The sequence below is a fragment of the Hibiscus syriacus genome, unplaced genomic scaffold, assembly GCF_006381635.1.
Source record: "Hibiscus syriacus cultivar Baekdansim isolate YM2019G1 unplaced genomic scaffold, ASM638163v2 tig00110410_pilon, whole genome shotgun sequence".
NCBI classification, from domain to species: domain Eukaryota; kingdom Viridiplantae; phylum Streptophyta; class Magnoliopsida; order Malvales; family Malvaceae; genus Hibiscus; species Hibiscus syriacus.
In genome coordinates this window covers 530,858-602,946 of record NW_024062726.1, presented here as the reverse complement: position 1 = coordinate 602,946, position 72,089 = coordinate 530,858, and the positions used below count along the sequence as shown (strand labels likewise).

The 72,089-nt window shown below is 35.5% G+C and overlaps 7 protein-coding genes and 1 pseudogene across 7 annotated transcripts; 3 read left to right on the top strand and 5 right to left on the bottom strand.

Annotated features, from left to right (window-relative positions):
- Nucleotides 1-3,640: 3,640 nt before the first annotated feature.
- Nucleotides 3,641-6,116, bottom strand: LOC120124080 (heat shock cognate 70 kDa protein 2-like). Its single transcript, XM_039142834.1, has 2 exons — nt 5,853-6,116; nt 3,641-5,501 (listed from the first exon to the last, which is right to left on the bottom strand). Exons 1-2 carry the CDS (start codon nt 6,064-6,066, stop codon nt 3,784-3,786), a joined length of 1,932 nt encoding a protein of 643 aa, XP_038998765.1. The 5' UTR covers nt 6,067-6,116; the 3' UTR covers nt 3,641-3,783.
- Nucleotides 6,117-12,345: 6,229 nt separating this feature from the next.
- LOC120124031 lies at nt 12,346-13,676 on the bottom strand. The gene is made up of 3 exons (XM_039142796.1): nt 13,299-13,676; nt 12,950-13,221; nt 12,346-12,478 (listed from the first exon to the last, which is right to left on the bottom strand). The coding sequence occupies exons 1-3, from the start codon at nt 13,347-13,349 to the stop codon at nt 12,346-12,348; spliced, it is 456 nt and encodes a 151-aa protein (XP_038998727.1). The 5' UTR covers nt 13,350-13,676.
- An 8,940-nt stretch (nt 13,677-22,616) lies between these two features.
- On the top strand, nt 22,617-23,300 carry LOC120124029. Its single transcript, XM_039142795.1, has 2 exons — nt 22,617-22,909; nt 23,116-23,300. The coding sequence occupies exons 1-2, from the start codon at nt 22,617-22,619 to the stop codon at nt 23,252-23,254; spliced, it is 432 nt and encodes a 143-aa protein (XP_038998726.1). The 3' UTR covers nt 23,255-23,300.
- Nucleotides 23,301-24,592: 1,292 nt separating this feature from the next.
- Nucleotides 24,593-25,490, bottom strand: LOC120124052 (dolichyl-diphosphooligosaccharide--protein glycosyltransferase subunit 4A-like). Its single transcript, XM_039142810.1, has 2 exons — nt 25,433-25,490; nt 24,593-24,840 (listed from the first exon to the last, which is right to left on the bottom strand). Exon 2 carries the CDS (start codon nt 24,838-24,840, stop codon nt 24,727-24,729), a length of 114 nt encoding a protein of 37 aa, XP_038998741.1. The 5' UTR covers nt 25,433-25,490; the 3' UTR covers nt 24,593-24,726.
- A 3,121-nt stretch (nt 25,491-28,611) lies between these two features.
- On the top strand, nt 28,612-29,667 carry LOC120124044. The gene is made up of 5 exons (XM_039142804.1): nt 28,612-28,618; nt 28,690-28,845; nt 29,041-29,191; nt 29,281-29,468; nt 29,581-29,667. Exons 2-5 carry the CDS (start codon nt 28,705-28,707, stop codon nt 29,641-29,643), a joined length of 543 nt encoding a protein of 180 aa, XP_038998735.1. The 5' UTR covers nt 28,612-28,618; nt 28,690-28,704; the 3' UTR covers nt 29,644-29,667.
- Nucleotides 29,668-32,656: 2,989 nt separating this feature from the next.
- Nucleotides 32,657-35,218, top strand: LOC120124066 (kinetochore-associated protein KNL-2 homolog). The gene is made up of 8 exons (XM_039142824.1): nt 32,657-32,767; nt 32,863-32,948; nt 33,023-33,167; nt 33,351-33,483; nt 33,602-33,834; nt 34,415-34,496; nt 34,931-34,989; nt 35,095-35,218. The coding sequence occupies exons 1-8, from the start codon at nt 32,681-32,683 to the stop codon at nt 35,161-35,163; spliced, it is 894 nt and encodes a 297-aa protein (XP_038998755.1). The 5' UTR covers nt 32,657-32,680; the 3' UTR covers nt 35,164-35,218.
- A 17,815-nt stretch (nt 35,219-53,033) lies between these two features.
- Nucleotides 53,034-55,131, bottom strand: LOC120124011 (annotated as a pseudogene).
- Nucleotides 55,132-56,816: 1,685 nt separating this feature from the next.
- On the bottom strand, nt 56,817-58,660 carry LOC120124012 (actin-depolymerizing factor 2-like). Its single transcript, XM_039142782.1, has 3 exons — nt 58,555-58,660; nt 57,278-57,543; nt 56,817-57,184 (listed from the first exon to the last, which is right to left on the bottom strand). Exons 1-3 carry the CDS (start codon nt 58,555-58,557, stop codon nt 57,034-57,036), a joined length of 420 nt encoding a protein of 139 aa, XP_038998713.1. The 5' UTR covers nt 58,558-58,660; the 3' UTR covers nt 56,817-57,033.
- Between the last annotated feature and the right edge of the window lie 13,429 nt (nt 58,661-72,089).

Sequence of the window (72,089 nt, the reverse complement as noted above, 5' to 3'; positions counted from 1 at the left end):
CCACCTCCAAATCCTCATTCTATTCCAATTTCTAATCCCAATCCCACTGATCCTAACTTGACTATCCAAAATTCGTGTTTCAATCATCCTGGGTCTAGAAATCACCGATATTGGTATTATCAGTATTTCGATTCTTACAAAATCCGGGAAGAACGTATTCCTTCTCGTCAAGCTATGTTAGCTATCAATTTTAAATATCTTCCCATTTTACAAGAATGGAAATTTGATAAACTATTTGATCTTGAACCCATCGTTTACCATCAACTTGTTCGTATATTCTACTCTAATGCCGTATGTGTTAAAAACCAAGCTGAAACCGAAACCATAGGAATTCGTTCCTACCTTCTAGGACAATTCTTATATATTGACCCGGCATATATAGCCAATACTTTTGGATTAGATAATGATGGTATTTCGAATGAAAAACAAATCTTAGGTTCTCGTTATAAAAGAAGAGATAGTGCGAGTGTCTTAGACCTACATGAGCGTTTTCTTCATCTAATGATTTCTTGGTGGTTTCGACCATCCGGAGGTCGTTATTCTACTCTTAGAGCTTTGGATCTTTGGTGGTTACATTGTTTCGAAAACCGTATTAAAATTAACCTACCTCAGATTATTTTTGCTGAAATTGTTGAAACCGTAAATCTTGTTCCTAACAAGAAACACTGTTCATCTCTAGTTTACGGTTTCTTTTTGAGTAATCTGTTTTCCAAAGCTGGGCTTAGAGTCGGTCTAGATGCCGTTTTTCCTCTTAAGAAACAAATAAATCTTCTTTCCTTAACGAGAGCGGGATGGGTAAAGGACAAAGAAACCGGTGAATGGGTTCGTTCTTCTACTCCGGGAGCTAGTTCTTCACAAGCTCCACCCGAGGCTGACGAAGATCCCGAGTTTGAACAATTAATGAGGGATATTGATGAAGCTGAAGAAGAACCTGAACAACCCGAAGAGCAGCCCGAGGAGCAAGCTCAACAAACGCATCAAATGCCTCCATATTTTCAATCCTTTATGGAGACATTCGATTTCCGATACGCTACCATGGACTCGCGCTTTTCCTCTATAGAGTCTCATTTATCCACAATGGGAGCTCAACAATTAGAGATTCTTCGGGAGATGCGTGCAAACAATGAATCAACCAACGCTCGTATCAATGAACTCACACACGAGATGGCCGCTATGCGAGCCCGTTTTCCTCCTACCGATCCGGATGCTTGATTTTATGTTTAGCTTTAAAACTTTGAACAAAATGAATATTGTTTCAACATTTTGATTTTGTGGATTGTTGGATTTTGGATATATGAATGGTGTGAACTTATATGTTTGGTTTGTTTTATTCATTTTTGCATCATTTACATTATCATTAGCAATATGACCAATTTTGCCATATCACATTATTTATGAATATTGATTTATGAAACTAATGGCTAACCTCTCTTTTGATTATGATCTTAGCAGCTTAAGCTTATAATTAATAAATCAATTGGCTAAATGATTTACAAAACCTTGTTTTACAATGTCTTTTTGATTTAACAAAAAGGGGGAGAAGAATAAGTGTTAAAGTAAGGGGGAGTAATTTCTAATTTCAATTTTCTAATTTCAAAACTTGATTTCAAAAATCTTAAAATTACTAAAATGTTTTGTTATATCAAAAAGGGGGAGATTGTTGAAACATTTTAATATTTCGATATAACAAATTAAGTTAAATGGATTTTAAGATTTTCCAAATGATTTTCTAAGTATATTCGATATAACTATTCGAATATCAAAACATTACTCCAAATATTTCAAAAATCATTTTTGATCCTTATTTAAGTGTAAAATTAAGTTTTAATCATAAAACAATTTCAAAATATTTTATAAAGTATTTCGAACCAATTCAAAGCCAAAAATTCCAGATTACTCAGAGGGAACCGATTCCCCCCCATAGGAGGAACCGATTCCCCCCTGAATGGTTTGGCTCCGAGATTTCCAGAATGCTCGGAGGGAACCGATTCCCCCCCAAGGGGGTACCGATTCCCCCTTGTTCAACGGTCGAAATATTTGAATTTTACACTTAGGGAACCGATTCCCTATAAGAGGGAACCGATTCCCCCCACTGACCAAGCTGTTTTATTAAATGTTTTCACACTAAAACGGCTATAATATCTTCTCTAATTATCCCCAACGTTCAGAAGTGATCCAAGGTGTATTTAAGCAAGCTTAGAAGCCATTGATCAAGAATAAGAAACATCAAGCAACTAGAATCAAGAGAGAATCAAAGAGAAAGCATCAAACCTCAAGTTTGAGCATTTCAAGCCCATTTTCATTCAATATTCATTTTGCTTTCAAGAACACTTTTTGTGCTCAATTGTATTCATCTTTGAGTGTTCTTTTCTTTGTTCTAGAATTGTGCAAACATCTTACCTTGTGAGGTTTTCTTGTAAGTTTGCAAATTTGTAATCTTCTCTTTGAGAAAAGAGTGTTCTCAAGAGTTGGGGTATACTCTTGAGGGAATTGTAAGGTTATCTCTTTGGCCTCAAAAGAAAGAACAAATTAGTGAATTTGTTGGAAAATCCTTAGTGTGGATAGCTAAGGTAGTGGACGTAGACTTTGTTTGAGAAAGTCGAACCACTGTAAATCGCTGTGCAATTGCTTTCAATTTTCTGCAAAAGCTTCCACAAAATTTTTATTGCCAATTCACCCCCCTCTTGGCCAATTTCGTCATTCGATTAACTCAACAAATTTTTTTTCCAGAGGGTAGACAATGAACCGAAAAATTTGTATTGATACATAATTGTTGAATGAGTGTGGGTTCTTGAATTCAATTTTAGAAAAAGGGTGAGAAGGAATGGAAAGAGAGGGAAGGGGAAGAGAGGGGAAATTACTTAGGGTTAGGGTTAAAGGTAAAAATGTTTTTATCTTTTTTTTTTAATTTTTTTTTAATTTCAATTAATTAATTTTTTATTATTTTAATTAGAAAATTCATTTTTTTAATATTATACCCATGCCAGGTGGCATTTAATGGTCGAAACTAACGATCCATCACGGTCTGACCAAAACTGAGTTACAGAATGAAACGTTAGGCAACAAACTGAAAAGAAAAAACATTAGGCACCAAACTGGAAAAAAAATATAAGTTGAGCACCTTTTAAACGTTTAAGCCTTAAATTTATTTACATTAAATTTGATTAAGAAAAATCTAATTTTATCAAGTAACATCAAAATTGTCAGTTCAATTATTATTGTCATCCCTATTTTTTTAATTATAATTGAATTTTGTGTTTTTCTTTGAATTTTCAGATTCGAGCACACACAAAAATACTAAAAAGTACAATCTTTATTTTAATTAAGAATTACCTTTTGAAAAAATATTATTTTATAATTATCTCAGTTAATGAAAAAATTCAAATCTTTATTTTGGTGTTGAGTATATATCAACAAATGAACAAACTTAAATACTCGGTCTATTCCCCATAGTAGACATGCTTTTCTTCATTTTGCCTACTTATGGTTTTATGAGTAGCCAAGTAGCCTATTGCGGCTCGGGTTAGGGCAGTCGTCCAATTCCACAGCTGCCCGTTCTGTGGAAAATTAGAAAAGGAGAACGAGCGATTAAGTAAAAAATTGCATCTTTTTATATGAAAGTAACAAAGACGATATCCTGGGAAAAACACCGTAATTCATGTCTCCAATAACCCAAAAATTACAAGATGCTTAAAAATCATATTCAATAAATTGGCCACGGACAGAAGACATTCAAAGCCGAAAAACCAAAACCAAAACCGATTAAGAAAAATGACGAATTGCTTAGTCAACTTCCTCGATCTTGGGGCCAGCACCGGTTCCAACAGCTGGGACATCCTCATCCATGCCTGCACCAGCACCTTGATACATCTTTGCAATGATAGGGTTGCAGATGCTCTCTAGTTCCTTCATCTTGTCTTCAAATTCATCTGCCTCTGCAAGCTGGTTGTTGTCTAGCCATTGGATGGCCAGCTCAATTGCATCTTCAATCTTCTTCTTATCTTCAGCACCAAGCTTACCACCAATCTTCTCATCCTTCACCGTGTTCCTCATGTTGTACGCGTAGTTCTCCAATGTGTTCTTTGCCTCAACTTTCTTCTTATGATCTTCATCTTCAGATTTATACTTCTCCGCTTCCTGAACCATTTTCTCGATTTCCTCCTTGGAAAGCCTTCCCTTGTCGTTTGTAATGGTGATTTTGTTCTTTTGTCCAGTGGTTTTGTCCTCGGCAGACACGTTCAAGATACCATTGGCATCGATGTCGAAGCACACTGTGATCTGTGGGACACCTCTAGGAGCTGGAGGGATACCAGAGAGCTCAAATTTACCAAGCAAGTTGTTATCTTTGGTCCTTGTTCTCTCACCTTCGTACACCTGGATCAAAACAGCAGGCTGGTTGTCAGAGTATGTAGAGAAGACTTGCTCCTTCTTGGTGGGAATGGTGGTGTTCCTCGGAATCAAAACTGTCATCACACCGCCAGCAGTTTCCAAACCGAGCGACAATGGGGTGACATCCAAGAGCAAGAGATCCTGCACCTTCTCGTTACCCTCACCACTCAGGATCGCAGCTTGCACCGCAGCACCATAGGCAACAGCCTCGTCGGGATTGATGCTCTTGCACAACTCCTTTCCATTGAAGAAATCCTGCAGAAGTTGCTGAACCTTGGGAATTCTAGTAGAACCGCCGACAAGCACAACGTCGTGGACGCTGCTCTTGTCCATCTTGGCATCCCTCAAACACTTCTCAACCGGTTCCATACACTTCCTGAAGAGATCCATGTTAAGCTCCTCGAATCGAGCACGGGTTATGGTCGAGTAAAAGTCAATACCCTCAAACAAGGAGTCAATCTCAATGGTGGTTTGGGCAGTTGATGAGAGAGTTCTCTTTGCCCTCTCACAAGCAGTCCTCAACCTTCTAAGAGCTCTAGGGTTACCACTAATGTCCTTCTTGTTCTTTCTCTTGAACTCTTGTACAAAATGGTTCACCATTCTGTTATCAAAATCTTCACCTCCAAGATGAGTGTCTCCAGCAGTGGCCTTCACCTCAAAGATACCCTCTTCAATGGTAAGAAGAGAAACATCAAATGTACCACCGCCGAGATCGAAGATCAAGACGTTCTTTTCACCAACACTGGTAGCCTTCTTGTCCAGACCATAAGCAATGGCAGCAGCAGTCGGCTCGTTGATGATACGCATGACATTAAGACCGGCGATGACACCAGCATCCTTTGTTGCCTGACGTTGAGAGTCATTGAAGTATGCAGGGACAGTAACCACGGCATTCTTAATAGTAGAGCCAAGGTAGGCCTCAGCAATCTCACGCATTTTTATGAGGACCATAGATGAGATCTCCTCAGCAGCAAATTGCTTCTCCTCGCCTTTGTAGGATACAACAATCATGGGCTTATCACCAGGACCAGGGATGACCTTGAATGGCCACAATTTCATATCACTCTGAACAGCGGAGTCGCTGAATCTACGACCAATCAACCTCTTTGCATCTGCAAATATAAATTAACATTAGTTTACCGAAACCAGGTTTAATAGATGATGAACCCATATGAATAACCAATACAATAATAATTTCATATATTGGAATTACTTATACACACTTCAAACTTCAAATAGTTAGATTCAGATCTGAATGAGAATCCAACCTCCAGCAACAACCATTCCTCATCAAATCTTTCATAACCTTAGGAACGTTAAGATCTAACTTCTTAATAAAAATAAACATCATCTCAGATATAAATTAAGCTAAACAGATCCAAATCCAATAGAGATCAAAGAGAGGAAGCAAAGTTTTAACTAAAAGAAAAAGGAAAAGAAAGGGAAACAGAGTTAAAGCTTACCAAAGACGGTGTTCAAAGGGTTCATGGCGACCTGATTCTTTGCAGCATCACCGATCAAACGCTCGGTGTCAGTAAAGCCAACATAAGACGGCGTCGTCCTGTTACCTTGATCGTTGGCTATAATTTCAACACGATCGTGTTGCCAAACGCCAACACAAGAGTATGTGGTTCCGAGATCGATTCCGATAGCCGGACCTTCACCTTTACCGGCCATTACTGTTCTTTTCTATTTGTTGTGTAAATAGAGGCTAACAGAAGCTATGGGTAAAGAAGAGAGGGCAATAGAAAGAACGATTGTTTCGACTTTTAATTTAAAAGCGAGGGAAAATGAGTTGATTTATATAGAGATTTTCTAAGTTCGTTTCTAGAAGGTTCTAATTTCCGGACTCTAGGAACCGTCCGATCTTCGAAAATTCTTTATTGTTCCAGATTTTTAGGCCGTTCCATTAAGATACCGCCACGTCTGAACATTGAATTTTATATTGATAAGGACGCACACCATCCGTTCAAATCTGACGCCCAATGACCGAATAGCGGCATCTAATTACAGCTGTTCTCATTGGACCGTAACCAATCAAGAAGTTTCTACGTAGAAGAATAAAATTTCTTTTCTTTCTGTCTTCGTCGGGCAATACGCATTATGCATTAAGCAAGTTATAATAGGAAAAGACGTAAAAGGTCATTGTGAACGTGCCGTAATTTTTTACAAAGTTCGATGAAATTTATGGGTAAATTACACAATTTCTCACCTAGCTTTACTCTCTCTCCTATTTCATTCATTATACTTTTAATTGTTTTCAATTTACTCACAGAACTTTGTAATTGTTCATGTTTTGATTACTATGAATTATTTTATTATTACTTTGGTATGAAGTAATTTTTTTTATTTAAAATAAAAATAATTTAAAAAATAAATAAAAACAAAATATGGTTGTCCATTGTTCGTCACATTGGATGCCATCGTCAACAGTTGTAGAAGGTGGTCATTTGGTCTTATATTTCATCGGTCACTTCGTCTCGACCCCCTGAGTCTGAATCTGAACTTTATTTTGTCGGAATATGCTCTCAGTCCGATCAAAAGTGAGAACACTGAAATGTCAACTATCGTCGATTGTAGTAGATGATGGTCGTTTAGTCATAGATTTCATGGGTTGTTTTGCCTCGACCCCATGAGTCTGAATACGACCTTCATTTTGTCGGAACATGCTCTGAACTCCTCGAATAGGAGATCAAAAGTGAGAAAACTAAAATGTTTCAGTCTAGATTCACAGTTTTTGGAACATTTTCTGATGAAAAAATGACCAAATTCGAATTCAATGTGTCAAAGCGAGTCTCTAGCAACCATTTGGGATCAAATGGTTGTCGGATCCAAAGACCGACGGTAGTCAACAATGACGAGAAGAGGCGGTCGTGATGTTGCATATGGTGGAGAAGTGAAAATATTTTTTATATTTTAATAATAATAATAAATACTACATCATACTAAAATAATAATAAAATAATTTATAATGACCAAAACATGAACAATTCAAACGTTAGTGAGTAAATTGGAAAATTTGAAATTACAGTGAGTGAAATAAGAGATATAATAAATTTTAGTGAGGAATAATGTAATTTACCCTACACATATGATCTATTAAAGTTAGGGTGTGTAGGTGGATAAGTCTACAAGATACGTCGCACACTACAAGACACCACTAAAATGATAAATCGAAACACATCACTAACTAAATTGTTTTTACTAAGTAAATACTTAAAATGTAAATTGTAAGTTTAGTACTTACTCTAACATTTTTATTTCGTTTTATTATCTTTTTTTTTTCAAAATCATTAATGACAACGTCGATATAGCATGACATGCCATTTTTTTTATTTATTTTTTTAATTTCCACATCATCTTGTTATTTCTTCGTCGATACTTTTTAATTAATTTCATTCAACCAATTAAATGGTGACATGTGTCATCAATTATGGAGATAAAATAAAAGAAATTATTCTTGCTATTAGCATGAATTTAACCTAGACCTCTTACATGAAATGCACACTCAACTATTGAGTTAAACTAGTAATTTAAGTTAATTTAACAACATTTTGTATTTAACTTATATAATAGTATCATCACAAAATCAATATTTTTCGATGATTGTAAAATTCGAATATGAGTCACTTTAAATTAATTAACCAAAGTTTAGTCATTAAACTAGAATGTGAATCTATATTTATTATATCTAACTGAATACTTACTTATATCATTATGAAATCAAAGAATAATTTTTCACTTTATTGGAAATAATTAAATAATTAATTATATTATTTATAAAATTTATATTAAATTATTCTAAAAAGTGTATTTATAATATTATAAAAAAATATTTTAAAAATATTTATTTAATGTTTAAAATCATATTATTTATTTATTTGAAAAAAGAATTATTTATTTATTTGAAATAATATTGTTTTTAAATTATCTATTTAGTTTTATATAATATCATACGTAACCAAAGTGATACTTAGATACTAAACGTGTAATTTACCTAAATTTTAAATTATTTAAAATTAAATAGATAATTTAAAGTAATATTATTTCAAATAAATAATTAATATGATTTTAAAAATTAAACAAATATTTTTATAATATTATAAATATACTTTTTTATAATGATTTCATATAGTTTTTTAAATACTTTTTTATTTCCAAATAAAGTGAACAATTAGTATTTTAATTTAATAATGTTACAAGTAAGTATTGAGTTCAGTATAAAAAAAATGATTCACACTATAGTTGAGTGGCTAAGCTTTCGTTCATTACTTTAAATCATATTTGAATATTATAATCATCGAAAATATTTTTTTGTGATGATATCAAAAAATATGGTGAAATTTACTTAAATAACTAGCTTAGTTCATTGGTTGAGTGATTTGTTTCTCATGTATGAGACTCAAGTTCAATTCATACTAGGAGTAAGAATGATTTCTATCTTTTTATCCTCATAGGTGGTAACACATTTTTTATCCTGATAGGTGGTGACATGTGTCACCACCTAATTTGTTGAATAAAATTAATTAAAAATATTGACGAATAAAGAAAAAAGTGATGTTGTAACACCCTCGGACCGCTAGGTGACTCATCCGATCTGAGGTGTCACATTAGGGCCACATGAGCGATATATAGTCAAAATCTAAGAAAAATTAAAAATTTTGTTAAACATTTTAAACCCTAAAACAATCATAAATAAAAATATGCAAGTTCAGAAAATCATTCATATATTAAAAATAGAATTTTAATCATACACAATATAATACAAGTTTCAGACTAAACATAAAAACAAAACGTGACTTGCCCCTAATTATACGGGTATCGTACTCCGCAAGCAATGTTGAAGGAACTCCCATTATTGATGTTGATAACTGAACATGATCAAATCCTTTAACCTGAAATGGTAAGTAACAGAGTGAGATTTGTTAAAGCTTAGTAATAGAAAACTACTAGATGAATGCTAAAGTACAAGCAAATATATGATAAGGCATAAAATTTTCTTATGAATCCATACATATAAAGGTTCTAGTGATGAGTTGAGGTTATTAATTAGTTCTTCAAGTATCAGTCAGGAAGCCTACAGTTTAGAAGAAGCATTCATAGAGAGATTCGAGAGATTGAAATGAGGTGTCAGTGTGTTCCTACAAAACTAAAAATGGTGTACATGTAGTTAAAAAATAGTAGTAGTTTATTTACGAAAAATAGATTTTAAAATCACAGTAATACCCTCCAACCAAACACTGATATACAATTCCCTAAAACTACATCCATAACGACTTACCCTAAGCCCATTGGGTGTAGGTGTCAACCTGAGGGATACTTCAAGTTCATAAGGAATTACCAGCTTGATACAAATCCCGGACAATACCCCCAATATAAATCAGATTAAATAGTAAACTACAATATCAGAATCTTGAGCCAGTAAGATATCATAAAAGTAACATATATGTTTATTTAAATCACATAACTGCCCTCTACCCATACACCAAAATACAGTCTCCCAAAACTGCATCCATAAGGCCTTACCCTAAGTCCAAGGGGTGTTGGAACCAACATGAATGAATACCTCAGATACATAAGGAATTACCAACTTGATCGGAGCTAAACTTGTAGAACTCCATATCGCATCCTAGAAAGTACTTTAAACAAAACAATTCCAAATAGTACCAATAGAATCAAGAAATCTTAATCAGACCTATTTATTTTCAATAAAAATAGTAATCATAGAACATGTATCAGGCAAACTTGATTTAAAATTCAGTAAATAAAAAATCAGGCTTTAAATCAGATAATTTTTTTGGAAGTCAAAACATATAAGGCAGTCACATTATGAATCAAATAAAATAGTTATGTGTACAATAATTCAAAAAATGTATTTAAAACAATTACATAGCACACAAAAAAATACTAGAGAATTCAATTATTTTTCAGAGGCATTTGATAGTTATCAAAAAGGGAAAACATGGAACATCTGCAAGGATTTCATAAACGATGTCCCTAATAAAAGGGTTCGATTACTAACAAATCAAATCAAACATTTAGACATTGATGTTTCAGTACCATTTAGGATTTGGGTGCATCATGAAGATATTTAAGAACATTTACATCAAAATCATTTAAGATTCGGATATAACAAGAGTAATTTCATTACTCATGCTATCAAGGGCATTTTAGTTATTTTGCTATGAGAAGAAAATTGGTAATTACTCTAATAAGGATAAAATGATAATTTGTAGTATTCCAGTTTTCTAATTATTTATCAAGCTTTTAAATCCCATCGAATAAACCAAACTTCAATAACGTTGTATTTATCGATTATTCAAACAGAAACACTTCATGAATATTCAGTTTTTTTTACTGATTGCATTATATACTTGGATAAATCACCTTCACAAACCATCATTGAACGTGACTTGAGGACATAGACATTTATTTAGGTGGTATTCCTTTATAATATTGTAATAATAACAGTGATGTCTGATAAACTTAGATTATACTCCAAAACCCCTAGGGGTATTACAACATTTTAAGCATCATTGACACTTTCAAAACTCAGTCACAAACATTCCCTTAATCCAGGTCGTGAGGGTATTTAGGTCATTTCAGTACTCGATGTTATTTGGTCATTTCAAAGCTCGAGGGTATTTCAATCATTTTACTCGATTCAGATGTATACATTATTTCTAGTAATTTAGTCATCGGGTGTTTATTCAAGAATCAGAAATTCTAAGTCTTTTGCCATCTCAGAGATTAAAATCGATTATCGAGATTTTTTTCAAACAAAAAGAGTATTTAATAAGTGAATCAGTAGTTTTATCAAGTCCATTTTGAGTTCTCAAGTTAATTTTAATATCAGGGGTAATCATTGACAATTTTACACTATAAGGGTATTTTCGTAATTCCATATCCAAGTATTTCTAACATTAATTCTTTTCATCGAAATAATCAGGGTTAAGGATTTTGAGATTAACTGATTCATCAATTTATCATTGATTTTGGGGTTTCTTATTTGTCATCTAATTTTTTATCTTAGTCATTTGATTCATATCCAATACACTATCATTTTTCCATATTCAATACTAGTTTCAGAGTAATCAATGATAAGTACACGTCTAAACATTTTTATCCATGCATTCACCAATTACCAAATATTTTCATAAAACATACAAAATGTAGTAAAGTATTAATTGGAGTTCTGAGCTACATTGATTGACCATTTAAACACTATTTGATTGTTCTTGAATGTGAATTTGACATCCCATAATATCTCAGATATATGAAAAAACAAATTGCATCAGAAACAAAACTTAATCGTGAAAATTAGATCGAATCAAAAGATAAAATGTTGAAAAACAACATATCGGGTTTAAATTTAACATAATGGACCTACAATTAGACTTAAGACATTGAAAACATCAAGATAAATGGTCTCAAAAAAATTAACAGTTATTCAATGGTCAACGACTCAATCAATGGTTAATGGTTCGTTTAACGGTCAACGACTCAATCAATGTGGTTTGGCTCTATCAACGCAACTCGGCTCGATCAACGTGGCTCAACTCGGGCAATGTAGTTCAGCTTGATCAATGTGGCTCAAATCGGTTCAGCTCATGTCATAGCAGTTCAGACCGATTTGCCCAATTCAGTAGACTCTCCTTGCTTGCAGACGTCAGACGACATGCGGTATCTCTGGTCATCGAAACGGTACTAAATTTTCCGATTCAAAAATCATGCTATTCTAAACCTCGTGCCAAGCTTGGTTTACGACGGTGAGTGGCGAAAATGGTATTTCACGAACGGTCGAACTTTCCCTCGCTCACCCCTCTCGAGGTGTTAGCAACGGTGAAACCGTTGATACCCAAAGAAGCGAAATAATGAGCTAGACCACTTGGTGTGTACGGTGAGGCTCATCGGTGACTGGTCAACAGCGAATCATTGGAAAAACCATAGGGACAATCATGGTTTGTCCTCCACAGCCAACGGTGAAGCTTCACGACGAGGGGAAGGTTGGGCTTCGATCACAGGACAACGATGATCATAATGATGACGGTGATTTACACCATGAACGATCAAAGAACGGTTATTGGAGCTTCAACGGTAAGGTGAAAAGGTGATGAATTGTAGAAATCTCTAGACTTAAGCCGGTGAATGCCTTCTTTTAGGGGTTTAATACTTATAATAATAATAATAATAATAATAATAATATTTTATTAATTAAAATTAACAGAACCTAGGCCATTTGATAAAGGCTTAACTACTTCCCTAGGGTGTGTATTATCGGATATTAAGTATTATCCGATCCGAATTTTTAGATATCTTAAAATTTTGAATACCTAAAATAATGATTCGTATTCGATCCAAAAAAATCGAATATCTAAATATCCGGATTCGAATTCGATTTTTTTTTTCTTTGCAAAAAATTCAAAAAAAAATTCAACATAATAAAAGCATTAAACAAATAAGAAACACTTAATAGCTCTTATGATTTCTCAGTTTAGCAAAGATATGGTGAAACTAGAGGATGATATTAAAATACAAGCTAGAATCCAGAAATTCATACTTTATCGTGCACTTCCTGTACTTGAAATTTGTTTGTGCTAGTGCATCAAGTGCCTTGGTCTTTTCCGCTTGTTCCTTGAGCGCTTTCATCTCAGCTTTCACTCTTTTCTGTGATTCAAGTTCCGCAATTCTCCGAGCCGATTCGGTCGCTTCCATCGCTGCTTTCGACTTAGCTTTCTCATGTTCGGCTATCGTTAACGCAGCTTCCTCGGCAAGCCGTGCCTCTTCAAATCTCCATTCTTCTTCCATTTTCCACAGCTGGAGTTCTCTTTCCTGTTGTCATGTAATTGTTAGGCACAAAATTCTAACTCTAGTTAAATATTTAAGCATATTTTTGTTAACAATCTAACCCTTGTTTTTGCTGTGAGTGCTTCTTTACAGGCAGTACTATACATTTCCATTGTTTGCTAAAAAATTCTGGTGCATTTTTAATATGCACCATATCTTTGTATAGATTTCTCGTCTAGCTCCGCCTATTTTCCCATTGCGCAATCATATTCTTAACCAATCCAACATAAAACCAACTCCTCCCTCTCCTCCGGAGTCGCAAATCGTGCCGACAACCGAGAAGCCGCGACCCAAACAGCCGCCTAAATCCATTGTTTAGCTCTTGAACCATATTGCTAAAAAATTCTTAAACCGGAATTGCCCAGTAAGAAGAAAATTGTAATTCTTTGTGAAATATTTTTCTTAAAGCTAATATCTTTCCTGTCAATTCACTTAAATTATATATATAAGAAATCTACTGGAATTAAATTACAAGTAAAAATTCCAAATCCTGGTCTCTGAAAATTCTGAGATATATATATATATATATATGATATGTAGAACAGATGGGAAAATAGAGTGACACCGAAACACTACAAAAGAGTTGCCCTGGGAAAAGGAATTTGAAGCAATTTCATAAACCCTATTTAGAGAAGAGTCAAACAGATGAAGGAGAGAATCAAAATAAATAAATGATTTCTAATAAATAAAAAGTTAGTTCAACAACAACAACAAAAAAGTGAAAATTTTAACTTTAGAAGCGCAGGCCGAGAGAAGAGGCGAAGAATTTCTAGCCAAAATTTCCAACTTGAAAGAGTCGGAAGAAATCGCAGAAGAAACTTGATTAGAGAAAGAGAAAGGAAAAAGGAAAGAAAGAAAGAAACTTATTACTTTGACACTAATAATACCCGTATTTCTCTGGGTTTGGGTTTGAAAGAATGCATATAGTCCAAATTAACAGCTCTGGGTTTGAAACATATTAAAATAACCTAAATTATTTTCAAGTTTTCGGATAATCCGAATTTAATTTTTTATCAATCCGTATCCGATTTAAAAATTCGAAGAAAAAAAATTCGGATACCCATCCAAACTATCTGAAAATTGAAAAACGGATCGGATATACGAATTTTCGGATCAGATCGAATCAGTCGGATCGGATTCTTTTGCACACCCCTACTTTCCCAGCACGCTTCATTTTTTACACAACATGGGTAAACACATTTGAAGTCCCTTATCTTTTTGGAGTTCGCCCTTTTGATACCAATCTTTCATAATTTCTTTAAATTTGAATTCCAACTTTTTTCATAATTTAATTCTTTAATAAAATTTTTGGTCTTATAGATGTGATAATTAAAAATACAAAAATTGACATGTCATGCCACATAAGTATTGTTGTTAATGATTTTTAAAAAATTAAAGTAACGAAATAAAAGTGATAATTTAGGTACAAAACATGTAGTTTACCCTTTTAATATTTATTTGATAAGGACAATTTAATTAGTGATATATTTCGGTTTGTCGATTTAGTGGTGTGTTGTGTATGCGACGTGCACCGTAAAATTTTCCTATGCAGTTTAACTCGTTAATTGATGAAATGGTTATATTTTAAAAATTAATTAGTAAAATTATCAAGACTAAATGATTTCAAGGGTAAACTACTTGAACGACCACTTTACTATATGGTTGGTCTAGAAATGATCATTATTTTTCAAAATTTTGTTAATATGACCACTCAACAATTAATTGAGTTCAATATAGCCATCTTCCGGTAACATGTAACGGAAGTACTTACGTGGCAGTTAACAAAATTGATATAATTACATATTTGATCCTCAATACTTGTAAAATCTATCAATTTTATCGTAATTTTAATTTAATTCAATAAATTTAATCATCTAATCAGATGATAATACTTATCACCATTAGATTAAATGATATTTTCCATAATTTAATTTAATTTATTTAAATATTTATGGTGACACACTATCTAGTTAAAGAAAAATAAAATTACAAGGAAAGAAGGAAAGGGAGAAGGAGGATTCAAACTTTGGGATGTGAGGAACCCAAGCTTGCGTGCATAACAACTGAGTCAACCATCACGTTTGGGATGTGTCTTACAACATAATGCATATATTTTATAAACTAGTTAATGCTAGAAAATGAAAGAAATGAAAATGTCTATGGAGGGATATGAACCTAGGCCACATGAAAAACTTGAAAGCATCAAACCACTAAACCAAACCTTACATTTAACTAATATTTTGATAGATTTTATATATACATTTAACGTTTATTTATACACTATTAAAACAATTAAATTTAAATTTTATATATTTTAGAATAAGTATAATATTTTCTTTTCCATATTTATAATTCAATGATTATATATAATCTTAAATTGAGTCTTTTTAGTTTAATTAATGATTTTATTTTTATTAAAAAATAAAATATATGAATCATTTATATATTAGTGAATTTTTATTAGATTGTGTAGTTTAAAAAATGTAATTTAAAGTTATTAATTTTTTATAATTTAAATTACATATTTTATTTTTAGTAAAAACAAAATTATTAATTAAACCAAAAAACTCAATTTAAGATTATATATAATCTTTGAATTATAAATGTGAAAAGGAAATATTAAATTTATTTTAAAAATATAAAAAATTTAAATTAAATTCTTTTAATATTGTATAAATCAATAATAAATGTATATATAAACTCTATCAAAATATTTTTTAAATATTGTAAGGTTTGATTTAGTGGTTTGGTCCTCTTAAGTTTTTATGTGGCTTAAGTTCAAATCCTTCCAAAGTATTTTCATTTCTTTTATTTTCTAGCATTAACTAGTTTATGAAATATATATACATTATGCTGTGAAACACAAACAAAACGTGGAGGTTAGCTCAGGGATTATGTGTGCATGCATGGTCTTAGGTCTTGAGTCTGAATCCTCTCAAATCTCTTATTTTGTCTTTCCTTATAATTTAATTTTCTTTTAACCAGGTATATAATTAATTTAAATAAATTTAAATTACAAAAAATATCATTTAATTTAATGGTGACATGTGTCACCGTCTGATTAAATTTATTAAATTAAATTAAAATTATAACCAAAATGATAGAATTTACAAGTATCGATGATCAAATATGTAATTATATTAATTTTATGAACTACTACTCAAGCACTGCCGTTAAATGTTAACGGCGAGTGGCTATATCAAACCCAATTAATTAGTTAGGTGATCATATTTATGAAATTTTGAAAATGGTGGCCATATTGACAACTCGTGACTACCGATAGCAAAGTTTTGTAAGAAACCAAAACCGACTTAAGGAACAGTTTTCACTGTCGAGCTGCAAGAAAAAGGGACTCCTACTTTTACGGTCAATGTTATGATCAGATTCAGATGCTTACATACCCTAGATTGATGCAAAGTGGCTGACAAAGCTGGCTTGGAACTTATCTTCAGTTAGCAAAAACATTAACTCTGAATCGAGCGGTAACTCCAAGGTGGAGCTTCTGCTCTGCAATATATTCTCCTGTTTCCCTGATCTCTGGAAGAGAAACAATTCTCTTGTCTACATCCCTACAGATCAACACAAGAGTAGTTGGAAAATTAAGCAACCATGGCTAAGGACGAAGGCGGATTGGACATCTATAAATCTCTAAATATCAATCCAGTATCGTCAAGAAAGCTTTACTTGGTAGGCACTGCCTACTCACTCGTGCTTGGGAATCCAAAGAACGATTTAGATTTGAATTGGTCGTCTTCGTCAAGTACAAAAATCAAAATAAGATGGACAAGGCAGAGAGTTTATTGGTCAAAAGTTGAAGTCTAGATAAGAATATGAAGCTAGAGAGGTATAGAATTGAACTCCCGCCTCCATATGATCGAGAGCAGTAATAACAAAGTTTTTTTTTTTTTTTTAAATAATGTGAAGAATATTTTGACAGTATCAAACGGAAAAACATAGAACATGTGCGAAGACAAACGTCCCACGAGGATTGTTTTCATATTTTAGTATTATGCAATCTCAATTTAACGATAAAATAATACAACATTCTAAAGTTTTTATATATTGTTTAAATCAAACTCTAGAGCATACTCATATTCAAATTATTATATTTATTCTCGCTAATTATATTTAGGGTGTTTTCCTTACAAAACAATAAAAACAATGTGTGATATAATTTAATCATTTTTCTATAATTTCTTAATGTAATATTAAATTAATTATTCAAAATAATAGAATATACTTTCATTTTGTAGGGATCTATTTTTAAATTTTCGCTCAGAGTTCAAAAATATCTGAGACGGCTCTACTACATCGATTAAGTAAAGATTTGGTATAAAACTATAACAGGATTATTTTATTATTTTTTAAAAAAATTAGTGTAGAAAAGAGAAACTTATTCATAATTTAGTGATATCATTTATGTAGTCTACCCTTATTATTACAAGGAAAACCAATAGGCATAGCATTGGCATTTGTGAGTGCTTGGTCTGCCACACTGAAAGATGGAAGCTCTCAGCATGGTAGCAGACGATTCCTTTGAACAGGAAGCCAAGCTCAATGAGGACTCATCTTGGCACCATTGTCGAGTATCCCTCAGGTCATTCTCTCTTTCAAATCATTGAGTTTCCACTTTTTTTTCTTCCATTTTTGCCAGCATTGTCTTTTCAGTTTTCAATAATCCGTGTTCCACGTTATGGAACCCCTCGGCTTGTTCTATGGAATCGTGGGTTGATTTTATGTAATTTTCTGACTTCATACTATCACTGATCACTGGGTTTTATTTAATTCACACAAAGGTTAATAAGAAGAAAACAGAGAGCGAGAGAGGGTAGATTTTAGTATTTTACTCTTAGAGTAATTGTTCTATGAGAAAGGTGCCATTGACGACCGACCGAATAATATATGAAGAACAACCGGTGACCGGAACAGCCCGATGACTGGAGTGTGTGAATAAGTTATGAGCAGTTGAGTGTTTATTAGGGATTTGTTAAGATAAATATTGAGAGAAAATATTAAATGTGTATTTTGAATTGAAGGAATTTGTAATACATGGATTTAAGCCTACATACAACTATTGGGTTTATATAACCCAAATCCATAACCAACTATTAACAAATCTAACTAATTACAATTGAATCAATCTTATACTCTAACCTTCACCCTCCTTCTTCAAGTTCTTGATCTTCAAGAAATGAAAAGAGTTGGTTCTATATAAAGAAATAAACTTTCTCTTCATTAATCATTTTGTAATCGAGAATCGAAGTGCAATGCCTCCTTTCGTTCTACTTTAGACGAGAATCGAAAGTGCAATGCCTTCTTCCGTTCTACTTTAGACGAGAATCGAAAATGTGATGCCTCCTTCCGTTCTACTTTAGATGAGAATCGAAAGTGCGATGCTTCTTTTTGTTCTACTTTATTCACCTTTCTTTTCTTTCTCATTCTTTCATTTGAAATTTCTTCATGAATCAAAATTGTTCTTCTTCTCACTTATTCGAACTTTCTTTTTGGTGGAAGCAAGGTGATTAAGCTACAAGCTGCCGGGTTCAGTTTGAAGCCTCTCTTGGGGAAGAAAACACCGTATTTTGTCTGGTTAAGGAAGGCAAGGCTGTTAAACTGCTCCCCAGAGATTTTCTATCATGAACACGTGGTTGTGAAGCTTTCAAGTCTCATGTTACCTTGTGATAGAAGCAGCAAACCATGAAGAAACTAAAACAAAGAGTACTTGAGCAAACAAACCAGTAATGCAAACCAAGAAATGAAAAACCTAAATCAACAACCAGCAACTATCACTGAAACCAATGATTGAACAGTGACCAATGTGAAAGAACTTGGATCATCAACTCAAGACTTTCAAAAATGCCCCAATGGAGGATTAAAGCTCAAAATCAATATCAAAATCTTCCCCTACTAATTGAAAATAGTAATCATACTCACCAAGAATCAAGCATCTCAATAACCAGCCCACAAACACTAATTAATAAATATTTATCATGACAAAAATTCAACCATTTGAATGCAACCTTGCACCAAACACCACCAGATCATGAATCCTCTTCTCTAAGATAAATTCTCAACAAGATCATCATAGAAGCAAAAAACTAATTGGAAACCTTACAAATGACCAACAATAACTGAGTGCTTAATTCAACAATTGCTAGGCGCAAGGCCACAGGCTACCAACAGGCTACCAGCAATAAAAGAAACTCAGCATTGTACTCTAATATTCCAAGAACCAGATCCAAACAAAGAAGGACCAAAAGTTGTTCAAACATAACCTAATCTAATATAGATCAACCATGTCACCATTGTTAAATTTTCAACACTAGTATGAACTGTGCCACCAGTATCCATTGAATCACAACATGTAATCACAAGAGAAGAGAAAAAAAATCCCGGTGATGAAGCAAGAACAAGAGGCAGAAAAATGGAACAAGTCTTCGATCAGATCTGGAACAAAACTTCAACCAGATTGAGATCCATAGCGAACAATGAATCACAGATTCACCAAATGTGATTTCACAAATGAACAAAGTAAGATCTCACCACAGTAAACAAACACAGCGAACGACGATAGTGGAAGCCATAGCAGTGAACGAGACTCTGATCTCTCAACGGCGCGTATGAAGCTTGCGAGTGAAGAAAATAGTGGTAAATGTAGATGTAGAAAATGCAAGAAATGGAGAGTGATCAGTGCCCAGAGTGCGTAACCGGTAGTGCATGTGAGACTTGCGATGAAGGAAGCGTCGATCATCGACTGAGAAGGAGGCGACAGAGGAAACTTTGAAGTGAATGAGGAACCCGGTGACCATGTGAGAAAAGTGTCATTGGCAATCGAATATGAAGAACAGCTGGTGACCGGAACGGCCCGATGACCGGAGTGTGTGAATAAGTGATGAACAATTGAGTGTTTATTAGGATTTGTTAAGTTGAATATTGAGAGAAAATATTAAATGTGTATTTTGAATTGAAGGAATTTGCAATACATGGATTTAAGCCTACTTACAACTATTGGATTTATATAACCCAAATCCATAACCAACTATTAACAAATCTAACTAATTAACTGATTACAATTGACTCAATCTTATACTCTAACATCTTCCAAGTTCGTACTGTTGTAGGATAATGTTTCTAAACTTGTGTTTTCATCGACAGTTCTTTTTGTTTAAAGCGGGTTGCATTGATGATCGTACGATTAATTTATTTGGGTACCTTTTAGAATTATGTTTCCACATTGGGTTTTCAATGATTTGAAGTGTGAATTCTGATCAATTTTCCTCACAGCTGTTCTGGAGAAAGTCTGGTTGTACATTTTGGGACCCACGAGCTGGAAGATTGCTGTCGAAGAAGGAAGAAGTTATTATTCGTCTTCGTTTTAGATCTATGCCGCTTCGAGATGATGACTGCTGGCGCATTGAAGAAGGTGAACGAGTTCTTGTCAACCTCAATTGCAATCCAAGAACCTCTTCCACGATGCTGCGGTGGAAAAGGTGCACTTCTATCTTCATATAAACTATAGATTATGCTAGACAAGTATGACAAGTATCGGTTCATCAGTCTTCGAAGCAAAGTTGCATTCTCGTGAGTTATTAGATCTTATATACATGATTGAAGTAACATCACTATATTTGATTGGTAGAATTAAACATGCAGTTATGTTATTCAAGAGACTAGTGCTACTTGAATTATTGCCCTATTCAGCATGAACCATCAAACCATGGTCCAGGTGATAAAGAAATAGCTAAAGTATGAAAATCGGTTCTCAAAATAATTGTAATGTAGATGTTGATTGAAATCTCATTATACTAGTAGAGCCTCAGAAATCGATAATAGTATCAAGTATCTCTTTTCCATATCTTAAAAAGCGAGTTACTTGAGTTTATAACTATGTTTCTTAGATATTGTGCTCCAGTAAGTTCATAGTTAAGATATATTCATTGAGTTGCCTTTAGTAGTTCTAAACATTACTGCTTGTTCGTTTTTTCACAAACTTTTGTCATTAGCAGGTGGAAAGAATTTGACACTCGAGAAGGAGCTGTAGATGTACTTTCATGATCAAATGGCTCGATAATGAGCTTGAAGGAAAACCCTTACCGTCCCATCAAATTCGATCATGAAGCTTGCCACCAAGAGCATCGGTGACTATCCAATTGTTCATACACTCTTAAAACCAGAAAAAGATGGAGATTTATCGAATTCATCTCCTTTATTGACAATTCCCGATGAGATTGATGCTGACGTAGAACAAGTAGCTGCAAAAGCAAATAGAACAGATTACCAACTTAGCTGATGCACCTGAGAAAGATTTTCAGGATGATTTTCTATGGACAAACATAGGTAAGATCTTGGCCATTGCCATTACTAGAAAATACCGATGCAGACCTTTTTTGCACGTTGTTTTACCTCAAACTTAGACCATGTCTCCATGCAGATAATTACCATCATCCTTGTTCTTTTATGAAATGGGACATGGCTCTAACTGATACATATGCTGGTTGGTTTTTACTTGTCCAGCTTATGACTTTCTGTTTCCTTGATGAAATTCAGATTTCAGCGTTTTTATAAGGAAATAGACCGTCTCAATAAGATTTTTTTTCTTAGCATTTGATAAGTACTAATGATGTGTTTCTATGTATGGCAATTTCTGTGGGATTTTAAACTGTTGCAAGAGATGTTAATGTTATAACTTAGAAGTGCTTAGTGCCATATATATATCCTATATAACAAATTTCCATGTGGTACAAATCATAATAACTCAATGTATTCTTTTTTGCAAGCTGTTGATATAATCTTGCCTGTTAATACAGTTCTTAGCAAGGGACCGACACCCCGCAAGCCTACTGTTGAATCCAATGCATGTATTCCATCATTGAAGAGGATGACACGGAGTAAAACGAAACTGCAAGTGGAAATATAACCCAGGGATCAATTTGGCACTGCAGCTTCCATGCAAGAAGAATTCGTTCAGAGTAGGTCTCATCTACGCCCACTTGCTTCGCGTGCAGCTCTTGCATCATCCTTGTTAAGTGCCAAGAAGCGTCTTGAAATGGATTTTGATTCATGTATGACTGACAACATGTTATGAAGGGTAAACATTCGGCCATTTCCGCTCCACTTGTTTCAGATGCTTCCCATGTCATACCGCCACTATTTTCAACCAAAGGAGATGCATCATCCAAACCTTCCTCTTGTGTACCAACTAAGGTTTGGGGAAACGAAAATAAGTCCCTGGAAAAGATCAACTGTAATGCTGAAGATAGGATCTCTGCTCCTGTGAAGGTTAAAGCTGAAAAAATCATCTCTGAAGTTGCTATGACTGCTGAACTTGCAATTGTTAGAGATAGGAAGTCCTCGGTACTAATGCAAGTTCAACAGCTCCTATGAGATTAACTCACTCAGCAACGCGAGAAGGGGCTGTGTCTCCAAATAAATGCATTGACGTTAAGATCTGCACCGACGACCAAAAGAGAAGGATATCTGGGAACAAAAACAAGTTGTGTCATTCAACAGTTCGTCAAGAAAATGAAATTTTGGCCAATGAAGAAGAGAACATCTCAACTCCTTTTACAGATTCAGGTCCATCTGAAAGAAACATTGCTATTCCTGAGAACAATGTATCTGCAATGGAAAGAACAAAATCCAAAAAGAAAAAGATGCCTCTGCACCATGTAATGTGAAGCATCATACCCTTAGCACCTTACCAATGAAAAAAGAGCTGGATTACTGATCTGTTTCTGTTAATTGTTATACATCTCTATATAATGAAAGCTCATAACTGCTATATTATTCTTTGCTCTTGTTGTTGATTCATTTAGTTAATTGGTTCATAAATAACTTCTTAATTTAGGATCTTGCAATGATTTCGGTACTGCAGCACAGGATGGACTGGGTGTTAGGAGTGATCACAGCAAGAAGAGAGAGAAAAGTGGTTAATACCAATAAGCAAGGCCGACGTTTTTCACCTCAAAATCTTGAACCTCGGACTCGCTCCCAGACTAGGTCCCACCCCAGGAAGTAGGAGAAACTATTAATAGTTAGAACACTTAAATTGCTAGCTCAAGTGTACCGGACATGATCTATATAGTTAAAAACTAGTTGCTTTATATAATGAAAATGTTGAGCATGATAGGAAGATGTTGCAGGTAAATATGGTTATGAATAGTTTTTCAATATGCCGGATGTGCTGTCATCAATGTGCAGTGCTCTTTTGAATTCAGTTATCTGTTATTATTACTATTATCATTCTGCTGTGTGATGCTGAATTGCATATTGGTTGAGTTTACAGCAGACATACTTCCATCGATACGGATAATGGGCAACAAGAAGTTGTCTTTTGTTTCGTACTCTGTTATATGCACTGAAGAAAGATGGGCTATTGGAACAAAAAGATCTCTGCTAGAGGTCAGTTTAAGTAAATTAACGTCTGCTGCAATATTGAGACTGAACTTCCGAGTGATGAAAGTGCTGCCAATGATAATGCATAGGCCATTGGAATTGCTACCATCATTTTCCTGGATCAAATCCAATGCCGAAAGATAAATTTGCTCTGATCTTCAGCCAAATCTATTTCTTTTCAATTCCAAATTTCCCCATTGGCTTCCATCTCTAGCTGCAGATCTTCAAAAATATTTTTGTGAATTTCATATTGCATAAGCGGTATTTGGAGCATAATTTCTGGTTCCTGGCTTTTCATTGCCGTTGCTATGACAGGTTCACACGCAAAACTGGCTCTTTATTGAAATAGTTATCATGTATTTAGCAGAGCTCAAATTCTGTATTGCAAATGAGAACCACGTCGATTGATATTGGTATGTGAAAAATACCAAATGCAGATGTCCCTACACGATCAACGCCTCAACAAAACAGCATCGAGAATATTAGGAAATATGATCTTCAACATACGAGTGTCGATGCTAAGATTTAATGGGGTTGGAAAGAAGCTTAAGAGCCAAAGCAAGTCCAGTTTCTGCATCAATAACTTGATATAAGTCATAGAAATCGAAAAAAGAAATAGCTAACCCACTGAGAGGGGAGAGTTCAACATGGCATGAAAAATTTACACCAACTGTTAACCAAGCTTGATATCGCACAAAGAATATATAACTCATGCAACAATAGTCTACCACTATCTATTTATCCAAAGGCTCGTATACAAAAATAAATACCACAACTGTCCTCAATCGCTATCCAAAAGGATAGTTCCCTTAAGGCTGTGCTTAGCACACATTGACTGCACTTCATAACAATGCAGTGCATTCCAACATGGTCACCCCTCAAGGTGCACCATATGTTAAAAGCAGTTTAATAGGTAAAAGCATTCCTGCATTCAAAGCAAAAAAAAAGAGAGGATAAAATACGAGTAAAACATTAGCAATACCATTTATAGCAATATATCGTTCAAGGTGTTTAACAACATTGATTTGTCTTCATTTCTGAAACAACTCTATAATCTAAACATCCATTGCAGACGCTTAAAAAGTGCAAAAACCCTCAGTTGCCTTCAAATTTTGGGACAGCCATCACGAAATGATACGCTATAACAAGCACGAAAATGAAGATTCCAAGGAAATTCGCAAAGAAGCCGAGGTCTTGATCGTCAATCATCTGAAACAATACAAGAAATAACAAAAGCATAAATCAGTTTCAAAACATAAATTTATACTTATTCGACTCCCATATCAGGCTGACAAAAAGCAGTTTAAGACTTTTCTCTATCCTTATCCCTTAAACTAATGCTTATTTCATCTAAACAAAAACCATATAGGCAAATCGGAAAACAGCAGAAGGTCAAATCGGAACATCAAGGCGTGATCTCCCAATAGGTAAAGCTAATTACACAAGGAATTGTTCACATAAAAACGATCCTAAAACTAATTACAATTATTTATCCAAAACTCAAACAGGAAACTCACAGAATAAAATATGAAGCTAAAATCTCTTAAGAATAAGTTGAATCTTTCTTAAATTACGAGATCAAGAACTCGAAAACCCCAATCATAAAAGTTTCTGGAATCAAAATAAACGGAAATTTAACGATCTTAATCGTCTTAAAGCGTGCCCTAAAAACTGGAAACTAAAATTAAAGGTATAGAAAATTGGGAAACGGGGATTGTATTATAAAATTTGAGAAAAATAACGGAATATTAGTAGTTAATAATATATATAGTAATGATAGTGATATATTTAATTCTCTCACCTTGACAGCTTTTGAGCAATGAAGAAGACGATCCCAAGCAATCCGATTTGTAATTGTTGATCAGCACTCAAAAAAAGGGGGAAAAACTAGTAGCAGACATGTTCCAGAGTCAGTCTACGAACGACGTCGTTTTAAAACTTGCTTTCTAATTTCCAAAATAAGTTAAAATTATTTTTAAAAAAACACACAGACAATTTTTTGAAATAAAATGTTATTTATAATATTCATACAATTAATATCTAAAAGTAATATATTTACAAAAAAAAAAACTATTGCACCCACCCTAATTATTTATAAATAATATATAAATATATTTTATAAAAATCATATAACTATATTATAAATAATATTTTTTAAAATGAATTATAAATAATAGTCTTAGAGATACATTTTTCCGACTCAATTTAGTCCTCGAAGTTATTTAATTGCATCATACTAAATTCTAAAGCCTAAACCTACTTTAAAATTTTAAACCATAACCCTATAACCCTAAACCCTTGAACATCAAACTTGACTTAAAACTCTAAATAATAGTAAATAGTTTAAACATCGATGCAATTAAGTAACTTTAAGGGTTAAAAAATGCGAAGATATCATAGAACGAAATGATAAATTGAATTTACTACATAGGCAAAAGTGGCTCTTAAGTCTTAATAATATTTATAAAATTATATTAAAAAAATGATATCATTAAATAAATCAACTTGTGATGGGATTATATTGAACTAACCTAAGGGTGCATTTGGTTCACAGAATGTAAAATTGTCTTTGAGAATAAGATTATTGGAATGTAACATTACTCTGGAAATATTGTATTATCTTGTTTGGTTTGCTTAGCAAGAATGTAAGATTCATGTGTTTGGTTGGAGGAATATATATTATTTTAAAAAGTTAAGCTTTAATATTAAATTATAAACATCTGAATGAAAATTTATAAAAATATTTTAATTATTACAATATTTAAGTTTAAAGAAAATGCATTTAGCATATAGTTAATATAATTAGTATATTAATATAATTAGTATATCAAATTTATATTTTTAAACAATTTTCATAAATAACATATTTATTTATGTAAAATATAATATAATATAAAAATAATATTGTGATATCAAGTAGATAAATATATTATTTTTAATGTATGAGATTTATTTTTTATAATTAAAAATTAAAATTATTTTAAATAATTATATTTTTTATAATAATAACATTTCACCTCGTAAAATTATAAAATGATTAATATACAAATATGAAATAATTTTAACTATTCAAATTTATTATTATTTTACTAAATTAAATTATTTGTATATTATTATTATTAAATTTAGAATTTTGAGTAAAATATGAAGAATAAGAACCGAGAAGAATCCATCTGAATTTATTATTATTATTTTAGAGGTATTTATGTCCAAAGTTGTGAGAATTATTCATTACCTAAGAATTTAGAGGTAATGACATTCCTACCATTTTAATAAAAAAATACTATTATTTATAAATAAATTATTACATGAAAATGATTTTTTAGCGAACCAAAAGTCGGAATACAATTATGGAAAACGTGAACTAAAGGCCCCTAAAAGTGTTAGATATTTATTAATTTTTAAATTAAAATAATATTATTTGGATATTAAAATAATGCGACGAAGAAATATCATTTTGGTATGCCCATTTACGTCGACAAACAATTAACGATATAGTGATATAATAAAAAAAAAATTCAATGATTTAATTAAAATGATTGAAAGTTTAATACATAATTTAAAGTTAAGTGGTATATGATGTAGTTTACCTAAAATAATTAAAAAGAAGGCTAAATTACACGCTTACTCACTAAACTTCACCTTCTCTCTTATTTCACTCACCATACTTTCAATTTTTAATTTTTTTCACTAAACTTTAGAATTGAACTTTTTTGTCACGACTCTTTACTCAGGAACGGGTGCTCATGTGGCCTATTTTATTAATAATCATGTCATATCTGACTTATAATTAAAAAGATAAATTATAAGTTTACTCTCTCTCCTATTTTACTCACTATACTTTTAATTTCTTTTCAACAATGTCATAACGTCGTTATAAATTTAACGGTTGAGTGACCACAAAAGTTCAAGGTCTAAAAGTTAGTGAGAAAATTGAAAAAATTGAAAGTATAGTAAGTAAAATATGAGATAGAGTAAAGTTTGTTGAGTAAGAGTGTAATTTACCCTAAAAAGAAAAATGTAATTTGCCCAATCCCCAAAGCCAACTCAACTCCGTGTCACCTGGTACTTTTCTTGCATCTAGGGGGTGTTTGGTTCAAGGATTGTGGGATTCTCATGGGATGAGAATCCCACGTTCCCATGGGATGAGAATCCCACATTCTCATGTTTGGTTGGCCGGGAATCTCATTCCCGGTAATATTTTATTACCAATAGTAGATTTTTTGGGGTATATTACCGGGAATGTCATTACCTCCCTTCCCTTAGGTATTGTAACATTACCGTGTTTTGAACTAAAATGCCCTTAAATTTTTATTTTTTTTCAAAAATATCATTCTTCTGTCATTGAATAATAAAAATTCTACGAAGGTTAAATTTCAAATTTATCCTTAAATTATTTTAGATTTAAAAAAATCTATAATTAAATTTTTATATAAAGTTCAAGGATTAAATTTTTTACCCTTTCATTGAACCTTTTTTATATTTTTTATTTTATAAAAAAATTTATATAAATATTATGAATTTAATTTTTTAAAGAAAATATATAAATATTTTACAATTTGTAATATTATACAAATATATAATAAGGATAATTTGGTCAAATATACATTTAATAATATTTTATTCCTTTAACCAAACACGGTAATCTTACATTCCTGCTAAACCAACCAAACACAAAATACAACATTCCTAACTGATAATCTTTTATTTTCACTGATAATCTTACATACTGTAAACCAACGCACACTTAGAGTTTACAGAAAGAAAAACATAAATGGTTGAGATTTTGAGAGATTCCCGTTTAAACAACAAAAGCAGCCCAACACAGACCTAACCCTGTCCATTTCACTTTCTCAATAAAAATTCCTAGGGTTCCCTGTCTCCCCAACAACACCAAATGTATCAGACAAATTAGATTGTGTCCGAATATAAATTTAAATTGTTCGATTCACTTGGAACCCAGTATAGCCATACACTTCAGATCCAAGTCTTTTTCTTTTTTCCGTTTTATTAAAACAAATTGTTTCATTTGAAGATAACATTTTGAACCCCTTACAGGGTTTTAAAAGAAGCATGTCTGCAGGGGTTTGTGGGAAAAGGGTGGGATTTGAAGAACTATTCGGATCCTCACCCAAGAGATTCAGGTGTTCCAGTTCGGATCCTGGGTCCAGACCCGATGACCCGGTTTCAACTTTCTCTGCTTTGGATACTGAGGTTCATTTCATTTTCTTTTCATTATAATCTTTCCACATTTGTTTTGTTTTTAATATTGATACGTGTTTGAATTTAGGCCCTTTTTGTTTATGTATGCTTATGAAATTTTGATTACTGGGTAGAACTTGATATTGTTTATCCTATCTTCTTTGTTTGAAACCTTAATTATGTCTTAATCTTGTTTTATGCTTTTAGTTAATAACATCCGTTGTCCGAAACCACGACAGTAAGAATGAAGATGTTAAGGAGAGTTCGAATGCATTTTCTTCCGATACCCAAGAACGAAATAAACAACATAATTTTGATCATGTGAGAACTGGAAATTGTACCGATGATACTGCTACATGTAAGTTGTTTATCTGTGACTTTCGATCGAGTTGTATGTTCTGTTTGTTTGGAATTTACAATCGGTTTTCTGCTTTTGTTATAAGTTAGGTAGCCAAATCTCTGGCTACGATGTTGAGTATAACGGAAATGCAGTTGATTCTCCCAAGTGGGCGGATTTGTTTGTGCAAGAGATGTCGGGTACAGCGAATATAGACGATGCTAAAGCCCGTGCTGCTAGGATTTTAGAAGCCTTTGAAGGAAGTGTTGTTGCCAATGAAAGGGCTGCTGAAGAGATAGTAAAAAAAAACTTTAAATTTCTCATTAAGCTTTGCTTCCGTCCTCTATATGGCTGATCGATTTTCTGTGATACATGATAACTAATCAGATCGAGCATATGCTTCTTTGAAGGAACATTTGCGGAGCTTGTTGGATAACAATCAAATTCTGCGGAGAGTTGTTGCTTCGGAATGAATGCAACGTCGAGCAAGAAGGAAAGGAAACAGAAGTACAACACTTGAAGCTCACGCTCAACCAGTGCATTGAACAAGCTCGATCTTTGGAGGTATTCAACTTTTCAACCTCCGCGTCTATTAACTGTCTTTACCTGTGCATCGGGTGTTATATTACTAGAGTGACAATGTGGAATTCGTTCCGACGTTCGATTCATACCTCCTCTAGTAAGACCAATAACAAAGCTTTACTATAAACTTGTTTTCGGGATGCAGCTGAACAACTACTCATTAAGACTTCGTCTTCAGAGGACACAACAAAGTAGCTCAATTAATTGCCAATTTCCTCCCGACATATACTAAAAGCTTCCGTTCATGTAAACCGACGAATGACATGATGATTTATACAGTATTGTAGTAATGTGTGTAGTTCGTATAATTGAAGCCAAAATATCAGTTTCTACGCAACCTCTGGAGTGATTACGATGTGGTGTTTGTTCAAGATTTTTCCCCCTCAACTTGCTGACAATGCACTCAAACCTTACAAATAAAGAAGCTAGTCGAACTTGTACCTTTTAGAGAGATCAATATTACCTTTACCACTGAGGTCACTTCTTATCGTATAAGAAGAATGGCTCGGCATGGTTGAAAAAGAATTGAATGTTGCAAATAATATTCTTAAGAAGCTTGCAACTCACTATGAGAAACTCGGTTGTTATAAGAAAATGCAAAATCCTACATGTCACTGTTGTGGATAGATTGAGATGCTAGACCTCATTGAAGTAAGTTGAAGAATGAACCAAGGTGGAAACAAAACTATAGTGTTTGATCCTCTATTGCAGCAGTGAGTCACTGTGTCTTTAGACATAATAGTTTTTAAAGCAAGAAGGTGAGACCATGCCCTAAAGTTGAGAACAACAAAAGGCTTATTTCCATTATGGCAGAGCTGTTTTCGTATTAAGCAAAGGTGTTTTTTTTTTTTGGAATGTAAAAGAAAGGCCTAGGCCATTACAAACGATTAAGAAAAGCTAACGAAAGCTGGACCATAAAGGTCACGATTAATATGAGACGCAACTTATTGGGGTGCTTACCGTAGAATGCAACAGCAGTTTTCGTTATGAGCAGCAAGTTTGGCGAGGCTGTCAGCAACAGCATTGGCTTCACGGGGATGTGGACGAGATCAACCATCCATGGTCTGCTTATGAGATTTGCTATATTACGAACAAGAGAGAGAGAGGGAGAGAGCAATTCCAGGGATTCTTACTTGAGATTAGCTTAAAAGCTTCCGCACAATCAGGACATTGAATCTTTTCAAGATCATACGACCACGCAATTTGTAGACCATTCAAGATGCCCTAAAGTTCGGCTTCCAAGGGAGTTGAGATTCCTACCGATTTATAGTAACCAACAATCCAATCACCGTTGCTATTGCGAATGAGGCCGCCAATAGAACCATGGGAGGACGGAATATGGACAGCACCATCAGAATTGAGTTTACACCAATCCGCAGCAGGCGCAGCTGTCCATTGAACTGTGGTGAGACGGGGATTATCATCTATATTTTCAGGAGGCTGAAAATTTGTGATGAAATGCAGGGACCAATCGTTTGAAAGGTCGGAGCCAGCAAAAAGAAGAGCATTTCTTCGCTTCCAGACTTGCCAAGTTATCTAAGGGAAAAGGACACGACAAGGAATACCTGTACCATGAAATAAATGGTGTGAGTTGAGATTCAACGAGAGCCAGCTGTTCCGGTCCAAATTAAAGAAATTTTAGAGATGTTGGTGATTGATTGAGCGCCAAAGATCAGCCGTGTTCCTGCAGTCGCAGAGGACATGGAGGACTGATTCATCCGCTTAACCACAAATTTCACATAGAAAATCATTCGTTAGGTTCCTAGAACATCTGCTAACATATGTGACCAACCGATCTTTGTAAGCAAGCCAAAGAAAGTATTTAATTCGCTCTTGAACTGGTAAACACCAGAGTTTTGTCCAAATTGCGTCCTCCTCATCCAGAGGTCCTTAACGAGCAGGTTGTAAGAGGACTTAATAGAGAAAGCATTATGCTTCCCCTGAGGCCATATGCAACGATCAGTACCTGAGCTGGAATTTGGAGTGAGTACATTCATGAAATGAGGAAGGGCAGTGGGCTGGAGGAGTTCACGAAGCAAATTCCAATTCCAGCTTCCGCTTGGGAGAACCAGACCACTTACTAAGAGGCTTTCATCAAGGGGTGCACCTCTTTTTTCCAGTACAGTAAAGAACCGAGCCTTGGGATCCAAATGTCTTGCCAAAAGTGAACGTTTGACCCATCTCCAACCGACCATGAAATGAAACCGTGAAAAAAAATCCCCAAACGCGCGATAAGGCCCTCCAAAGATGCGAACAATTTGGTCTCTCTATAGTTGCAGGGCAGGCGGAGGTCATCTTATATTTTTGTCGGAGAAGCTGAATGTAATAGTTATCAGGATTTGAGACAATGGCAAAACAAATTTTCGTAAGATAGGCATAGTAGTGCTGATGTAGTTTCCGGATACCGAGACCTCCAGTATTCCTTGGTTGAGTTAAGGCGGCCCAATTGACAAGAGGATTCCATCAGATGCTGTAACATCTCACAGAACAAATGATTTAGCTGAAGCAAGGAAAGATCGATTATTTTCGTATAACAGATATGTTTCCACAATTATGGATTTTGATCTGATACTATAAATGTACCATTGAAGGATGGAAAAAGTTCTTTGAAACAAATGAAATTGCATTTATCCTTTGTATAATAGTTTGTTAAAGTTTAATTATTATTTTATAATTTTTTTTGAAACCCTTTGATGGCTAAAATGATTATTTTAGTATGATTAAATGACCATATATGTACTTTATCCAAATTGCAATGACTTCATGAAATAAGCTGCACTTCGGACACGACATCGCTAATACCCCGATCCTCATTTTTACTGCGCTGTGAAAAGGGTACATCCTTAACTTTGCGTTTCCCGCCGAATCCTTGTAAGTCGGGTTAAATGTATTTTTCATTTTTGAAAAATCTATCCGCTGCATCCGACAATGGCTCCCAAAACTCCTCACCAAAACGACGGCAACGCCACCCAAGAAGACGGCAATGACGGCAGTTCATCATACTTCCAAAAAACAGTAAAAAGATTCCTGCTTTATATGTTCCCTGCAATCGAAAGTCTCAGTCCATGTTAAACATTTTTCTTTTTTCCCGATTATTTATTTTATTTTAGGTTTGTTTGCAAGATTGGTGGTTGGTCAAAGCCGAAAAAGAGTTCGAAGGAAGGAGATTAGCTGTTGCAGGATCCACATCCATAGGGTAAGATTTTCTTTAAGCTTCAGGGTTTTTCTGGGATTTTTTTTTGTTTTAATTTAAGAATTTGTGTGAAACAGGTCAAAAGCGTTTCGGCTATTCACCTCTGCACCGATTGTAAAAGCTTACGATGTTTTTACTCTCCAGACAGCTGATGGAATTTGTGTTTGCATAAGAGGTTTCATCAACGAACAACGAACCATTGAAAATGGGTTTTCTTCTGAGGTATCCTAGAAATTCGATTTTTTTTGTCTTTTTATAGGAATCTTTAATGTTGTTATTCTTGGTCCTCAGAAAAGAAAGGAATAATGTTGTTTGAAAGTAATTGATTTTGTGTCAAGCTTAATTTCAGTGTTTCCCAGGTTTAGATTTCAAGTTCATAGTATTTTTTTCTTTTATTCTGAACAGGTCTTTACTTATTTCTACTTCGGCTTTCCTCCTTACTGGGAACAATATGCTAAAGAGTGTTTGGGGAAAACTATTTCCAGTGACGTCAAAGTAGAAGTTGTCCGAAATTCTAGTAATGAAGCAAAAGATTCAGGTTTCTATACATGCATTTTGTTTATTTGGATATATAATTAGACTTAGATTAGATGGCAGAATGTGACTTTACTTGTTCTTACACAACGTTTTCTCTTAAAATTATGTTGTCATGACAGATCCTAGCTTGATTTTGACTCCAAGTAATCTTGCCGATAACCTGAACACTATGGTTGAAGAGAGATCAAACTTTGACAGCAGCCAGAAAAAGGACAAGGATTCAATAATAAAGGTGCGAGATGAGCAAAATTCGAAGAGGAACACACCGATCAGCTTATCCTCTAAGCTAAACCGTGTCAAAGAGCACTCACCCAGGAAGGGAACTCGGAAAAAACTTGATTTAGTAGATGTTGTAAGCTTTCTTCTCTATTTCTATATTTTAAGTGTCCCCTTTGACTTGTAGACAGTAATATCATATTGTCATACTTGCCTGGTTTTACTCAAAATGTAACTACCTCACTCTTCTAATCAGATATGGCATACGATAATCTTTATTCACCTATAATAAACGGTCCCGACACTTGCTGCTTGCCTGATTTTATATTTGATGCAGATTGACCATGTTGTATTCACATGTTCTGAATTCTTCTCACTAGAGAAGTGGGTTTTTTTCTACAATTTACTTTGTCATTTTGTTGTTATTTACTTATTTGTTTCTACTGCGTGTATGTTTGTTTGTAACACTAAACTTAATGCCATGTTTGAAAACATGATTTGTGGAAATGAAACATGCATTATGTATAAAAATAATATGAATTTCAATCTCATTACTAAGTGGTCATCTAACAAGTTCATGAATTAGGAAAATAATCATAAATGCTACATTTGTATGTTTAATCACAGTACTTGCATTATTTTGAAATCCAATTTCCCAAGTGCAATCTTAGTCTTTTTCGTCCTTGAATCATTTGATTGTTTCTGTTTCTATTTAGGCAAGTCCTGTATCCGGCACAAGAAAAGGGACACTATCAATTCTCTCTCCCAAGTCTCTGAATCTCAAGAGGTCAAGATCAGGTGAGTGTACAATCTATAAGATTCAGAAACTTCTATAAGATTCAGAAACTATCTTATCCATCGTCCCAAAAAGTCTTGTACTCTTCTCCTTCCCTTTAATTTTGTTATAATTTTGCTATCTTTTGCATTGCCAAGTAATGGTGCCTTTCCTTTGTAATTGTTAATAAATATCCCTTGGAAGTTAATTTATATGGTGCCCCACTTCTTATCTAAACACTAATCAGCTAAAGAATCATTTTCAGTGAATTTTGCTCTCATTTTTAACTGCAATTTTCCAAATCTATCTGACCAAGCAAATGACATCATTAATAATTTTTCTTTTCTGCTTTCATGGTAGAATTATTATGGGGACCGAAATTCCTTGCACCATTTAATTTTCATTGTCATTAGATTCGTGTTCTTTCAACTGTTTGACTTATTTCTGTATGTTGCAGGCAGAGTCCTTTTACCTCCAATGGAATTCTGGCGCAACCAAATTCCTGTTTATGATCAGGTTTGTGATTCCATTTTGGCCTATGCTTTGCTTTCCTTGTCTTGCATCATTCCCCACCTCCAGTTTGAGAGTTTGCCCTCTCCTCTCAACCTCTCGAATCTTTAGGATCGTACAATCACTGGCATTATGGAAGGGATGGATGACACTCAACCATCAGGTTTGTCTAATATTTAATGCATGATTAGTTTTCCTTGGTTTCTCTAAGGAAATAGATTCATACAACTTGGCTTTTTATCTTGTGTTCCGTTGCTCATCTTTCTTTAACATTTGGCTCAGAAAAAAGTTATCCATCCTAGAGTATTTTACAAGTTACGTTAAGATAGTTATTTAAACACATCTATGGATGCTGCTAATTTTTTTGGTTTCTACATTTTATCGTTAGGGAGCAGGTCGAATCCGAAGCGTCACAAAAGGTGAAGAAACCTTCATCCGTGAAGTGTTAATATTGTGTTAACTGGTCCCTAAAAACGATGCCCTGGTAGGACCCTGTGACATTTTCTCTCTCTTTTAAAGTGTATTTTAGCCTTTTTATTTATAATATTAATTGCCATGCCAAGCCAATGACAAACTTCGAACTTGTTACTACCTAAGCTTTTCATTAACATATCTACAACTTCGTCTTGTATCTTGATATATTTATGTCAAGTCAATCGATCAATGACATAAAATAATTAAGAGAAAGTGAATTGACAATAAAAAAAAAGGCAATTAAGGTCCTTGAACTTTCCAAAAAAAAATTAATGTGGTTCTCATCTTGATTTTTGGATTAATGTGGTATTTTAACTCGAAAAAAGAACCTAATGTGGCCTTTTGATCAATCTTTTTCGTCATTGACCAATGATTTTGTTAATTCCTGTTGTTATAAATCAGGTAAATTATATTATTCATCACTTAACTATTTTCTTCTCTTTTATTTTGGTCACTAAACTTTAAAAGTTTTTAATTTTGGAAACTTTAGAGCCTTCAGGGACCAAGGCTATATTTAACCCATTTTATTTAAAGGGTAAATTGCATAAATGATCACTTTCGTTTCAAGGATAAACTACTAGTCATGAGTCCTTTTGTAAACCCAGAATAGTTCGTTATGAAATATCAATTTATCCCTTTTTTCCATATTTTTCTTCCTCAAACCTATCTTCTCATAACCTCTTCTTTTCAGATTCCTTTCTTCAAATGGAAATCCTTTTTTGGTACCCTTGTTCTCTGTACTTAGTATTTTTCATATTTTCGGGTGTTCTTCACTCCGAGACTTTTTATAGTTGTTTTAAGTAGTTATTCACACTGAATGAGAACGCTCAGTGCTTTAACCATCTTTAATTTTGCTATCTATGATGATTCAGGGAAAAGTATCATGTGAGGTGTGTGTGAATACAGGTAACCAGACAATTGTTCGTCAGGACTGCTATGCTAAGGTGAGGAATCAACTCGAAGGATACACTGGTAAGACCAGTTTTGCTTCCTTGCCATCTATAAGAAAAGTCCTTCTATACCCGATTGCCCATTTTTTTAATGGAAGATCCATTCACTGATAACCCTATAGACTGCACCAATATATATACCATTTGAGCCAGTGGATGTACTAGGAAGTGGGAAACAGATTCGGATGCTGCTGTGATTTGGTTCCTCATTGGTTATATTGTATGTGTGAATGTAAATTATCATAGTTCAGTTATCGAATAAGGTTCCGTATCCCCAAAGAACTTTTTTGCTTGCTCGGCAAGTAAGTGCATATAACTAGGAGCGTGAGCGATCAATGTCGAAAGGTTGAGAGTTATCTTTGAATAAATATTGTCATGTATTTACTCCAGATTATTAAAAAAAAGTAAACCTATGATTGTGGCTTACCTACTGGTACTATAATATTGAGATGCAATTGAATTTGAGTTTTCTGAGTGAATTGAGATATCAGCTTTGCACAGATAGACTATTCGACTGTTCTACAGTTAGTTTCCTTCAACCTGAGTAAGGATAATAATTGTTAGAAGAAAACCGAAAGATAATAAATTTTATAGTTTTCTGTCGTTCCTTTATTCACAATTACAGTACGGAGGAGAAGATATCGGAATTTGAACTCCGATCATTGAGGTGTTGGCGGGGAAGGGTTGGGATTTGGGCAGGAAACATGATTCGTAAGAACAGAAAACAAAGAAAAATCTACGGAGTGGAAGCCATAAGGAATAAAATAGCTCAAACCATTGGATTAGAGATGAAGCAGGAGAAGCGGCGCGGCAGAGAAGATAGGTTCGGGGAAGAAAACATATGGAAAAAAAGAGATAAATCGGTATTTTATACTGAATTATTTTGGATTTACAAAAAGACTTATGATTAATAATTTATCCTTAAAACAAAAGTGATCATTTGTGTAGTTTACCTTAAAATAAAATCTTAGTCCCTGAAGTCTCTAAAGTTTTGAAATTGAATTTTTTAGAGTTTAGTGATCAAAATAGAAGAGAATAAAATAGTTGAGTGATGAATGGTGTAATTTACCAATTTATAACCGCAGGAATTAACGAAATCGTTGGTCAATGACGAAAAACGTTGATCAAAGAGTCACATTAGGTTCTTTTTTCGAGTTAAATGATTACATTGATCCAAAAACTAGGATGAGGGTCACAATGATTTTTTTTGAAAAGTTCAAGGACCTTGCCTTTCTGCCTAAAAAAATTTGTGTAAGTTTTAGAAAAACTGGGAGAAAATGATACAAATGATTTTGATTTGAAGTAAGTTCAACTTTTTTTTTACAGTCGGTGAGTGTTGGCACAATTGGTTGAGATTCAAGAATTTGAGCTTGTAAGGAGGTTACATTCGAATCTATTATAATCTCTCTCGATGGACAATCTGTAAACTTCTATGTAAATCCCAATTGAGTCTAAGAGGTATACCATGACCATAGACTAGAGGAACCACCCTTGACCTATTTTTTTTGTAAAAAAAATAAAACCTAAAGTTTTTTACAAATTTATTCATATGATCTATATTTTGTGGCAATGTATAACCTTAGAAGTATTTAATATTTATACCTCAAAATCTTACATTTACATTATTCCTAAAGAGAATTTACAAATAAAAAAATTATAAAAAAATCTTACTAGATAGATTGTTTGTACAAATGAAAGTTGATTCACACTCGAAAATACTTAATATGAAATACAACAAGGATAATATGTGTTCAACGTAAGAAAGACTAAATGAGTTCAAATTTTAGCATTTTTTATTGTTTGGAATGACTTTCTTACTTATTATTGAGCGCTACAAGACATTCTTTTTTTATATGCTCTCAATACTTTCTAGCCTTTGAGATAGTTAGAGTAGCTTTGGAGAAGTTGAAAGTCTTAATTTTGGAACATTCTTCGGCCGCCGTGTCAATAAATGAAAACCCCACATTTACTTTTATCCGAACACCCATGTAGAAACTCGTGTTGGAATTGGTTCTTTCCTTGGCTTCTAAACTGTCGAGTCTCTTGAAAATATTTTGGGTGTTCCGGTCCTTCATGGAAGATATTTTATTCTTGAGAAAATGAGAAACAGACTTGGTAGTTGGACTGCTAAATCTCTTTGATTGGCCGGAATAATTACTGTATACTTCATGCAGACCTCCCTTTTCCCACACAGTTTTTGCAATAAAATCAAAAAGTTGATGCGACAATTTATATGGGGCTCTACGAATACCTCTTCTAAAGTCTCCCTTATTAATTGGGAATCTCTTTGTCGACCGATAGATCATGGGGACTCGGTACCCGGAAGACATGATTTCAATCTCGCTTTTATCTCTCGTCACCAAACTTGATTCTTTATGGGTCCGTATCCTCCGACAGAAGTACAAAATTGAGACTCTTTGTCCCGACACGGAACAACTGCTCTCCTTTGTGGAAAGCCATCACGATCTCCTGAGGTGATCTAAAAGCAAGTATTGCTTGGTCCATAGGCAATGGTTTTGTCGCAAATCCTTTTGATGGCATATGGATTCCCAATATCGGTCCGCTGAGGAACCACCTGATTGTCCCTAATAATGATATGCATATAGATCGTTTCTCTGATCTTGTTAATACCACTGGTAATTGAGATATTCGTTACGGAAGACAGTTATCGGATAGAACAAAATCGTAACTGATAATTTGAAAAAATAAAAAAGAATATAAAGAAGACACAAATTTTACGTGGAAAACCCCAAAATAATATAGGAAAAAAACCACGGGCAACAGTAGAAGAATTTCACTATGAAAAAATATGAATTACAACTTCTCTCGATCTACCAAAGAGAAAACAATGATAATTCTCTCTTGATAAAAAGGAGAAAACAACTCTCAAGAAACTCTCTAAATTCTTTAATATTGGTAGAAAACTAAAATAATTTGGGATGGTTTTGAAGCTAAATGAGTTAGAGTATTTATAGTTAAAACTTAAGGACTAATCTTGTAAATACCCTAAAGTATAATGACTAAATTGCAATTATACCATCTATTTTTTAATTCAACTTTCGGTGGAATTATATTTGTTTTCCACCTTTCGGTGCTTTTCCACCGAAAATACACAATTGTTGAATTGTTTGAAAGTGGCCAAGTTGGCCACTTGGTCAAACTTTGATTTTTCAACAATCTCTCACTTGAAGATTTGATTGGAACAATCATATCTTCACAACATTCTTTCTACCTTGTACCATCATGTTGCTTACGTCTCTGGCATGCCACAAGAGGATCGACACCAGGTAAATTTATCAGCATTGATTGCCTTCGTCATGAAATCTGCTATGTTGTCTTTGGTATAGATTTTCTACATATCTACCGTCCATTCTTCCACCTTTTCACGAATAAAATGGTATTGAACTCGTATTTGCTTTGTCATTGAATGAAATGTTGGATTCCTTGCTAAATGCAAGGCGCTTTGACTGTCACAAAACAAAGAGACATACTCTTGATTGTGCCCAAGCTCCTCCAATAGCATCTTCAACCAAATTACTTCTTTACTGGCTTGTGTAGCTGCTACATATTCTGCCTCTGTTGTGGATGTAGCCATAACTGACTGCAATTTTGAAACCCAGCTTACAGCTCCACCAATAATTTTGAACACATATCCTGTAGTAGATTTACTTTTATCCAAATCCCCTGCATATTCAGAATCTACATACACATTGATTAATAAGTTTGATCCTCCATAACATAATGTAACATTTGAGGTCCCTTTGATGTATCTCAGGATCCTCTTTACTGTATTCCAATGCTCTTTGCCTAGATTCGTCATGTACCGACTAACCACTCCCACTGCTTGTGCAATGTCTGGTCTTATGCATATCATAGCGAACATTAAACTTCCCACTGCCGATATATACGACACTAGAGATATCTTCATCCTCTCTTCTTCACTGCTAGGACTCATACTGGAGGATAATTTGAAGTTAATAGGAAGAGGGGTAGAAATTGGCTTACAATCTTGCATATTGAATCGTGACAAGATCTTCTTCAAGTAATTCTTTTGTGAAAGCCAAATATTCCTATTACTTCTGTCTCGGTGAATTTGTATCCCTAGAATCTTGTTTGCTGATCCTAAGTCCTTCATTTCAAATTACCTAGCTAGTTGTGCCTTCAATTCTTTAATATAATCTTTGTTGGGTCCTGCAACCAACATGTCATCCACATACAACAACAATATAACAAAATCGTTATCACCAAACCTCTTGAAATAAGCACAAGGGTATGCGTTAAGTCTGTTGTATCCAAGGCACATAATGAAGGAATCAAATCTCTTATACCAACACCTCGGCGCATGCTTTAGACAGTACAAAGATTTGTTCAACCTGCAAACCAATTTCTTCTTTTCGTCTTCTTCAAAACCTTCAGGCTGGAGCATATAAATCTCTTCTTCAAGATTTTCATGAAGAAAAGTTGTTTTAACATCTAACTGCTCTAGATGTAAGTTCAATGTAGCACACATTGCCAAGACTACTCGAATTGTTGTTAGTCGAACCACAGGAGAAAAGATTTCATTAAAATAAATATCTTCTTTTTGAGCATATCCTTTAACCACCAGTCTTGCATGATACCTCTCCACTTGATCATCAGCATTTCGCTTGATTTTGAACCATTTGTTATCAATTGACTTCCTTCCTTGTGGTAGTGGCACAAGGTCCCATGTATTATTTTTATGAAGGGCTTCAATTTCTTCTTGCATCGCCATCATCCACAGTGAAGCATCTGAGTTGTTTATTGCCTCCTGATATGTTGATGGCTCACCGTCCTCTGTTAAAAGACATTATGTAATATTTCCTTCTATAACATAATCTGAGTGCCAATTGGGATGTCTTCTCACTCGATCTGATTGACGAGTTGTTGGAGCTTCAGAACTCTCTGGTTCTTGTTCATCATGTGCTAGTTCTGCTTCAGAAGAATCTCCTTGTTCAACCTCCTTTTTCACATATATTTGTGTAGTCTCTGACTTTTCAGCGCTATCATCGTCTTCTTTTCTTTGTAGTTTATCTTCTACAAAGATAACATCCCTATTGATGATCACTTTGCGGGCAGTGCGATCCCACAAGCATACCCCTTTACTGATACATGCACCACAAAACCTAAAGCTAAGGATGATGAATTTACTATACCAATTGCCCCTATCACACGAGGCCAGACCACATTTCTTAAAGACAAGCTTCAAATCGCAGTTCAAGCGTTCATCCGTAAGGGTCTAATAGCAGCAGATTTGCAACAACGTTTTGAAGGGGATCCAGTTGTTGTCCGGTCAACATGTATTATGGAGATACAAGAGTTTGTCCCATATCTTTCCAACGGTTCTTGAATTGCATCAATCTGATATCGGGAACTCAAGATATGGCCATTTTACTGAAGGTAGTGCATGCATGAAATCCTATACGGGATTAATACGTGATTTTGTAAATATTACGAATTTTCAATATTTATATTGATTATTTGTAATATAATTTAATATAGGATGATCAATTATCTTTTAGGATCAGATTTATTATTTTATTAGGAATTAAGGTTGAGTTAAAACAATATTTTTATTTATTATTATTTTATTAGGAATTAGAGTTAAAACATGTTTAGTTTATTATTATTTTATTCTCTAGTTATTTAGGACCTTTAGGATTCAGCCCCTATATAAAGGAGGCTTCATTCAACTTTGTAAATCAGATTTCTTTGATTAATAATACAACGAGAGTTCGTTTTTGCAAGTGTTGATTGCGTGCCTTCGAAGCTTCTTCTCCTGGAGTTCTTTCAAGTTCTTGTGAGGGAGATTAATCTTCACACTCCAATTTGCCTTTTCATTATGACTAGGAGGTTGGTTAGAGCCATATTATCGTGTTTGCCTTTTCATTGCGACTAGGAGGGCTCGATAGGACATTATCCATCGATTTTCCACATATCCATCCACGCCATCAATCATCTTTACCGTTCACTTTCATAATGGAGATCTTTTGATTTCTTGGTTATTTTTCTTTATTTTCAATTCCTTTATCTTTTATTTATCTTGTTTTAATCTTATTTCTTATCTTGTTTTCAGCACACACAAAAAACCCTAAAGAACCCTAGCTATTGCCGCTACCTTCCCCATTCATCTCTTATTGTTCTTCATCGAGTCTAGATCTTTTCTAGGTTTGATTCTTCAACAAGAGCAACGTTCATCAATCCGCCACCGCTTCCCTATCAATTGGTATCATATTTGGGCCAATTCTTGGAAAGAAACAAGCAATCTTGCTTGTTCTTGCACACAAAACCGTCAAGGTATCCCAACGGAGCTAGTCTAGAGAATATTCATCGTTTCAGGTTCTTTTTATTTAATTTTAATTTAGATTCAAATCCTTCTTGTTAGTTTGCTATTTAAAAAAAAATAAAAACAAAAAAGGCAAAAAAAAAGGCAAAAAAAACAAAAAAAGCCAAAAAATTTCAAAACAAAATTGCAAACGAAGGTATTTAGGGCTGATTTTCTCTAGATATCATATTCATCCTAATATAAATATCCAGTCCAAAATTCACCCAAATCGGAGTTCATTAGAGCCTTCAAATACATTCTTCAAGTTTTATCGGCAGATTCGGTCTAGGATCTTGTCGAATTTCTTGAAAATTCTACAGGAGGAATTTCGTGGTGAAAATTTCCAGATTGCAACTTAATATATTGAAGATCATTTACACAAAAAATCAGAATATTTGGAGATCAATAACACCTTTGAACAAAGCGATCAAGAACAACAGATTGTTTGAGGACTCATCGTTCAACAGAGTCCACTGGATACTACTGAAGGTATTTGGTTCTGAAATTTTACAGGTGATTTCTTGACGCATCGAAAGACATTCAAGAATTTTCCCAAAATTTCGGACATCGGTAACCCCCTAAAAAATGTTGCTCAAGTTGATCCAGCGTTTTCCAGGGTTTTGGGTTGGTTCTTTTTTTTTCTTTGACTCTTACTGCTTTATGTTCTTTTGCATTATCTAACACATTATCTTTCTTGTGTTAGTAGGACTAAAGAGTTTGCATACTTCTTCCTTCTTTGCATTCTCGTTCTCTTGGAGTGTAACCCTTATTTGGCCTCTTAGAACTTTTATGTTTTTTCTTATCGCCTTTGCTAGTAATCAAACTCTAATACGAACTGTGGAAGACTACTTGGTAAAGTGAGTTTTAAAGAGTACAAGATCGGCTTACTTGCCTCTCGTTGTGTTACTTTCTTGGAGTGACTTGTGAGGTTTCTTGCTTTGTTGAATTTACTTCCTTTTATTTTTTTTACTTTAAAATCTTCTTTTCAGTGTTATAATTGCAGGATGGGCGACAATAACAATGAGACACTTACGACTATCTTAGCCGCACTTGAACGACTCACAACTCAATTTGATCAACTTAACAATGCCTTGAGAGAACGACAAGAACTACAACTGGATCTACTAAACCATAATCCAAGGTCAAACAATGCTGAACTTTTGGCCCCTAAGACAGCACAACCACGTTTTCAAACACCCGAACTCTTTGCAAAACCAAAGTTCACGATCCCGTCTTTTAAAAGAGACTACGATCCAGACAAGTACATCGATTGGGAAGGAAAAGTTGATCTCATGTTCGCATACCATGACTGCCCCCAAACTAAACAAGTTCCCCTCATTACTTTGGAATTCGAAGGATATGCTCACACTTGGTGGATGCAAACAAGGAAAAAGATTGAAAACTTCCAAATTCAACCAATCACTTCTTAGACCGAACTCAAACATGTCATGAGGAACCGATTCCTACCGACACATTATACACGAGAAGTTAAACAACGACTACAACAACTTCGACAAAGTAGAAGTTCAGTTTAAGATTACTATAAGGAGATGCAATCCTTACTCAATAGGGCTAACATAACCGAAGAAGAAGAAGACACCATGTCAAGATTCGTTGTCGGCTTAAACCCAAACATCACTGATCTTCTTGATCTCCGTGGGTATGAAAACCTTGAAGATACACTAAAGAAAGCAATGACAATCGAAGCAAAACTCAAAAAGAGATTTCGATTCAGAGAACAATACCAAGGTACTTCATTATCTCACCAAGGTAATCCTTCAATTCCTTCCACATCTTCTACTACATCTTCTCAAAAAAGGTCTAGAGAGGACAAGCCCGATAAGGAGAAACAACGACCAGTAAAGAATGACACACTTTCAGCCTCTAAAGACGATACCCGAGCAAGAGACATCAAGTGTTTTAAATGCTTACGAAAAGGCCATATTAGCCGTAATTGCCCAAAAACGAGGACCCTAACCATACTAGGTGATGGATCTTACAATTCTGACTCCGATGATGACATCCCCAACATTCCAACACATGTCGAAGCCAAAGAATATAGTGATGACTATGGAAGCGATGAGTACAATGGTACAATCTTGGTGATCCGCCATACCTTGAACATCCAAGCATTCGACGAGTCTGACATACAACGTTCCAACATCTTCCACACACACTGCCTAATCAAGGAACAACCATTCTCCATCATCATTGACAATGGTAGTTGTGTCAAAGTCATTAGCTCCAACGTTGTTGAATCACTCAAACTTCCTTACCAACGACATCCTAAACCTTATTGCTTACAATGGCTTAATGAGAGTGCCGAGATGAAGGTGGTTAAACAATGTCTCGTTAATATCAAGATGGGAAAGTATTGTGACGACGTATGGTGTGATGTAATTCCGATGCAAGCATCTCACATCCTCCTAGGACGTCCTTGGCAATACGACAACGACGTCACATATTATGGCCGGAAGAACACTTACACAAATTCAATAAAAGGTAAATTGTTCCGACTTAACCCTCTACCCCCAAAGAGATTCTCATAGATCAACAACGAATTCTCAAGGAGACAGGGAACTTAAAACAAAAGGCAAAAGAGGTCACAACCGATAAAAGCCAAACAAATGACCCACGGGTGGTGAGTGACCCTCAATGTGAAAATAAAAGAGTGTCTCAAAACATTTATGTGAGTGAAAAAGACTTGAGAGAGACCCTTTTTTCAAAATAGGCCGTGCATTCTAGTCCGTTTCAAGGACTCCGCTTTATCAACTATCACTAAAATCACAAATTTGCCTAGTGTATTTTCTTCTCTATTGCAGGAGTTTCAAGATGTCTTAAGTAACCCACTGGATGGTTTACCACCTACAATAGGAATCGAACATCAAATCGACTTCATCCCTGGATCAACTATACCAAACCTCCCCGCTTACCGATGCAATCCTGAGGAAACGAAGTAATTGGAACGACAAATATATTCATTGTTACAAAAAGGACACATTCGTGAGAGTCTTAGTCCTTGTGCGGTTCCCGTCATCCTAGTTCCAAAGAAAGATGACACATTCTGAATATGTGTAGATTGTCGACCTATCAATCGAATAACAATCAAGTATAGGCATCATATTCCACGTCTAGATGATATGTTGGATAAACTACATGGTGCAAGTATCTTCACCAAAATTGACTTGAAGAGTGGTTACCATCAAATTCGAATGAAAGAAGGTGATGAATGGAAAACAACATTCAAGACAAAGTTCGGCTTGTATTAATGGCTTGTTATGCCCTTTGGACTCACAAACGCTCCAAGCACCTTCATGAGATTAATGAATCACGTTCTTAAGGAGTTCATAGGTAAATTTGTTGTCGTTTACTTTGATGACATCCTTATATACTCATCTTCTCTTGATTCTCATGTCATTCACGTTCGAATGGTTCTCGAAGTTCTTCGACGAGAACATTTATATGCTAACATGGATAAGTGTGTGTTTTGCAGTGATAAGCTTATGTTTTTAGGCTTTATAGTTAGTGTACAGGGTATCCATGTAGATAAAGAGAATGTCAAGGCAATTCAAGAATGGCCCACGCCTACTTCTATCACCGAGGTAAGATCTTTTCATGGTTTGGCAAGTTTCTACCGTCGCTTTGTCAAAGATTTCTCAATCATTGCTTCACCATTAACCGAGATCATCAAAAAGTTAGTTGAATTCAAATGGGGACCACTACAACAAAAAGCTGTTGAACTTCTTAAAGATAAGTTATGTTCTGCCCCTATTCTTCGTCTTCCCAATTTTTCTAACACCTTTGAGCTAGAATATGATGCTTCAAGCATAGGCATTTGTGTCGTCCTCATGCAAGAAAGACAACATATCGCTTACTTTAGTGAAAAGTTAAAAAGTGCACAATTGAACTACTCTACCTACGACAAGGAACTTCTTTCACTCGTCCGAGCACTCGAAGTGTGGTAACACTATATTCTCCCTAAAGAGTTTGTTATTCACACGGACCATGAATCACTCAAATGGTTAAATGGACAAGGTAAATTAAACAAACGACATGCTCGATGGGTTGAGTTCATTGAATCTTTTCCTTACATCATCAAATACAAACAAGGGAAAGATAACATCGTAGCTGATGCATTATCTCGACGATACACACTTATCACTCAAATGCATGCTACTGTTCTTGGTTTTGCACATATCAAATAACTTTATCCTAACGATCCAGATTTTTTTGAGATTTATAAACAATGTGTAAAAGGTGCTTTTAACAAGTTTTATCTTGTAGATGGCTTTCTTTTTCGCATGAACATGTTGTGTATACCACAAGGCTCTTTGCAAGAGTTCTTAGTTCATGAGTCACATGCCGGAGGACGCATGGGACACTTCGGTGTTCATAAAACACTCGATATGGTCATGGAACACTTCTTTTGGCTGCACATGCGTAAAAAAGTGGAAAAGATTTGTGTATCATGCATCACGTGCAAACAAGCAAAGTCAAAGGTAAATCCTAATTATTTGTACACGCCTTTACCGATTTCTTCTTCTCCTTGAATCAATTTATCGATGGATTTTATACTTGGTTTACCCCGCACTAAGAAAAGACGAGATAATATTTTTGTGGTTGTGGACAGATTCTCAAAGATGACACACTTTATTCCTTGCCATAAAACGGATGATTCCACACATATTGCTGATTTATTCTTTCGAGAAATAGTCCACCTTCATGGTATTCCTCGTACCATTGTGTCCGATCGTGACACTAAGTTCATAAGCCACTTTTGGAAGGTATTATGGACAAACCGATCGTGACACTAACTTCTCTATTCCACTTCTTGTCATCCTCAAACCGATGGATAAACAGAAGTAATAAATCAGATTCTAGGATCTTTGCTAAGAACGGTGGTAGGTAAGAATACTCGTAATTGGGAAGAATGTTTACCTTTTTTTGAGTTTGCTTATAATCGATCCATTCACTCTACAACAAGTTATTCGAAATAGTTTATGGTTTTAACCCATTAACTACTTTGGATCTTATTCCCTTACCTTTAGATCAAATTGCCAGTTTAGATGGTGAAAAGAAGGTTGCCCTTGTCAAAGACATTCACTCCAAAGCTAAACTCAAGATAGAGAAAACCTACGAGGCAATTGTAAATCGAGTTAACAAGGGCCGACGACATGTCACCTTTGAACCATGAGATTGGGTATGGGTTCACATGAGAAAAGAAAGATTCCCGACACAAAGGAAATCCAAGCTAGACCCACGAGGCGATGGCCCATTCCAAGTCCTTGAACGAATCAATGACAATGCCTACTGCATTGATCTTCCCGATGAGTATAACGTGAGTGCATCCTTTAATGTTTCTGACTTATCTCCTTTTTGATATTTTAGATTCGTGGACGAATCCTTTTAAGGAAGGGGGAGATGATACATGCACCACAGAACCTAAAGCTAAGGATGATGAATTTACTATACCAATTGGCCCTATCACACGAGGCCGGACCAAACTTCTTAAAGACAAGCTTCAAATCGCAGTTCAAGCATTCATTCGTAAGGGTCTAATAGCAGCATATTTGCAACAACGTTTTGAAGGGGATCCAGTTGTTATCCGGTCAACATGAATTCTGAAGATACAACTTTATGTCCCTTATCTTTCCAACGGTTCTTGAATCGCATCAATCTGATATCGGGAACTCAAGATATGGCCATTTTACTGAAGGTGGTACATGCAGGAAATCCTATACGAGATTTATACTTGATTTTGTAAATATTACGAATTTTCAATATTTATATTGATTATTTGTAATATAATTTAATATAGGATGATCAATTATCTTTTAGGATCAGATTTATTATTTTATTAGGAATTAAGGTTGGGTTAAAATAATATTTTTAGTTATTATTATTTTATTAGGAATTAGAGTTAAAACATGTTTAGTTTATTATTATTTTATTCTCTAGTTATTTAGAACCTTTAGGATTCAGCCCCTATATAAAGGAGGCTTCATTCAACTTTGTAAATTAGATTTCTTTGATTAATAATACAACGAGAGTTCGTTTTAGCAAGTGTTGATTGCCTTGTGCCTTCGAAGCTTCTTCTCCTGGAGTTCATTCAAGTTCTTTTGAGGGAGATTAATCTTCACACTCCAATTTACCTTTTCATTGCGACTATGAGGGTTGGTTAGAGCCATATTATCGTGTTTACCTTTTCATTGCGACTAAGAGGGCTCGATAGGACATTATCCATTGATTTTCCATATATCCATCCATGCCATCAATCATCTTTACCGTTCACTTTCATAAGGGAGATCTTTTGATTTCTTGGTTATTTTTCTTTATTTTCAATTCCTTTATCTTTTATTTATCTTGTTTTAATCTTATTTCTTATCTTGTTTCCAGTACAAAAAAGAAACCCTAAAAAACCCTAGCTATTACCGCTACCTTCCCCATTCATCCCTTATTATTCTTCATCGAGTCTAGATCTTTTCTAGGTTTGATTCTTCAACAAGAGCAACGTTCATCAATCCGCCACCGCTCCCCTATCATTTACACCATCAGCATACCCCAAGAATTTGCATTTCCTGGATTTTGGATCCAACTTTGAAATTTCTTAGGAGTTGTACATCACGTACACAATACTTCCAAATACATGGAGGTTTGAATAATCAGCTGGTTTACCAGTCTACATCTCCATTGGTGTCTTTAGCTTTATTGTAGCTGATGAAGCTCAATTCACCAAATAACAGGCGGTATTGACTGCTTCTGCCAAAATGATTTTTCTAGGCATGCAACCCCCAACATTGCTCTTGTTCTTTCTAACAAGGTTCTGTTCATCCGCTCTGCCACTCCATTTTGTTGAGGAGTGTTCGCCCACTGTGAACTGTCTTTTGATGCATTCTTTCCTGCAAAATTCATCAAATTCTTCACTTGTGTATTCTCCTCCATTATCTTCTCTAAAATACTTGATCTTATTTCCAGAATCAAGTTCCACCAGCGCTTTGAAGTTTTTGAAAATTGAAAACACGTCTGACTTCTTTTTAATAGGGTATACCCAACATTTTCTGGAGTAGTCATCAATAAATGAGAGAAAGTATTTTGATCCACTTAGGGATGTAAATGGTGCTTGTCATACGTCAGAGTGAACCAATTCTAGAACACTTTTGCCTCTAGAATTTGACGTGTTGAATTTCAACCGATGTTGCTTACTTGTTATACAATGCTCACACAAAGTAAGTGATACCTTTGTTAAGCCTGGAAGTAGCTTTTGCTCCACAAGGACTTTCATTCCTTGTTCTGACATATGTCCAAGTTTCTGATGCCATAACATTACAGAATCTGAACTACATGAGGTAACAAAGGCTTCTACTTCTAGCAAAATCTCCCCCTTCATCATGTACAAGTTTGCTGCTATCTTTTCATCTTTCAACACCACAAGCGCTCCACGGAACACCTTCATGATTCCTTTCTGCATTTCAATCTTGCTTGTATTATTATCCAACAATCAGTAGGATAATAAATTTTTCTTCAGGCCTTTCACATGTCGTACATCTCAAACAACTTTAATTGTTTAGTCATATAACTTCAATTTGATGGTTCCAACGCCAACGATCTTTAAGGCATGACCATTGCAACTATACATAGATCCTCCTGAGACATGTTCATAATGATAGAACCATTCTCTTCTTGAGGTCATGTGATATGTTGCTCCCGAATTAATGATCCATATATCTGCAAATCGTTTTCTACCTTCCACGGTGGTTGACGCTTCACAACATAGAGCATCTCCATCATCTGAAGTGTTTGTTGTATTGCCTTGTGGATTGGAGTTTTTACCTAGACTCCAACAATCCTTCTTCAAGCGACCATTCTTTCCACAGTTGTAGCACTTTAAATTCTTTTTGCTTCTTGAATTTGATATACCATGTTTGTGACTGTTGCTTTGGCCACGTTCTGTTTATCTCCCTATCATCGTTGTCAACGCTTCTGCTTGTTGCAGATTAACTTGTCTGTCTTCCTTGTTCTTGCGCCGATTTTCTTCTTGTAGAATAGCAACTGCAACGTCATCAAAGACTAGACTGGTGATATTACTGTTTGTCAAGTTAATGATGAGTTGATCATACAAATCAGGTAGACTTTGAAGTAGAAGTTCATCCTGTTCTTGTTCTCCTATTGTACATCTTAAGGATGTAAGTTGAGAAAATAAAGTGTTCAATGTGTTTAAATGTTCCGTCACTGAAATAGATTCTGGAGTGTTACTCCAGAAAAATCTATCATTTACATCCCTCTGGTCAGGGCTTTTGACACTGATAATGTGAGAGAGAGCTTCAGTCGTAAAGATTGAGGAAAATAAAGTGTTCAGGGCTTTTTGCACTGATAATGTGAGAGAGTTATTGTACATCTTGTCCTTTATAAATGTACATGTTTCGTGCTCCTCATATAGACCAAATATTGATGCCACCTAGAGTATGCTTGCTTTTGTTATTTGTTGTAAAAAGCCCCAAAAGCATTCTATGAAATCAATTTAGTTTGTTGATGAATTCCAATTAAGCTCCTAAAACTAATTTGATTTTTGTATCACTTGTCTTGTGTTTCTTGTATGATCATGCCACATTTGTCTGATTTCATGGGTTAGGATGTGAAGGAAGAAGTTTAGTGGCCCATCATTCTTGTTTTAGCAGATTACTTCTTCTGGTGGTGTATCTATTATACGGTTTCCACAAATTATTTTTCTGGATTTTAACGGTCACCCTCGTGCTTATGTGATTCGTTGCATCATGTTTTAATGTACGATTAATTATGGGTTCTAGGGAACTCGTCCTATGAAGCTTAGCTAATGGTTGGATAGTTAGGAGCTTACTAGCTCGTGCATGCATTCTGATTTATTTGTGTTTATGTGATTCGTTGCATCCTGTTTTAATGTACGATTAATTATGGGTTCTAGGGAACTCGTCCTATGAAGCTTAGCTAATGGTTGGATAGTTAGGAGCTTACTAGCTCGTGCATGCATTCCGATTTATTTGTGTTAACAAATCTGTTGTGTATGTTCGTTTGAATTTTCTAAATATTTTGTTTTTTCGCATATTTTGACTACACTGAGCTCTATAGCACACCCCCTTTATCTATCATTTTCATATATATTAGGATATTAGGACCAGATCGACATCAAGAGGATCAGAGTCTCAGATTTAAATTACTCTTTGATAAATTATTTTATAATAAATTGATAATAATTGTATAAATCATTTGAAATTTTGATTTCATATAGTTAAAAATTTCTAAATTGATTTTCTAATCTTTTCGATGATCAATGTAATCTTCAGGATTCGATCATAAAGTCTAAGTCAGGTTTATAGAGTTATATTTAATGATATTATAGTTAACAATTCAACCTTTGGATTGTGAAGCCCACTAAAATCATATGATATGTGATTGATAAATAAAAATAATTTGTAAATCTGATTTGAAAATTGATAAAAAAAATTCTTTTTAACTAGTTTTATGTCACAAATATTTTGAAATTTTATGGAAATATAATACACGTTAGTGATCCTAGCGTACCACAATTGACCAATTAGATTGCTTGAACATTCTGCAGCCGTTGATGAGAATTTAACGACGGTGCAAACCCGACACAAAATAGTGGCACGGATCCCACCCATTAGCCGTTGGATATCTCCAACCAATAAAATCAAAAGCCACGGATTCTAATATTTAACGTCGATAAAGTTTCAATCCAACGGTATACATCTCTCTTTTTGCAACAACAACAACAACAAAACCCTATTCCCATATGTAATGAGATAAGGGAAAGGTAGGATAGTAGGCATACATCTCAATAGCGGTGTCTGAATAATTACTTTGAGCTTCAACCATCATTTGAACATCATCATTGTTCGAAAGTTCGAACGCTGTATAAGTTAATGGCAACAATATTGTTGGAAATCTGTACTGCAACGACGACATTCTTCTATTACTTCCAACATGAATCTTCCTCGAAATCTTCGTTATCAGCTCTTCAAGAATTATGTTTCTCTTGAATGATATTTTAGCACGCTCAATTGATATGAAAATAACGCCGGTTTCATCTTCTCGAATTTCACCATCATAATAAACAATAGCTGAAAGTCGCGTCATTCTTTGAGTTTAAAAGTGCGGCAATATTATATCTGCAAAAAAAAATAACTGAAACAAACCTGATTAAATAAATTATATATGAACGAAAATATAACACAATAAATTTTTTACACATCAACGTAAATAATTTAAATAATATAATATTATATTATTACCTGCACCGCAAAACTATTTCGACGTATGCTCCCGCTTTTCAATTTTACAAACATAAGAATTAATTGAAAATAATTAGTATAATATTTTTTTTTCAAATAATGATAATAAACAATAAGTATAATTAAAAAATTATAAAAAAATTACCTTATAACGAAAAATCGCACGAACTTCTAAATCAAATATGAGAAGATTTCCTAAATTATTACTCGTTGACGGAATTGTTGTATTAATTTATAAGTTGAGAGGAGAGATGTGAGAAACTTAACCGGCGGAGGAATGTATTTATAACCATATAAAGCGTGGTACATGTACCGCGCTATATGTAATTATTCATAAAAGATATAGCGCGGACCAGAGACCGCGTTAAATATAATTCTGGTATAGCGCAGCCGCGCTCTAGCCCTACGTGGCGTATAGCGCGGCCCCTGATCCGCGATATACCCCTACGTGGCGTATAACGCGGCCCCTGATCCGCGCTATACCCCTACGTGGCGTATAGCGCGGATCAGTGGGCGCGCTATACACACATGTAACCCATGTTAGCGTATAGCGCGGTACAGGGAGCGCGTTATACCCCACGTGGCGCCAAATCAGCATATAGCGCGGGGCAAGGGGCGCGCTTTACTACTACGGGTGTTAGATCAGAAAATATAATCTGACCGATATTATATTAGTAAATATACCGATCACCAATGATTTTTCGAGAAAAACACCTAAAATTTGTCGGAGGGAGGGTCAGTCTACATCGGTATAAAATTATACAGAGAAAGAAAATCAACATTTATCAGTGCAAGAAACCAAAATAATAGAAGGAAAACCCGAAAATACCTTGGAGGAGGACTCCTTTCTTCCTGATTGGACAACGTTTGCATCAGAGTGAGCTGGGGAAGATATATTCCCAAACCCCTGCATCAAACACATAAATTCAACCAGTAAACTATCAACATTATAGAAAAAAAGTACGATATCTAACTATTTTGGATTAGAAAATTAAATTCATATATTAATTTAAAAAAGAAAATAAGTTTAAATACTTAATTAGAAAAAAATAGATACTAAATTAAATCTTAGAACAAAATTCAAACAACAAAATATATATTAATGCAAAGGAAAAAGAAAAAAAAAAGAATGAATGAGATGGATACAATGGGTTAACCTGAGACTTAAGAGAGAGGATATCCCCATGAGACTTGTTTTCTTACGGATAGGCTTAGTAGTAGATCCAATTCCTACAAATTTCCCTCGATACGAAGGTGGTGGTGGCTTTTCCGACATCAATTCTGTATCCTTATCCGCCTCAACTTGAATATCCTCCGACGATTTTGATCTCACCGGACCAGCTCTCCGACAACAGCACTTGTTCTCCACTCTAAAATCATTCAACGTTTGATTCCTTCTCAAATCTCTCGAACCTCTACTCTCTCCGTTATCATTCCCGTTACTACCGCTCAACGGCGGCTTTCTATTACCGCCGTCTCCGTTGACACTCTCTTTCACATCAGGCGGATCCTGCCAAGGGCGGCCTTCGGCTAGTGCTTGAATACGATGGCGATAAACACTGGCGGCATTTGAATTGTACTTGGTAACGATGTCGGTTTCTTTAGGAATCCCGTACTGAGCTAAAAAGGCATTGAACCGCTCATTACCGCCGGATTCCATTTTCTTGATATGGATCTCGGACCATGAATCCATGCTAACGGAACGGACGAATGAGATGTGTACACCTAAGCCGCGGTGCTTGCCGGAGCATTCTAAGCACATGAAAATACCGTACGAAACTGAAGCCCAAGCGGGGTTTCTTCCGTCACAATCGACGCAAGTTTTGTTACCCGGCTGTGATTGAAGTACGTCTAATCGTTTCGTTGCCGCCATAGTTGTTAGGACCGGATCCGAAATCAAATTCGGAGAAATAGAAAGAAAGGATCAAAGAAATGGATGCAAAAAGGAGAATGGAAGAGGATTAGTGTAAGGCTGAGATTCGTTTGAGGAGCGTGAGAACCATATTTAGGGGGAACGGTGGTGGACGACGAGTTCTGTGTTGAAATTAACAAATTTGGTGGGGAAATTATGTGTTTTCGTATTTTTAACAAGACGCGCGTGGTTCGTGTGTCGATCGTTTTCCTTGCCTCTTTGGCGGGTGCCGGTCTGTGCAGCAATAGGACCGTATTTAATACTTTATAAAATAAGGGCTAACATATAATTTAGGGTAAATTATACAGTTGGTCACTAATGTTTAAGGTAGTTTTTATTTTTCAATGATATTTTAAAAGTTGCAAATCGATTATTAAGGTTATCAATTGATTACAAATTGATTATTTAATGTTAAGGTACGTTAATAGGCATGACAGAAAGCATACCTGACACGTTAAGTGCTTACATAAACTTGGTTGATTAAGTTGACTGCCACGTTGGAAACTTAAATATATGATCACCTCTTTTCTCCTTTAATATTTAACCAAATCCCAAACTTAAAATTAGGATTTAATCCAATCCCCAAATAGCCATGGAGTTCGTTGATTGCTTTAGGGAAAACAGGGTTGTCTAATTCTTTCTCTTGTAAAAGACTTTGCGATTCATGAATCGATAGGCATAACTAGCGTCGCCATTGTTGATGCTAACAGTGTGAAACAACCTGTCGCTGTCAAACAAGTGGTGGCCAGCAACATGCTCGAATAAAAGATAAGCTCCGTTCTGTAGATAAACACGATTTATAAAAGAAGGGATAGTATCGTCAACGGGAAGAGAACGTTTAACCAACTGTTACAGGACGAGATCGAAGTTTCCAGTGATTTGAACGCGTAGGTCGGCGGTTTTAGGGAGTGAGTGTTGAAGCAGGGTGAAGCCACACGATCTTACCAGATTTTGGTCATCACCACTGTCTAGAAATTTCAGAAAGGTCAATTGCAGGAGTTTTCAATCCTTAGCAGGATTGCAGGTTAAAGTTTTTCAAAATTTTTGGGTTTTTTAAAATATAATTTTAATTTTTTTATTTCAAATAAAATTCTTCATATTATCAGAACGTGACATATGTTCTTTAACGATAGAAGTTAACTGCCATTACGATTGAGACACCTAAAGTGGTAATATTTGTAATGTTAGACATCTTGATAAATCGAAAAAAGTTTAAGCATCTATTTGAAAAAATATTATAGTTTAGATACTTATTTTCTAATTTATCTTTATTTTATATGATATTGTTGAAGTTCTTTAGAAGGTTTGAATGCCTGTTGATGTATAATCGGGCTTCAATACTAGAAGTGAGAGGCTGTCTTGTTTCTTGGACAAAGATTGAAGCTCTTTTGTGGTTTCTCTTAAATGCATCTGAACTCCGTCTTACATTAACATATAATTGATAAACCTATGTTGATTTTTTAATACATAGTTAAGTTCCAAAAATTATCAACTGTTAATAAGTAGGATTTTATCAATGGACCTAATTTCCCAAAATTAAAAATAAGACAACCCAATTTCAATTATTTGATGACAAACATTGTCTATAAAAAGTAGAATTACCGATGTGGACACTAATAATTAAAAGCAATAATACAAACAATCAATGTGAAACTCAAGAATTCCGTGTACTGACAGCACATCAAACTATGAACTTAGCCTCATGATAATCGAATAAAGACGCTTTATTATGCAAATGCAGAACTTGTACGCAAGGACCATAATCGGTTGACACTCCGAAACAAGCAAGGAAGGGCCAATACTTAAAAATACTTGTAAATGAAATAAAGATGTAACAGATCCTTGCACATTAGCTTTGACGATAATAGATTACACAAAGGCACCCAAATTTGAGGTTCTATAGAAAACAAGACACATACCCAGAAGCACAGGTTTTTTCTTGGAGACAAATAAAAACCCACTGGCAAAACTCGGAAATCGGCAACCCTAATTATCCAAGTTTCACCAGTCCACAACTTATAAACATTTCAATCAAGTAAAGATAGCAGGAAGATGTCCCCATTGCACAGCCTGAAAAGTCGATTTTCAGTTAGCTCGGCTTTTGATGACATCGATGTCCATCTCAGTTGGATCTGTTGCTTGCAATTCTACCTGAATTCCATCAAGTTCCCTCTTGAATCTGTCTTTGGAGCTGGCATATATCATCTTGTTCCTCACCCTTGATGTATCAGGAGACCTTCACAAGACAAAAACATGATATGCACGAAAGGCAACAATGAAATATGCCGGGCAGTAAAGATAATTCAGGCGATTAAGAAACTTGCATTACCATGCAATGAAAAATATCCTGCTCTTTGGGACACCCTCTGGTGTTAGAAATTCAAAATCATACACAGCATATCGACATTCGTCAGGAGGAAGGCTTTTCGTGAAATCATCATAGTTCTCAGTTGGCTCACCTAGCTTCTCCACAATAACTTGCTTCTGCTTCTCCTCAATTTTGTAAACAATGAAGCGGTAGGTTCTTTTTGCCTTGAGCTCCAGAAACTTCAACTTGCACTCATCGTGCACAGCCATTCCTGATGCAGCGTTGGCCTAAAATGGAGCAATATCACATGACAAAACATCAATTATCAGGAAAGCCCAATGTTTCATTATATAAATAGAATGAACCAGCATATTCTACTTTTATCCAGATAGGGAAAGGGGAACCACAAAAGGTGCTAATCAATTTGTCCCCTACCCTATACCATCAATATTTGGCCCTATCAAAGCGGAGGGTATCAAAAAAGAACAAAACTCAATACTCAGAAACCCTTTACAGTCGGTTCTAACTTGATCTATTTCAGCTACCACCTATGTTGAGAAAAAAAATTGTTTCGATAACATAGCCTTCAAATCTGCTACGGGAAATTATTAAATTATAAGTACAATTGTAAAAGTACATTTTGGCCCCAAAAATTCAAATCCAATTTAGTCCCCTATAATAGTTTGCTGGCTTCTGCCCGGATATAGCAGACATTAGTTCACGCACTACCTAGAGAATACTAAAAAAAATGGAGCTTGGCAATGAACCGTCAATGTTTAAAGCAAACGGCAGAGAAAGAGGTCGAAAATCCAAATTAAAGGTTAAGACAGATAGAATCGACATATCAATAAATATATCAAGCAAGAAAAAAACAGTTGAAAATCAACTAAACGTATTAGATTAAAATCAAATCCAGCATGATCAAGCGGCAAAAGTTACTAGAGTCAAAGATAGGTACAGTCCACCTAATCCATAGATGCAAAACCAGGCCATAAAAATCCACATCATCAAAGCACACTACAGATTCGAAACCCTAGGATTTAGAAACCCGAAAAAATAACAGATAAAATCAGTCGATGGATGAGAGTTTTCCTCCAAACATTTCAAGCACGAAAGCTTGAAAAAAGAGATCATCAATCAGCCGACAAAAAACGCCAGATTCAGTAAAGAAAAATCAACAACGAGTGACGATCCAAAAGGATTACTAATAAACTACGAAATCAAATATTCAAATTAAATTAAAGGACTAAATATTTTAAAAAAATAAAAATAAAATAAAATAGCAGCTGAAACATTACCATCTTGCGAGGAAAAGGATCGAGATCGACGGAGTATGAAATGGATGAGAAAATATAGAGAAAGAAAATTCTCTCCGATGACCAGATGTGATGTTAAAGGTCCTTTTATTTCGGTGACCCTGCCCCAGCGGAGAATTAATACCCTGCTTTTCTCGTACGCTAAATTATCGTGCGAGACATTCCGTCCTCTAATAAAATGCTGCCACGTCGTGATTCACTGGATATTTACAACCTCGGCGGCTTCATCAGTTTACTCGGCTGGAGTTTGCAACTTTTTGCCGCTTCTTGGTTTTTCACAATTTAATCAAAATTAAACATCACTACATTGCTGCTAGTGGGATGGAGTTTGGACCTATAAAATGAGTTTGGATTAAGGATAGAGAAAATAACTTCAGTGATCAAAAATCTCATATAATATACGATTTTAACCAATTTTTTTCAGATTTGTCAAAATGACCAACAAAATCGCAATGCGATCGCTAATTCGCAACGCGATCTCCATTATCGCAAATTCGCGTTGCATTTTCGCAATGCGATAGTTGAAAATCGCGTTGCGATGGTCTACAGTATCGTTGCGATTTTCCCAATTCGCAATGCGAATAAGTAAATCGCAACGCGAATTGGGAAATTCGCAATGCGAATAAGTAAATCGCAACGCGAATTGGGAAAATCGCAATGCGATACTGACTATCGTAATGCGATAATAAAAAATCGCAACGAGATACTTACTTTCGCAACACGATACTGACTTTCGCAACGCGATTTACTTAGCGCCATTCGTATTAACGCGTATTTTTTTTTCAAATTCCAAACACGTATTTTTTCTTAATAAATCGGAAAATGAACCGTCCACATTAATCGCAACTCATAACCTCAAACCCAAAAACACAACACTCAGTCCCATCTCCATCTCTCACTCTTTACGGCGAAATCCGTCCCCATCTCCGAAGATTTCCGTCCCCATCGCCGGCGAAATCCCTCACAACCATTCACAGTCAAAAATCCCTCACAATCATTCAGAAATGGAAAATCAACCTCCGAGGGTTAGTTTTTTTTATTTTTATTTTGAAATTTTTGCATTATTTTAGGTTTTTCATATTGAGATTGATGATAAGTTTACTGGTAATTTCAATAATAGATTAACCATTTCACTTAGATTTCTTATTAAATTCATTCGATTGCTGCCAATACTGCTAAACTGTTTAGCCTGTGAAGTTAGTATTTGTCTTTGTTTTGTCTTTTGGTTGAAGTAATGCAGAAGAAGAATAGTTTCGAGAATGAGAATCGCAACGCGGAAATGACTATCGCAACGAGATAATCGCAACGCGAAATGAAAATCGCAACGCGAAACCAAAATCGCATTGCGATTTTCATTTCGCGTTGCGATTTTCATTTCGCGTTGCGATTTTAATTTCGCGGTTGCGATTTTCATTTCGCGTTGCGATTGTCTGGTCGCGATAGTCATTTCGCGTTGCGATTCTCTCGTTGCGATAGTCATTTCCGCGTTGCGATTCTCATTATCTCGTTGCGATTTTCATTTCAACCAAAAGACAGAAACAGTGTTGCAAATTTTAGTTTCAAGAATAAACTACTATTTATGTTTATTGTTTTGTTTTTGGTATATCTTGACAGTGTAATTTTTGGTATATCTAACTTGGTATGTTTATTGTTTTTTTGTAGAAATTTTTTTCGGCTTCATTGACATTAAGGAATAAAGTTAGCCTAGCCACTACAATTGCTTCGAAGCTTTCATCTGCACAAAGAAAATTGTTTGAAGAAACCTGCTTCGGGCCATGGCTGAGAGTACAACATCCGGGTGGAGATGCTAGTTTGACCCATTTGTGGCTTCAGACCATGACTAGCGATCTACCCGACAGTATACAACGTGGTGAGGAAGAGATATGGTTTCATTTTCCACCGGCGTATACTTGTTTTGGGCGGAAGGAGTTCTGCTTAATCACTGGTCTACGATTCGGACACGATGATGTAGGCCGGTACACTCGTCATATCACCCGCCCATCATGGTTATCCAGGGTTTTTCCTGATGAGTCAATAGAGAAGCCGAACTTACACGTCGACGACATGAAGAAATTGTTTAATAAGAAAGATGGTTTTACTCGGATGAATGACGTCGATGTTGTCCGAGTATGCCTTCTACTACTTTTGTATGCCGGCTTTCTAGGCAGAGAGGCCAGACAACCTATTCCTCAGGAGCTAATATTATTGGTAGAGGACCTAAATGCATGGAATCTGTTTCCGTGGGGTTCGTATATATGGAAAGCTACCTGGACTAAGTTGTCGTCTGCCTTTGATGACCGCAAAAGTTTGCGGGGCGATGGGTCGAAATACACTTTGTCAGGCTTTTTTTGGGCCTTTAAGGTAAGAATTTCTATATAATGTTTTCAAAATTATAATTAATTATTTAACAATTACTAATGTTTGTTATTATATTGTTTGTAGATTTGGATATTCGAGGATTTCCCCAGCATGCGGACATATGCATTAAAATCCTCAGATGATATTCCTAGGGCTATTTCCTGGAAGAGGAAACGTATGTTGGATTGGGAAGACTTAATACCATATGCGACAATAAATAATGTAAGTTAACACAAATACTATCATATATAAACAAGTTATTAATAGTAGACGTTTAAATTTGTTTTAGTTTTTATATTATTAGGAGGCCAACACTCCATTAATGAGACTGACACCCACGGAGGCTGAGCTTGCCACTGATTGGTGGCAAGCTAGTCAGCGTTTTTTTGATGGCACGAATGATGAGCAACCTCCACTTCCTCCACTTCGAGAGCCATCACCTCACCCAGAGCCATCACCTGATCGACCCGACTATACACCTCTACAACGAGAGCCATCACCTATCCCGTCACATTATCGAGTCTCTTCTCCACCATCACCTCATGATAGGCGACCGACAAAGATGCCACGACTTCTATCTCCCTGTTCTCCACCTCCACGGGATGAGTCAATGGAGTTACGTGATGAGGTCAATGCCTTGCGTGAGGAGATCGGTACTCTACGCGATAACGATGGTGCATGGCGTGTGGAGGTGTCTACTTTACATGGTGAGGTTGCCGCTCTACGTGAGATGGTAGTATCGTTGCAGAATGAGGTTCATACTCTACGCAACGAGGTAAGTTTAAGATTTTCCATATTTAACTTGATGATAAATTTACTCGTAATTTCACTTAAATTAACCATTTCACTTAGATTGCTTAGTAAATTTATTCGGTTGCTGTCAAAACTGCTAAACTTTTTACTTTAACACTGTGAAGTTAGTATTTGTCTTTGTTTTGTCTGTTTGAATATATTTATCTTTGTTTTCACTGTTTAAATATCATGTCTGTTTATTTACTGATATTTGTATTTTTATTTAGCGGACCGATAAGGTGGATGCTTTACGTCGGGTTTTTCTTGCACGACAGAGTTCACGCATCAGACGGCGTGCACGTGCTATTAAGTCTCCGTATACCCCAATAGTGCGAAGACACCGCAAGAAGAAGCCCGACTCGCCTATCATCCCTCAAGAGTCCACTCCTATCGTTGAAGAGGCCCCTATCATTCCTCGAGAGTCCCCTCCCACCGTTCAAGAGGCCACTGTCATCGTTGAAGAGGTCCCTCCCACCATTCAAGAGCCCGATTCACATGGCGTCATATGTAGGATTCTTGAGAAACCCTCTGACGTGCCGGACATGATGGATTCAAGTTGGCTCTCGTATGAGTTACCGGCCAGTACCATACCGGTATCTGAAGAGGAGAGGAAACAACTACCGGACACAATTCTGGATAACACCCTTTGGGCTAAGACCGCAGTTGATTTTTATCTACACGAGCGAAGCCAGGGGTGTTTCACTGACATATGCAAGCTCAATGATGATATCTATTTGTTGCTTGATCGGTCTTGGTGGGGCGTATTATTAGGGGTCGAAGACAATGGCTATTTCGATGGAGGGGTAAGTCTTATATTTTTCTTATATTTTCATTTGATTAATTTGTTTAAAAATTAATGTAATTCACTAATATATGTATTTTTTTTGTAAAACAGCATATCGATGCGTGGGTGTCACGTCTACTAATAATTAGGAAACTTAAGGAAAATAAAAGAAATACACGGTATACATAATGCCGACGGCTTTTAACGCAGTTCACTTGAAGAATCAACGAGATGAATCATTTGCGTTGGGCAATGGACAAGCTAAACTTTATCCTGCATGGTGGGAGGTCGATAAGGTTAGTGTTTATTTTAGATTGAGTTTAAAGGTATTCATAAATAAGTGCGCAAATGAATGAATTATTACTTATGATTGCAGGTGTTTATCCCTGTTTTGGAACGTAACCATTGGCTTCTTGTCGAGCTTCAGATCCCATCCCTTAAGGCAATAGTATATGACAGCATGATAAATTACATATCATTGGCTGATTTAAGAGATATTATTAAGGGATGGAGCTCTTATTTGGCTAAATACTTGGATGCGATAAATTATTGGACTCGTTCTGGAAACAAGAAGCCAAAGAAGCTCAATATTACAGTTAGCAGAGACGAGACCGCACCACAACAAACGAAAGGACCCAGAGGGGATTGTGGTCCTCTCGTATGCTTGGCGTTGGACCGTTTGATCACAGGAAGTATAAAGTATCTACCTCCCACCGATATAGATAGAGCTGCAGTAGGCTTGTGGTTTCGACATTATATGGCTAGATCGATATATACGAGACGCTGCCTACCTGCATCCGCGTTATAAAAATGTCCATAAACAATTGGTATGTTTATAGGCTTGTGGTTTGAAAATGTTTGGTTAAGTACCTAGAATTCAATAATTTGATGTTTGTAGGTTTTAGATGTGTAGAAAGTGTTGTTTGAGCAAATGTTTGGTTTATGCAGGTTAATCTCAGAAGTGAGTTGCGTGAAAATGATGTATGGCTGCAAAAGTTGATTCAATAGTAGAAGTGTTATTTTCTCTAATAATTATTGCTTATTTTTTGATTGTTTAATTGATTTGTAAAAGGTGATTTGTAAAAGTTGATTTGTTTAATTGATGTTAACATAATTCTTATTTGTGCTTGTTTAATTGATTGAAATGTAATGGTTGATTTTGTTGATTTCAATATGCATTATGTTGAAGGCAAAAAGTACTATCGCAATGCGAAATGAAAATCGCAACGAGAGAATCGCAACGCGAAAATGAAAATCGCAACGCGAAATTAAATTCGCGTTGCGATTTTCATTTCGCATTGCGATTCCCTCGTTGCGATTTTCATTTCGCATTGCGATTCTCTCGTTGCGATTTTCATTTCGCATTGCAATAGTAATTTCCGCGTTACGATGGACATTAAGATGATTGCCTATTAAGTGATAACAACTGGAACAGATCATAGCAATTTTCAAACTCAAGTTACTAATACATGCCTAACTGAAAATGTTAAAAGTTCACACATAAAATCTACATAATACAACGTTTGCATTTAAAAATCACCTAAGTTAACAGACCAAAAAGGTGAAGCCAGTTGTGATTGGGATTTTAAAGATGATTGCGATTTTGATTGCCTTTTTCTTGACACCATATGAGCTTTGGATTTTGATGATAATCCATATTTTGGTAGAGGAAAAGATGATTGTGATGGCACTGGTGATCCACATGTCAACCTTGTATGACCACTTTCCTTGCACCGACTACATGTCGATCTCTTCTTCTCTTCACCCTTAGACGGTATACGATCGTGACTTTTTGGTCGGCCAGGTAGCCTTCTGTCCATGGTTGGTGGCAAAACTGTTTGTAAGTCATCTGGTATGTCCCACTCAGAAGGATGTGAAATAGGGTAGACAATCTCGGCATAAGTCTGTCGATATACTTCTGTAGTGTAGCAATCCATAGCGTATGTGCTTGAATCATCTTGGTTTAGATGAAGAGCAACTTTTATAACATGGCCACATGGATAACCAGATGTTTGCCATTTCATACAACTACACGTCCTTGCATTTAGATCGACAAGCCCATTTAAGTTATTATCCAGTACTTCAAACAAAGTGTTTGAACATGGTTCAACTTTCCATGACGTTGACTTCACAACACGTTTCGTTATCTTTTTTTCAGTCCATGGTGTAACACGATGTTCCAATGTTCCTGTAAATTTAAATAAATAATACTTAGTAAAATATATCCCAATGTTCCTGTAAATTCAAAGAAATAATACCTGCATGGTTTCTTTTCTTGTAGTACCACTGTTGAATAGAGACTCGAAAAAACTCCATTAACATAGTAATGGGTAATTTCCGGGAATGACGACTTAGAGCGTTAATTGATTCTGCACTATTAGACGTCATGAAACCATATCTTGCTCCAAGTTGATGTACTCTTGACCATCTTTCAAACCCGACATCTTCTAGTGTTTGAGCACACTGAGGCAAAACACGTCTTAAACAGTTTATATGCTTATTGAAATCCACTTCCCGATAAGCCTTTACAGCCTTCCAGTATGTCCATTTGTGCTTTTTTATACCAGCAGACCTTGATTTTAGATTTCTATACAAATGAACACCACAAAGTCCATGAAAAGCATCTGGGAAACACCTTCTAACAGCGTTGTCAATTGAGTTTGCCCTATCGGATATGATTGTCAGATTGCTAATAGGACCTATGCAATCCCTAAGATGCCCCATAAACCATGTCCATGAATCAGAGGTTTCAGATTTGCCAACCCCGTAAGCTATTGGCAATATCCCATTGTTAGCATCCATGGCTACTGCTAATAAGTTTACTCCAAGGTATCGACCTTTCAAATGTGCTCCGTCAACTATAATAACTGGGCGCATGCAAGTAATAAACGAACGAATCTACAAAATAATATACACAAGAAAATAATCATTTAAATTTTAAATGCATGTAACTAACAGAAATGAGTCAACAGAATTATATTGATTTACTAACCGCAGCACCAATGGCGATAAACAGCAACTCAAAGCGTCCATCTCTATCTGTTTTGATATGAGTTACCGACCCAGGATTTTTCAGCTTTAAATTATGACAATAAGCCGGCAGTTGGGCAAACGATGCTTCTGGCGACCCCCTCAACAATTCCAAGGCATAACATTTGGCTCTCCAAGCTTGAGAATATGATATACTAATCTTGAACCGAGCATTCATGTCAGTCATAATTTCATGTCCCCGATATACCCTGCCATGCAAAAACATTAACTCAGCCAGAAAACCACCCAACACTTTTTTGTTTGCCTGTCTATGGTGAGGAAAAACTTGGGTTCTTGAACATGTATGTTTATCAATAAAGGTCCTAACTTGAAACATTGCGCAATCTTTTATCCTCTTTGCAATCATACGCCACGTACAGTTTTTTTCAATCGTACACCTTGTTTCGAAATGATCTTTGCTTGATTTGTTAACTTTTAGTTGATAGCCATCTTCCACACATTTCGTATACAAAGCTATCTTCAAGTCTTCCTTTGTATCAAAACAATCATCTTTCTTGATACGAATAACTTTTGTGTAACAATCAACTGCTTTCTTTGCCAACTCTTCTTCCGGTAACTGAAGTAATTCTGGTATATTCCAGTTATACTCCCGTGGCATTTTCTTTTCTTCGAGGACTTTTTCTTCTTCTTTTTCTTCTTCAGGATTATATGAATTACAGAATGGATGTTCAACATGTTCATTCACAGTCGTAACTTCCTCCTCATTATCATCAACAACATCTTCCTCGACAACGGGTGTTTCATCATCAAAATTCGGGTATTGACCAATATCAAAATCATTACACGCAGGGTCTGTTTCTTCTTCTGAAACATCATCAAAATTCGTGTATTGACCAATATCAAAGTCCGGGTATTGACCAAGATCAAATTTCGAATACTGACTAGTACTCACAATTTTTTCTCTTGGCTCATCATCGTCTAATTGGTCAATACGAAAACTGGAATTTGGTGCTGAAAGTTGATTTGGATTTGGATTAGAGAAAGGCTGTGGGTTTTGAGACCCACTTAGTTGATTACTACCCGCTACTGACCCAACAATACTACTTCTAGGTTCAACAACATACAATGTAACATCATCACTTGAAACATTAATGTAAGCAATGAATCGTTCAACATCTTCATTGTCGGTTAACAAATAAACTTTACCATTTCTCTGATAAGATAGCCTAAATCCACTTAGGGGCTCTAAATTCAATTTTTTTGAAACACGTAACATTAGGGTTTCATAAGTTAACTTCTTTAATGACAGTTTTAGTTGAAGATTAATGGGTAAAGGCATATATTGTAAAACACCATGAACATTCTCCCATGACCCTCCAAAACACAAATCTATCCAAACATGATCAACATTAGATGATTTCATGGTTGTAACTAAACAAACGAGATGCGAAACTAAGACCTGTTGCCGGATGGGGAAGGATGTCGTTGGATATTGGAACGGATGTCCCCGGAGAGAGTGATAGATGGAGATGAAATGAGTTGCGATTTAGGGATTTAGGTTATGAGTTGTTACTGCTGCGTATATATACATACACAAAAAATTTGGCTTGCGAAACTAAAACCTGTTGCGAACTTTGAAACTCGCATTGCGATTCTGTATTATCTCGTTGCGAAAGTCAGAATCGCGTTGCGAAAGGCAATCATTTGACCATCGCAATGCGAACTGCAAATCGCAACGATAGAATCGCAATGCGAAATGAAAAAGGCAACGAGGATTAACATGCATAAACTTTTAACAATTATTATTGAATTCTAGGTACTTAACCAAACATTTTCAAACCAAAAGGAGTATATATGTTAACAAAACTTGCATTATGTGTATTTTATGTGTGCACTTTTAACATTTTCAGTTAGGCATGTATTAGTAACTTGAGTTTGAACATTGCTATGATCTGTTCAGTTGTCATCACTTATTAGACATTCATTTGACTATCGCAACGCGAAAATGGTTATCGCAACGAGAAAATCGCAATGCGAAATGAAAATCGCATTGCGATTTTCTCGTTGCGATAACCATTTCGCGTTGCGATAGTCTGTTTTGCCTTCAACATAAAGCAGATTGAAAATCAACAAATCAACTATTACATTTCAACACAAATTATGTACACATCAATTAAACAAATCAACATTTACAAATCATCTTTTACAAATCAATTAAACAATCAAAAAATAATAATAATTCTTATTTCTTCATCAATTATTGAATCAAGAATCAACAACTTTGTGACCCCGTACATCCATTTCACGCAGCTCACTTAAGGATTAACCTGCAGAAACCAAACATTTGCTCAAACAAGACTTCCTACACATCTAAAACCTACAAACAGCAAATTATTGAATTCTAGGTACTTAACCAAACATTTTCAAACCAAAAGGAGTATATATGTTAACAAAACTTGCATTATGTGTATTTTATGTGTGCACTTTTAACATTTTCAGTTAGGCATGTATTAGTAACTTGAGTTTGAACATTGCTATGATCTGTTCAGTTGTCATCACTTATTAGACATTCATTTGACTATCGCAACGTGAAAATGGCTATCGCAACGCGAAAATGGTTATCGCAACGAGAATATCGCAACGCGAAATGAAAATCGCATTGCGATTTTCTCGTTGCGATTTTCATTTCGCATTGCGATTTCATTTCGCATTGCGATTTTATCGTTGCGATAGCCATTTCGCGTTGCGATAGTCTGTTTTGCCTTCAACATAAAGCAGATTGAAAATCAACAAATCAACTATTACATTTCAACACAAATTATGTACACATCAATTAAACAAATCAACATTTACAAATCATCTTTTACAAATCAATTAAACAATCAAAAAATAATAATAATTCTTATTTCTTCATCAATTATTGAATCAATGAATCAACAACTTTGTGACCCCGTACATCTATTTCACGCAGCTCACTTAAGGATTAACCTGCAGAAACCAAACATTTGCTCAAACAAGACTTCCTACACATCTAAAACCTACAAACAGCAAATTATTGAATTCTAGGTACTTAACCAAACATTTTCAAACCAAAAGGAGTATATATGTTAACAAAACTTGCATTTGACTTACCAATTAACAATGGACACTTTCATAACGCGGATGCAGGTAGGCAGCGTCTCGAATATATTGCTCTAGCCATATAATGCCGAAACCATAAGCCTACTGCAGCTCTATCTCTATCGGTGAGAGGTAAAAACTCTGTGCTTCCCGTCGTCAAACGCGCCAAGCAAAGGCATACGAGAGGACCACAATCCCCTCTGGCTCCCGGCGATTGCTATGGCGCGGTCTCATCTCTGACAACTGTGACATTGAACTTCTTTGGCTTCTTGTGTCCAGAATGACTCCAATACTTAATCCCATCCAAGAATTTAGCCAAATGAGAGCTCCATCCCTTGAAAATATCTCTCAAATCAGACAGTGATATGTAATTGATCATGCTGTCATACATTATTATCTTCAGGGATGGGAGCTGAAGTTGGACGAGAAGCCAGTGACGACGTTCCAAAACAGGGATAAACACCTGCGATCATAAGTAATAATTCATTTATTTGCGCACTTATTTATTAACACCTTTAAAAAATTTAAAAAATTAACACTAACCTTATCGACCTCCCACCATGCAGGATAAAGTTTAGCTTGTCCATTGCCCAACAAAAATGATTCATCTCGTTGATTCTTCAAGTGAACTGCGTGAAAAGCCGTCGGCATTATTGTATATAGCGAATTTTTTTTCCTAAGCTTCCTTATTATTAGTAGACATAACACCCATGCATCGATATGCTGTTTTACAAAAAAATACATATATTAGTGAATTACATTAATTTTTAAACAAATTAATCAAAATCATATATAAGACAAATATAGTCTTACCTCCCCATCCAAATAGCCACTGTCTTCAACCCCTAATAGCACACCCCACCAAGACCGATCAAGCAACAAAAACATTTCATCGTTGAGTTTGTTGATGTCAGTGTAACACCCTTGGCTCCGCTCATGTAGATAAAAATCAACTGCGGTCTTAGCCCAAAGGGTATTATCCATAATTGTTTCCGGTAGTTGTCTCCTCTCCACTTCAGATACCGGAAGGGTACTAGCCGGTAACTCATACGAGAGCCAACTCTCATCCATCATGTCCGGAACCGGTGGGGGTTTCTCAATACTTCGATATATTACCCCATGTGAATCGGGCTCTGGAATGGTGGGAGGGACCTCTTCAACGATGACAGTGGCCTCTTGAACGGTGGGGGGGAATCTTGAGGGAGAATAGGGGCCTCTTGAACGATTGGAGGGGACTCTTGAGGGATGACCGGTGAGTCGGGCTTCTTCTTGCGGAGTCTTCGCACCATTGGGGTGAACGGAGATGTAATAGCACGTCCACGCCGTCTGATGCGTGAACTCTGTCGTGCAAGGAAAACCCGACGTAAAGCATCCACCTTATCGGGCCGCTAAAAAAAATTAATACATAAATCAGTAAATAAACAGACATGATATTAAACAAAGACAAATATGTTTCAAACTAGCATTGTATTCACCCAAATCATTATTCTATCATAGTTCACAAAATGCTCAGATAACATTCCAGAAGTAAGCACTTATATAAACATTTAAAAGGACAACATATAAACATTCCAGAAGAAGAATAGTTTACTTTCGCAACACGAAACTTAAAATCGCAACGCGAAATGACTATCGCAACGCGGAAATGGCTATCGCAATGCGAAATGAAAATCGCAACGACAAAATCGCAACGCGAAATGAAATCGCAACGACAAAATCGCAACGCGAAACACAAATCGCATTGCGATTTTCATTTCGCGTTGCGATTTTGTCGTTGCGATTTCATTTCGCGTTGCGATTTTGTCGTTGCGATTTCATTTCGCGTTGCGATTTTGTCGTTGCGATTTTCATTTCGCATTGCGATAGCCATTTCGTGTTGCGAAAGTAAACTATTCTTCTTCTGCAAATTGAAACTTGAATGGATTGCATTACTTCAACCAAAAGACAAAAACAAAACCAAAAACAAATACTAACAAAAACAGATTGGCAGCAACTGAATGAATTACGAGTATGAAAAATCTTAAACTTACCTCGTTGCGTAGAGTATGAACCTCATTCTGCAACGATGCTACCATCTCACGTAGAGCGGCTACCTCACCGCGTAATGTAGACACCTCAACACGCCATGCACCATCGTCTTTGCGTAAAGTACCGACCTCCTCACGCAAGGCATTGACCTCATCACGTAACTCCCCTAACTCATCCCGTTGAGGTGGAGGTGGAGAACAGGGAGATAAACGTCGTGACATCTTTGCCGGTCGCCTATCTTGCGGTGATGGTGGAGAAGAGGGTCGATGATGTGAAAGAATAGGTGATGGCTATCGTTGTGGAGGTGTATAGCCGGGTCGATCAGATGATGGCTCTAGGTGAGGTGATAGCTCTGGGCGAGGTGATGGCTCCCGAAGTGGAGGCTGCTCATCAACCGTTCCATCAAAAAAATGCTTACTAGCTTGCCACCAATCAGTGGCAAGCTCAGCTTCCGTGGGTGTCAGCCTCTGTAGAGGAGTGTTGGCCTCCTAACAATATAAAAGCTTAAACAAAGTTAAATGTGTACTAGTAATAACTTGTTTATAAACATATGGTAGTATTTATGTTAACTTACATTATTTATTGTCGTATACCGTAGCAAATCTTCCCATTGCAAGGTTCGTTTCCTCTTCCAGGAAATAGCCCTGGGAATATTATTTGAAGTTTTTATTGCATATGTCTTCATGGCGGGAAAGACCTCAAATATCCAAATCTACAAACAATATAATAACAAACATTAGTAATTGTTAAATAATTACTTATAATTTTGGAAACATTATATAAAAATTCTTACCTTAAAGGCCCAAATAAAGCCTGTCAAAGTGTATTTGGAACCATCGCCATGCAAACTTTTTCGATCATCCAAGGCAGACGATAACTTATTCCATGTAGCTTTCCATAAATACGAGCCCCACGGAAACAGGTTCCACGCATTTAGGTCTTCTACCAATTTGATTAGATCATTTGGAATAGGTTGTCTGGCCTCTCTGCCTAAAAAGCCGGCATGCCAAAGAATTAGAAGGCATACTCGGACAACGTCGACGTCATCCATCCGAGTAAAACCATCTTTATTATTCAAAAATCTTGTCAGGTCTTCTACGTGTAGACTCGGCCTCTCCAGCTCAGGAAAAACCCGGGATAGCCATGATGGGCGGGTAATGTGTCTAGTGTACCGACCTACATCATCGTGTCCGAAGCGTAGACCGGTGATTAAGCAAAACTCCTCCCGCCCAAAACACGTATACGCCGGTGGAAAATCAAACCATATCTCTTCATCACGACGTTGTATAGTCTCTGGTAGATCTCTAGTCATGGTTTGAAGAAACAGGTGTGTCAACATCGTATCTCCACCGGGATGTTGTACTTTCAGCCATGGCCCGAAGCATGTATCCTCAAACATTTTTCTTTGTGCAGGTGAAAGCTTCGACGCAATTGTTTTGGCTAG

Bases quoted from the DNA above. Each gene is read 5' to 3' on its own strand.
- LOC120124066 (XM_039142824.1), top strand. From the start codon at position 32,681: ATGGCTCCCAAAACTCCTCACCAAAACGACGGCAACGCCACCCAAGAA. The intron at 32,768-32,862 runs GTAAAAAGATTC...ATTTTATTTTAG, and splicing joins CATCATACTTCCAAAAAACA to GTTTGTTTGCAAGATTGGTG. The intron at 34,990-35,094 runs GTTTGTGATTCC...TCGAATCTTTAG, and splicing joins AAATTCCTGTTTATGATCAG to GATCGTACAATCACTGGCAT.
- LOC120124080 (XM_039142834.1), bottom strand. From the start codon at position 6,066: ATGGCCGGTAAAGGTGAAGGTCCGGCTATCGGAATCGATCTCGGAACC. The intron at 5,502-5,852 runs GTAAGCTTTAAC...TTATATTTGCAG, and splicing joins CCCTTTGAACACCGTCTTTG to ATGCAAAGAGGTTGATTGGT.
- LOC120124012 (XM_039142782.1), bottom strand. The intron at 57,185-57,277 runs GTAATGCAAGTT...TGTCTTGTGAAG, and splicing joins AGGATATTTTTCATTGCATG to GTCTCCTGATACATCAAGGG.
- LOC120124044 (XM_039142804.1), top strand. From the start codon at position 28,705: ATGTCTGCAGGGGTTTGTGGGAAAAGGGTGGGATTTGAAGAACTATTC. The intron at 28,846-29,040 runs GTTCATTTCATT...TTATGCTTTTAG, and splicing joins TCTCTGCTTTGGATACTGAG to TTAATAACATCCGTTGTCCG. The intron at 29,192-29,280 runs GTAAGTTGTTTA...GTTATAAGTTAG, and splicing joins TACCGATGATACTGCTACAT to GTAGCCAAATCTCTGGCTAC.
- LOC120124052 (XM_039142810.1), bottom strand. From the start codon at position 24,840: ATGATTGACGATCAAGACCTCGGCTTCTTTGCGAATTTCCTTGGAATC.
- LOC120124031 (XM_039142796.1), bottom strand. From the start codon at position 13,349: ATGGAAATGTATAGTACTGCCTGTAAAGAAGCACTCACAGCAAAAACA. The intron at 13,222-13,298 runs GTTAGATTGTTA...ACATGACAACAG, and splicing joins CACTCACAGCAAAAACAAGG to GAAAGAGAACTCCAGCTGTG. The intron at 12,479-12,949 runs GTATGAATTTCT...TTACCGTTGAAG, and splicing joins TACAGGAAGTGCACGATAAA to CTCCAATAACCGTTCTTTGA.
- LOC120124029 (XM_039142795.1), top strand. From the start codon at position 22,617: ATGAGATTAACTCACTCAGCAACGCGAGAAGGGGCTGTGTCTCCAAAT. The intron at 22,910-23,115 runs GTGAAGCATCAT...ACTGCAGCACAG, and splicing joins ATGCCTCTGCACCATGTAAT to GATGGACTGGGTGTTAGGAG.